General features: G+C 46.9%; 2 protein-coding genes and 1 pseudogene across 6 annotated transcripts; 2 read left to right on the top strand and 1 right to left on the bottom strand.

Moving 5' to 3' along the window:
• Window positions 1–11343: 11343 nt before the first annotated feature.
• Window positions 11344–11440, top strand: LOC111840247 (U6 spliceosomal RNA; annotated as a pseudogene).
• Window positions 11441–20461: 9021 nt separating this feature from the next.
• On the top strand, window positions 20462–39634 carry LOC111840201 (ATP-dependent 6-phosphofructokinase, platelet type). 5 transcript variants are annotated; one of them, XM_072710864.1, is made up of 23 exons: window positions 20463–20777; window positions 23668–23741; window positions 24383–24460; window positions 24744–24933; window positions 25375–25540; window positions 25626–25670; window positions 26161–26269; window positions 27157–27252; window positions 28131–28223; window positions 28714–28839; window positions 29603–29667; window positions 29990–30059; window positions 31660–31806; window positions 32935–33005; window positions 33207–33294; window positions 34157–34309; window positions 35486–35638; window positions 36261–36425; window positions 37650–37711; window positions 37835–37946; window positions 38029–38128; window positions 38779–38884; window positions 38976–39634. In XM_072710864.1, the coding sequence occupies exons 1-23, from the start codon at window positions 20690–20692 to the stop codon at window positions 39127–39129; spliced, it is 2511 nt and encodes an 836-aa protein (XP_072566965.1). In that variant the 5' UTR covers window positions 20463–20689; the 3' UTR covers window positions 39130–39634. The 5 variants fall into 5 exon arrangements, with proteins under 5 accessions (XP_023660546.1, XP_072566965.1, XP_023660545.1 ...); XM_023804778.2 differs by lacking the exons at window positions 27157–27252; window positions 34157–34309 and adding an exon at window positions 26902–26997 and having other exon boundaries at window positions 20462–20777; XM_023804777.2 differs by lacking the exons at window positions 27157–27252; window positions 35486–35638 and adding an exon at window positions 26902–26997.
• pitrm1 (pitrilysin metallopeptidase 1) lies at window positions 39626–48500 on the bottom strand. Its single transcript, XM_023804769.2, has 27 exons — window positions 48277–48500; window positions 47981–48077; window positions 47675–47781; window positions 47239–47390; window positions 47001–47115; window positions 46742–46838; window positions 46448–46608; window positions 46097–46223; window positions 45698–45786; window positions 45480–45608; window positions 45080–45193; window positions 44904–45000; window positions 44411–44545; window positions 44183–44321; window positions 43466–43582; window positions 43049–43178; window positions 42797–42917; window positions 42603–42679; window positions 42179–42344; window positions 41937–42037; window positions 41728–41848; window positions 41589–41645; window positions 41339–41451; window positions 41122–41247; window positions 40749–40894; window positions 40565–40667; window positions 39626–39946 (listed from the first exon to the last, which is right to left on the bottom strand). The coding sequence occupies exons 1-27, from the start codon at window positions 48321–48323 to the stop codon at window positions 39853–39855; spliced, it is 3078 nt and encodes a 1025-aa protein (XP_023660537.2). The 5' UTR covers window positions 48324–48500; the 3' UTR covers window positions 39626–39852.
• Window positions 48501–71158: the final 22658 nt, after the last annotated feature.

The following is a 71158-nucleotide window of genomic DNA, read 5'->3' on the forward strand; positions in this document are numbered from 1 at the left end:
GGAGTGTAGTCTCGGGGAGTGTAGTCTGGGGGAGTGTAGTCTGGGGGAGTGTAGTCTGGAGGAGCATAGTCTGGGGGAGTGTAGTCTGGAGGAGCGTAGTCTGGGGGAGTGTAGTCTGGGGAGTGTAGTCTGGAGGAGCATAGTCTGGGGGAGTGTAGTCTGGAGGAGCATAGTCTGGGGGAGTGTAGTCTGGAGGAGCATAGTCTGGGGGAGTGTAGTCTGGAGGAGTGTAGTCCTGTTTAATATTCTTATAAATCTTATAATCTCCTTTAGCATTTATACATTATCTGTCCATTGACCATCTTTGCTTATCCATTGCCGGGACACACATAGCGTGAGTCTGTATGTTAGTATAAACAACTTTAACTGAATATTCATAAGAATATATGGTAACGCTTTACATTAAGTTCATAATGCTTTTGCATTCATAAAATGTTCAGTACACCTTCATAATGTATTCATGTTTTTTATTAATATATATTAAAGCTGTTAAGGGATGTTAGGATGTTAAGGTTTACTTGCATGATGCTTATGAATGTGCTATGAATGCATTATGAATGCATTATGAAGGTGCACTAAATGTTCTATGAATGCATTATGAAGGTGCACTAAATGTTCTATGAATGCATTATGAAGGTGCACTTAATGTAAAACATCACCAAATATATATAGATGCAACAGTAACCCTCAACAGGAAATGTAGTTTGAAGAAGAAAGGGTGGAAGATTGGATGAAATCATTTATATCAAGGCAAAGAATCAAGGCACTTTAATATATACAATTAGCAAATAATAAGAAAACATACCAGTACTGAAAAAGGGTAGATATGTTTGAACCAGCTATCAAATCGAAACATCTGATTTAAACAAACCCTCCCAGACAAATTCTAGTCACAACATCAGGTTAGTTGACCAAATCCAGCTCTACCGTAGTAATATTTAGAACATTTCCACCATGCGGAGTGTTATTTGACTGTCAGGTAACAAACACCCAGGGCTGTCCTGCATTTCCAGAGCAGCGACGCTGCACCGCGCCAATCGCTCCCGCTCTGATTGGCGGAGACGCGGCAGGTGTGCGGCTCAGCTTGACGCGCCGCGGGAGGAAGCCATTCCAGTTATCGCGCCCGTCTTCGGCGGGGCTGGCGCGGGGGCTCCGTGGGTAACAGCCGTTAGACGGGCCAGATGAAAGCCCTTCTTACATCAAGCGTGACCGGCGCCTCCGTATGTCAGGTGCGTGTGCGATAACCGGCCAAATCCAGTCTCTGACTGTGACCTTCGCTGACGCACGGGGAACATCAAGGTGACTTGCATCCAGCGACCCAGCATCCTAACCCCCCCCGGCTTTTATTGGACCAAGAAAAGCACATTTCTTTCAGGGTTGGCTCTATTTATCCTGCCCCTGTGCTGCTGGGCGATATTGGTTATTTTGCGATATTCCTTGACCAAGCTCTACTGGTTACTTTAAGCTGATACTGGGAGGCGAATCAGAAACGGCTCTCCACATGCGTGACACACATTCCGTGCCAGTTATTTGCCCTGGTTTAGCAGTTAGCTCGATGGATGCTATACGGTAGGTGAGCCACAGATTCAAACGACATTTTGGAGTCTATATATGTTGAGTATATGAGTGCAGAAACCTCTACTGGATAAGCAGTTTTGGAAAGGGGTGGGGTGTCTTTAAATCTACACTGTGCACAATATATCAAGCGGTTAGCCCACCCCTCTATTTTCTGTCTGGTTAAGGATAGGATCATGGGGGGGGGCCTGGATCCCACAGCAGGCAGCACAGGGAACATGCTGCAATGGTTAGCAGTGGCACAGGACAGTTGCTTTAGACAATTTAGAGACACAAATTCACCTGACAGAGCTGGAAACCCTCATGGAACCTGAACATAACAGAACAACTGCATGTATAGAAGGAAGGACGTGAACCTCTGAGTCATCATGTATGGGTGTAAATTATGGGGGGGGGGGTTTGTAACCCCCCCAGTAATCAAAACCAGCCAATACAACCCCCTGCACCCCCTTAAATGGGTGGAGACCCCCCCCCCCCTCAAGGCTTAACCCAAAGTTATGTCCTTGAATCCATGCGAACGATAGCATTCTTTTTTGAATAATGTTTCTTTAATGCTAAATCTGGCTGAACTTTCACGCAAAGCTCAAATGACCAGGGTAAAATTGCCTTATGTTGGGATTGTAATACAAAAACCCAGTGCGCTGAAAAAAGAACGACGTTTGGAAAAACTGAAGGTAAAAGAGCACGAGAGCGGCCAGCACTAAGATGTATGAGCTCATTCGTCGTAATGATGAAACAAGCCTTTGGGACGCCGGGAGACCTGGACGGAAGACATGACACCGGCTCATAACGATAGTTTGAAATTGCTTATTTAATTTAATTTTATGTGCTAAGGCAATATAGTGTATTCACAACAATTACGTTCATTAATTATTCTGTAATGAATTCCAAACGAGTTTTGGGATTTGCACCCTATTGTGCAATTTCCATGTTTTATGACTGTTCTGTTAATAAACGCATTGTGCATATTGACACTAGACACCAGGAGCTGAGTTTTTTGAGACCGCATTGTAATCCCTCTGGGAAAATGGAAAAGGAGAAGACGATCGCAGTGTCACAGACTGCTGCCGACTCTTCAGATGGTGAACGTGACCCCGAGGACAGACTCGTTTTGTTGGGATTCCTGTGAGCAGGACGGCAGTCACCTGTTCAAAACATGGCAAACAGCTGGTCCAGCTTTGCTGGGAATGACTCCTGGATACAGTGTTTGTGTCCTGTGACTATCTGGAACCAAGGTGTGATTTGGGAGCGGCTCTTCATGTGTCACTAGAACATTTGTAGAACATTTGGGAACCTCTTTGTTCATGCTGGACTGGGATAATGCCTGTGTAGTTTTTGTGCAATATTTTTAAAAATTCAGTTATAGGGTCCATAGCCCCCCCCCCCCCCAGTGTAAGGGACCATCCCTTCTTGCTATTAAAATGTAAAGACTAAATGCAAACATGAAACTTGTCTACTGTTCTTTATTGGTAGAGAGACGGTACTGATACTGGTTTCTGTGCTTTTATGCATGTCTGCCATGTTTGTCTGTCTGATTATTTTTTTCACCCCCTTGCCCCCAAAATACTGACGTATATTTGAATTGAAAGGCTGAGAACCAGCCTTGACCCTCACAGTGCTGCCTCAGCTGGCACCCAGAACATTACCGGCATCTGTAGAAGCGGCCAGACCGGAGATCCACCACGTTTCTCCGGAGTTTTCCGCTCACATCACGCCTACGCCGACTTTTCTGACTTGCTTTGGGTTGCCGTGCCCACTCTGATGACCCTGGAACCCAGAAGTTTATAAATTTGCGATTCCTCTGTGACTTTCCTGGCATTTTCCATACCTGTGTGAAATCACCGGTTTGTGGTTCCTCGCCTTATTTTCCTGGCTGTTGCTCTTACTAGCCGCTGTTTAGACGCTGTGTACGAACCACGAGGGCAGTGTCCTGCATACTAAAATAACAGGTTTGAATTGATTTAATCCAAGCAATGCTTTATTATACAGGGAAGCATTTTACAGCCCATATGGTAGATAAATATATAGAAATATTTTTGAAAAAGCAGAACAATTCAGCATACATGGACACACATTCCACACTTCATTCTAATTTTATATTTACATTTCTGTTGTTTGGATGAATACATCCAACTATACCACTTATTACGAGATTGTGACTTCTGAAATACGAGTAAATGTTATATAACGTATATAACGATTTACACATACTAAAAATGTTTTCAGATATATTTACATTCTGCATAGAAGTTATTTATTTTGCAAATGACCGGCTCCCCCATATAGATTTAACTGGTTTTAAGAGGCAGATCCAGATCAGCATGGGCCCCGTGACATCGGCGGGGCCTATTGGGGACAGTGGCCCCCACGCCAGACCAGGGACTGGGTCAGCACGTGGTTCCCGTTTTGAAAGTGTTTCCTGTTCTGCGATGCTGTTTGTTCTGCGGCCCAACTCACAGCTTCACGCGGCGCATATTTAGCCATGAGGAACATCTGCCCTCCATACATTTTATAAAGTAATGATGCTGCTCCTTCAGTCATTAACGTAGCGAAAGCTTTAGCCTCTAATAATGCTTAATATGTTATCCTCTCTGAAATACACACATCCCTGTACATCTCTCTCTCTCTCAGTGATCTTTGATAGTGTTGGAATACTTTCCTAATTTCCCCATGTTTTTCCCCCCTGGGACAATAACATTTTGAAAAACGCAGAATTAAGTTAATTTGATTGGGAAAGAAGCCGTGTCTTAAATTGTGATTGTACCCCAAATTAAGTATTTGTGTAAGACGAATACATTGCGGTGATTTTCTTTCGATTGCGTTTCTCCATCCCTCTGACTCTCAACAGCCTTTCCATTATATTCCGTCTTAGTAACACGAAACACGTTCATCACATTTCTCACGTTTGAATGCTTTGCTGCTCTGTTCCATTTAAAATGCGGTCGCTCGTTTTTGCAGTTTCACAGCAACCTTGGGGGAAAAAAATGTGGATGCATGAAGAAAAGGAGCGTGTATAGAGACCAATGCACTGTTCTTATATCTGCGTCGGCATTTGACAAGAGATTTATTGCCATATATTAACACAGAAAAAACTATTAATGATCTTGTTATGGTCAGCGGATGAGTCCCATTAATTTTTCATCCGGGAAGTAAATTGGTAGTGAAATATTCAAAACCCGCATTACCTATGCCCGCAGGCCATAATTTAATGTCTTATTAAGGCTGCACACATTTCTCTTAATACTCGGTGATTAATTGACAAAATGCAGGATCTGTGCGTTTGCAAAGCGTACAATAGGCCGCGCTGTTAATCAGCTGAATCGTTCTTTTGTCGATTGTTTTACGCAGCGATCGGACAAACTTTTGCAACTTTTCACCCCACGGAGCCCAACAGCGATGTTATTCCTGCTCACAGAGAACAATTTGTGTTTTCGTGAATATTTGTGTGATGTGTGAATCATCACTGTTGTTGCATGAAACTACGGAAGCTTGACATTTCAAACAATATGCCCTTAATTACAACATTCAGAAATTAGTTTAACGCTTCAGTGTTCCTTACCCCCATGTCCCGTTACATGCAGGAAAAGGTCAGAGCAAAAACTCAAATGTCTGATAAACTGTTTTCTCTCTGTCTCAGTCGTGTAAGTTAATTACCTTCTTTTCCTTGCATTTTTATCTAGGATTTTCTGACCATACCTTATGCGCGATAATGACCTGAAGGTGACACAGGCTTCCATTAAGTCACTCTGTGTTAATCGCTTTAATTGTGTGAAATGTGATACTGGTAGACGTCCTCGACTGATTTATTTTTGCCTCGTCCCAAACCTCTCTAATTAGCTTGGGGGTGAACGTTCCGCTGTTTATAATTTCTCCGCCACCAATGGGACATCTTCCATAATTATTTTCATTACCACTAATTTTCGGTTGATAATCTGTCTCCGTTTCGAACTTAATTCCTCATTAAGGCAACAGCACCGCCTGCATTCACGTGCGCGTTAGCTGGCTATAATGTCTCAGGATACACTGGTGCATTCAACGCTGTGCAGAATGATCAGAAACTGGCACCTGCGTTTATCACGTTTGCTCGTTTTTTCTTAACAGTCCTGCGCAAGTATGTTCTTCCCTTGCTCACGTGGGTCTACTTCCGGTGCTTTGATCCTCCCAAAATCTAAAAACATGCTATTTAGGCAAACTGGTGTTCTCACATTGCCCAGAGTGTGAATACGTGCGTGTGCATTAAATTGTCATCCCAAACTTGTGTTTTGTGCTTCCTGGGATCGGCTCCAAACTCACCTCGATCCCACAGCCTACTGTACTGTATAAGAACACAAGAACATGTTTAGGAACAAACTATTACAGGTCAGAGGAATTAATCAATATACCCAGCTAGTTCCGAAAATATCAACACTCCGCGAAAATGCAGAAAACCATCTTAAGGTTTTCTTAAGGCCTCTGTTGCACATTCTTGGATCTGCGTGATCACGTCCGCTTCCAGGAGGGGAATTAAAGGCACCAGCCCAGGAATAGATGTTAACCGTGCAGCAAACACTCCCTCCGACACAACAGTCGGTTTAAACTTTCCACTTCTGACTCGGTGGGGGGGGGGATTAATGCGACAAAACGCTACCCCCGAGACTTCTGGGGTCTGGAATTTCTGGAGCTGTCCCAGTTTGTGTTGAGCTCAAGTGCTGTTAGCGCCTGGAGGGGGGGGGGGGGGGTGGTTTGTTGGGTATCAACAATACAATTGTTGGCGAGGAAGAAAGCTGTAAAAAATGACACTTTGGGGACTACTGCTGCTCCTCTTGGCATGATAGGAACGGTTTTTTATTCACTTCGTCTGATGCCAGCAACCTTTTGAAGGCAATTATCGCATAACTGGCAGAGCAGCATATCACCGTCATACCCCTTAGCAAAGCCCTTAACCCCCATTGCTCTGGGGATGCTGGCCGATCGTGCTCTCTGATCCACATGAGTATGTCGCTTTGGACAAAATAAACTGCTAAATTAATGGATGTAATGCATTTGTAAATAACACTGGACATGTGCCTTCATTGTGCTCCCCTGTATCTCCTGAATACATCTGACTCGCAGCTTTCATACTGATCTGAAATAACGTCGCATTTCTCTGCCGGTTGCCGAGGGTAGCAGTCAGAACCCTTGTCCCCTCAGGTATCTCAAAACATCACATCTTAGTGGATTCTGGGTCTTCTGAACTCCACTGCGCAATGCGATGAATTCATTTAACAGTAATTCTGATTATCGGGTAATCAAATGGATTTCATAAATTCTTTCTTCATGCCAAAAATAGCAGACCTTTTGTTTCCAGGTTATGATCCCATATGATCTCCGTTCTGCTCCTGAACCTTCAACCTCGTCATATGAATTTTCACTCTATACAGTTTTTGTTGGTGTGTGATGGTTTTTCATTAGTGCGGATCTGGGTCTGTTGTTTCCACCGCCCCCCCCCCCCCCCGGCTGTCTCTGTAAAGTGTGCTGCATCCACATACAGCGTTTCATGACTTGTTGTGAAGAAACTGGTTAGCTAAGTTTCTGTTCAAGACTTCCTATCTTTGATTTTCATTCCGTAGCGCTGTAGTGATAGGATCGCTTCATGGTTGCATAAAACGTTAAGTTAGCTCATCATACCTAGCAAGCTGGTTAGCAAAACACGCTCCTTCAGCATCTCTTAAACAAGGAATGTGTTTATTCAATATTTTATGTAGTAACTGTTTGTGGCCAACAGGGGGCACCAATCTTTAGGGGCCCTGCGCAAATGTGTGGTTTGAGTGGTGGTAAACCCCACCACTGTCTACCAGCAAGGAGAGGCAAGCCTAAATCAGCGAAGGTGACATTGTTTCACCTTCACATATTAGTTACGACGCCAGGCGATATTTTATGTCTTACAGCATAGCTACTGCCAAATTCCTATTTTCCGAGTGATCATGAAATATTTGTAAAGTGGCTCTTTCTTTGATTCAGTTCGCAATTACATTCTGCATGACATCCTGAGCAGTGGAAGAGTGGAGATCAGTTCATAAAATTTGCAAGATGGTTGTCAAGCAACTGTCTGTTTTAAATTGCTTTCAATAACATCAACTGTCTTGCCAAAAGAAGAATCCAGTAGAGTAGGCCTATTATATATAAAATTATCAAAATGCATACTGGCACTAAAGGACCGCGCTGACCTTTTACCCCAACATTTGATGAATTAATGCATTTTCAAATCCATAATAGTTGCTGTGCAGATTTAGGAGTTGCTGTCTAAGAATTCAGCTGCAAAAAAAAGTCAAACCTGAATGTGCAACTGGATGAACTGCTGGGCAGTAAATCCTGCGAGGAATAAAATCTGCAGGGTCAGTCGGACAAAAAACGGAATTAATCGTACAAACGATAACCACAGACCATTAAACGCGGAGCTCCAATAAGCTGGAAAGCCGGTTGGAAGAGTCGTGCGGAGTCTTCTCCCCATAGGACGCAGCAAGAGATTTTAAATTACCCTGTTCGCTCCACTAAACTGCTTACGTTCAGTTTTGCACCAGTCAGTCAGGGCTTCTGGACTCGAAGGTTTCGATCGTCACGTCACTTTGAACAGCGGAGGTGTTTGTGCAGTCAGTCCGAGAGCAAGGTCACTGGTCAGGGGGACGTCCGAGAAGCGCAAGCGCCAGTGAAACCACTATGGAAGGATCTACCTCTAACACAGGTATTTGTGTCTTTCGCCCTCAGCATTGTAGCTGTCAGCCCTAGGGACACTTATTAAACAACTTAAGACACAGCCTGCGCCATAAAATATAGCTACTACATTTGGGTCTGACATTATTAGGCAGACGTAGCTAGTCCCAGGTCATACTAGGTAACTGCACCTGAATGTACAATTAAATAAATAACTAAACGATAAAAATAGCAGCACAGTAGCAAGACTGTAATTAAAACGATAAAAAAACAATAAATAACAATAAAGGGGTCGGGGCTTGTACCCCCCCCCCCGCGGGCACTGGTCACTCTACTGTTATTTGCTATTTAATTGCACTCTTGTTACCCTGCTGCTATATTTATGGATTACGGTTACTTAATTGCACGGTGTTCGTTCATTCTTCTGCTCTGTATTTCCCCCGAGTTGTCGCTTGTATTTAACGTATCCGATGTGTGTATCAGGAGCTGCTGCAGGTAGGCTGTCTTTCACTTGCATTATGGGCTGTCTTTGTGGTGTTCAGCCCCTTGTGTCATGCACACGTAACCCCTTTTTTTTTGTCTGTGTTGCCCTATGGGTCCAGGGGAACGATATTTTGCACCAGTATAGATGGCATGACAATGCAGCCCCACTTGACTAGTAGGGACAGCGTTCTACCTCCAGCAGCACTCAAAGGCGTAGACGAGTCATACGTTCAGAGAAAGCCCACACCACATCACGCCACTGCCGTACTGAGCTGTCATTTTTGCACTTGAGGCCTTCCTGTCAGCTTTAACGAGTCTGGCCGTTCTCATCTCACCCCTCTCATTAACAAAGTCTTTTTCACCCACAAAACTGCCTCTGACAAAGTACTTTTTTTTGTTTTGTTTATCTCACCATTCTCCGCAGCGCGTGAAAATCCCAGGAGGGACAGCTGTTTCTGAGATGCAGGATCCACCCCCGTCTGGCACCAACAATCATAGTCCGCTCACAATCGCTTAGATCAGGCGTCTAGAACATCGTAATTGCTTATCTGCAGTAACTGAACCTCCTGACCCTGTCTGTGTCCTGTATATATTCAGTTGCAGCCACATGATTCTCAGGTCGCAGGAACAGGTGTGCGCACCTCATTAACGTGACCAGAGTGTTTATATTAACGACGACGAGACCAAACACCGTCAGTTCCTCTCCTCCATTTCTACTTTCGCCCAGCTGCCCCTTAAATGCCCCATTTGCACGATTAGCACTATTTTAATCCAGAGCAGTTATACAAAGCTGGACTCTTTTCCTCTGAAGCCTGTTTTTGTCAGGTTATGGTGCTGCTGAAATATTTGGGGGCGCTCGGGTGACGTTCGTTAACAAGACCAGGAATTACCGCGGTGCCAATAGTTTGTAGGGTGGCGTGTGGCTGGGGAACCGTATGTCTCAGTGTGTCAGGACCCTTCTGCTGGGATCGGAAGGTTGCCAGTTCAAATCCCAGCGTGGACGGAGGGGATTTTCACCAGCGAGCGATGCTCTTAACCTCGCAGTCACTCCGGGAGCTGTCTGATCATGCTTTTTCAGTTGCACTGCTTTGGATAAAAACCATCTGCCGTGTAAACGTACAGGTGACCACCGCAGATCCAGATCACCTGTGGGGGAGGTAGAGTGGACATTTGGGAATAGAGGTTAGGGTTAGGTTAGGAGGGCACAGGTGACGCACAGGCTGCTGAGAGTGAACAGGTTTTACACAACTGCCCCCTGAGGGAACAGCTCTCTGAGGATTCCCAGTCCTGGTACACAACTGCCCCCTGAGGCAACAGCTCTCTGAGGATTCCCAGTCCTGGTACACAACTGCCCCCTGAGGGAACAGCTCTCTGAGGATTCCCAGTCCTGGTACACAACTGCCCCCTGAGGGAACAGCTCTCTGAGGATTCCCAGTCCTGGTTGACTGAGGCACAGAGTGTGGGGTGAAACACACATTCTCTCCTGATAATTTGTATCAATGTTTTTAATGACACTAGAGCATAGACAGATGGTATTGAATTAATGCAGGATAACAACTGCCTTTCCATTTGTATCACTTGCTACTTTGTTCATATCTGTGACCTCAGCATCTCCATTCAGGAATAGTAAAGCCCATTAGGCTGTTGCAAGTTCTTGCCCAGGGTTTGAAGTACAGGCATGCAGGTGGACGGGAGGGTGATGCTGGTGTGTGCCTCAGCAGGGTAGGACAAAGTGGCTCTAAGCAGAAGGTTGTTGGTTCAAAACTCAGGTTCAGCAGAGCGAGTTCACTGTTGGACCCCTAAAGCAAGTTCCCTAACCCCTAATCGTACCAGGGATTTTCTGACCCAGCTTTCTAAAAAATAAATGCATATTGCTTTGGATAAAGGCATCAGGTAGAAAAAAATATATAAATGATGCACTGTGGTTTATCTCTCTTGGCCACCTGAGAGAAAATCTGTGTCACATGCAGGAGCCCGTGAGGGACAAAAAGAACCAGCATCAAAGGGATGTCTATTAGAGAGACTGTGACCCACGTGAGCCAGAAAAACGACAGAAAGGTCAATGGACAACAGACCAAGAAGTACTTTGATAATCTCCCTAATAGTTTCCTTGGAGGACAAACTATTTGATTATCGCAATTCATTGTGCCTGTTAATTACGAGTGTGTGGCAGTTCCAGGCTAATTTATATTTTCGTCTTGTCTGACATTTGGAAGCTTGCGGTAATTTTCAGCACTATTAAGTGTTTGAAATTCTGCAGGCAATCTCTTAAGGTCTCACTGCATCAATCAGAACTCATTTAACCGAGTGCAGAAATTAGAGACATTAGGCTGTTGATGAGTCACATCTGAAACAAGAAGGTACAATAAAATATGTAAATGTTTTAGCCAAAATATCCGCTTTATATTTTCTATTTTTTCCCCCACAAACATATTGCTCTCATAATGTGCTTAAATGACCCAGCGTATTGCTCCTAAGTCTGTTCAAGGCTACCAGGTCGTCAAAAAACAGTATAAACCAATCTGTGTGGCTATGAGACTTAAAGATTAACATCATGCAGATTTCATTGCTCATTCTGTCATTTAACAGTGTATCTTCTGCTAGCTTTCAGGCTTTAACTCTGCATGTGTCATATACTGAAATTTGAATGACATAGAATATTATCATGGCCCCTGTGCATGGATGACTCACGAACTGGTGAAGTGTTCCATTTAGGGGGGTGGTGTGTGTGGTTCAGAGGGTTAAGGAATTGTGGCTGTGATCGGAAGGTTGCTGGTTCAAATCCCAGGGGCGGGAGAGTGATTTCACCCTTGTGGCCTTGAGCAAGACCCTTAACCCCGACCACTCCTGCAACTGTCTGACTCCGCCCTCTCGAACGTCAAAAAGCATCTGCTAAATAAATAAGAAGTAAACAGAGCGGAATGTTCACCCTTAAACAGGCAGAAGGGCAGCCAGGGGCTTGCATGCCATGGCTGTAGGTGAGCAGGACTCCGAGGTCACATGTGGGCCGTTGGCTCTGAGGCACCGCAGGTCGTATAACGACGTCAATTTGTGAGGACTTCTCACTCTTACAAAACTGCAACACCGATAACAATCAGCGGCATAATCTTCAATTCTGTGTGGCCACTTCCCCGACAAGATGGAATTTGATGCCGGTACCATCTTGACCTCTGAATTACACGTGGAACACACCATAAAACCTGATTCGGCCCTTCAACTGCGAGCTGAGATACTTAACTCCTTCTGACTCAACAGAGGCCGGAGAAACAAGAAACTACACAGTAGCGATTGAAGGCTGCTCCACTGTGTACCCAAGACCAAACAGCACATTTACACAGTGACACAGTGACACGTCCGCAGTGGTACCTTGTCAGACAGGGAGACACATTGCCCTGGTTATTTCAACTCAAGGTTGATTGATGTTAGTGTGGTTGAAGTAATAAGGTTTTCCCATTTATTGCAAGTTCTATCCATGCTTTCCCAGAGCTGACCCCACAATATAAAGCCAACAATATTTCTTATCTGAAGATCTTGCCGACATGAGTGCGTTTGCTCGGTAACTTTTGTAGATGCTGATAAATCTGGAGCAGTGAAGAATGCTGTACTTTTTAGAGCTCAATGGTACATTCATATATGAAAAGGTCTCCCAATAAATGCCCCATTACTGGAACCTTCCACTATCCTGCCGCTGGAACCCTGAGCCCCAAAACCATAACAGCAGCATTCTGGAATTTCTGCAACCTTCTTCTGACACGCGGAACTACTGGCTTCCAGTGAAGACGTATGTGGGCTGTTGTGACATCTATCCATCTTCCGACTGCTTATCCTGGACAGGGTCATGGAGGGAAAATCTTGGTGCTAATTCCAGGCAACGTGGAAAAAGGCAGTGGATGCCAGTTCAGCGTGGCAGTGTGATGTTGCCTTGTTTAATTAGAGCGTGTATGCGCACAGGGAGCTAATGTACCGGACCACATGGTCTTAAGGAAGGATCGCAATGGCTAGTAGTGATGTACATACTGCCAGTGGAGCTTCATTGAGCTGACAGAAGCCCTGGATTGGGGTTGAAGCAGCGCTTTACTGCGATTCCTCTGTGTCTGGTAGCCACCTCACTGGAGATCTGCAGTATCCTTCATTGCAGTGTGTCCCACCTGGGAATGTTGTCAAGGGCAGCATGCAGCAGTATCCCTCTAACACGTCACTGCTATTCACCCCAACATGAAGTGGACTCATTAAGCCCATCGTGTCCAGTCGACGGCCGTTTGATCCAGGAGTGTGAACCTAGATGTGACGTCTGGCACGCTGCAAGCCGTCAGGCCACCCCCCCCCCAGCCCCTCAGCCCCTCAGCCCCTGACCTGGGTCCTCTCAGTGGGGGATCCGCAAGCCTCATGTTAATGTCGTCTGTACTGTCTGACCCGGAAACCTAATATTACTGTAGGACTCATTACTAACCGCTCTTACTTATTTGTACTATTACTACATAAAATAGGTGGAGTCCGGTCGGTGTGTGTGTGTGTGTGTGTCTGTGTGTGTGTGTGTGCGCGTGCGTGAGGGGGTTATGATGCAGTCCATTTATTGCAGCACCCCTGCCCAGACACAATACCTGCACTTGCCTAAACGTTTGTCTTTTCCTCCCCACATCGTTTTTTAAAAATCCACGAATCAAAGGAGTAGATTTAGGTATGACCAAGTATGTTTGGGTGCAGGGGGTTTGCAGCAGATTTTCTCCCTACCAGTGTTGAAACAAACATTCTCTCTTGCCACTAATATACCAGACAGAGCCGCAGTTCCTTCATCCTACCCTCAGGGCTCCTAGTTCCATTTCCTGTGCCCCCCAAAGCAAGTCTTCCGTATTATTTATTTACTTTAGCCTGCTTGATTCCAACACATTTACATCACTCCATGTTTTCCCTATAGTCAATCGATCACCTTCTGGTAATATCAAATCGGTCCCAGGGCCTGGTCCCATTGGGCTACTTAAGATCTGTCTTGCACTTAGATATAATTATTGTGTTTCTCCTACTCTTTTCCTCAAAATATCTCCCTCTTTTTTCCATAAAAGGCCTATATATGGCAGGCAACAAAAATTAAACGAGTTACACGAAAATTAAACGAGCTACATAAAAGAACAACGGCATGAAACATATCAATCACCATCATAATTATCATGGCATTTGTCTTTAGCTTAATTTAGCTTATCTTAATTTAGATTTTTTTATGTTCTTCTGGAACTAGCCTACAGTATTTTACTGAGAAAAGAGGTTCGGTTATGAAGGATAGGCTCGCGGACTTAAAACCTGAAAGCCGAGTTAAATCGCTCTCTGCTGATATACCCTTAAGGTACTTGAACTGAATTTGCTCTTGTAAATCATAAAACTATACAAAGAAGTGTGATTTTTGTCCCTGTGGATAACAATGTCGGCTAAGCAATGAAACAGCCATCATTCTTTGTCGTTTCTGGCAACGCTGTGTTTTCATTAATCGCCTTAATCAATAACGAGCGGAGTGCAAACAGCGAGAATAATCTAGCCGATCTATTAACTACAGCCATATAGCCAACGCCTTCCTGTTGAACTTTAGGAAGTCCTCTTCACTCAACAAGACAAGGAAATTATTTCCTGATAAAGGAAAGTATCGTCTCTTCTCCCCTACTGCGCCATATCTACGGGGAAACCGAGGTGTTTCATTAGAACTTCGTAAGGATTGATGGCGGCGCTCGTCCTTACCTGATTTTCAATTCAGCTTTCCTCCCCCCTAAGTGCCAGTGCCACTCCTTGTATTACTCTGCAGGATAAATGAGCACAATCGTTCAATCCATTAAGCAATTAAAGCCGGTAATCAATATACAAAGATCCCCCTTGTACAGATTCTGCCCGGACGGTTTTATTCGCACGTCACCGTCTGCTGTTTTCATACGGAGTACAGAGGAATAAACTAGACGGTAAAATGTAAGACTATATGGTACTATTTGTTTTTATATCTAATCATTACTGCTGAGGTTTCAATGAATGGAATGGCGCCATATTTAGCATTTAATAGGCCTACATTTAATAACACGACATTAGTGTCGGATAAAGGTGGGCACTCTCAATGCATTAAAAGTTTAAAATGAGGTTATTGCAAATTTCCGATTAAACTTACAAAATAACACGTAGGGCCTCCCTCTTCATTGACGAAATGGTTTTAGTGACTCCTGCTGGCCGAAATAAATCTGTCAACATGCAGGTATTAGCGTACATTTTATAGCAGTATTTTGTAGACTTTTTAAAGCAGCAGCATAAAAGCAATAAAAGCATAAAAAAGCAACAGACTATAGACTATAATTGAAAGAGAGCAGCTACAGAGATGAACCCCCACCATACACCCAGGTAAATGAATCGCTTTTTTTCTCTGTTTATACAATGTTTCTAAAACCCTTCCGCAACTACTTAATAAACCCCCCCCCCCCCCACCACACAAGAAAGCCACGGAACCCCAGGTTGAAAACACTTGTTTTATGAGAATGACCGCGGGGCTCACGGCTCAGCCGGTGCTCCCACCCGGGACGATGGTTCATTACCTGCCGACAAGCGTTTCCTCCAGGTCAACACATTAACATTGCGTCCGTTAACCTGACCCGCATCGTAAAGCCCGCCTTATTTGTAAGGTGCTAAATATACCGGTTTAAGCAAATCGCATTTTTCCAGAACAGCAATACATCACGGGTTTTCTGCAAACCCTCAGCTCCCTTAGCCATCATTACGCTATCTACACCAAATAAATTAAGCGTGAATTGCCGAGCACGCTAAATGGCTCGCGACACATAATCATCTAAATAATAACGAGGCAATCATTAAAGTGACCTTGATGGACGAGGTGAGGAATTTTTATTATAGAAAACGTAATGGTGCAAAATTGATGGAAGAAGCGAAATGTGCCTTTCTGTGTAATTTGTTCTCTGAAGTTTGTAATTTTTAACTCACCAAAATACGCAATAGTAAAGGTGATTAAAGTAATCTGAAGTAAGAAGAGGGTCGATATGTAGCTATACATTTTCAAATTGCGTTGCTTATCAATTCGAATTTGGCCGATTCTGCTGATGAGAGGCATTATGCGATTGTGTATTAAAATCTGAGCGTTTTTCTCTATTGCTGGCATATTATCTTTATTGAATAATCAGGGCAGCAGCGGGTTTGTAAGTTACGACGGCCAAATATTCTTCATCATATTCCATGCGGAGATTTCGATAGGGTTGGATTTTGAGCTAATGATGACATCTGCTGGGAGAAGATCGATACTGCATCATACAAACGAGCCGCTGGTCAGTTTGCATAACGACCTGGATCACCGCTGCAATGAAAGATCGACTATAAAATAAACTTCAGAAAAATGCTCGAGCGTGTTTTATTCGACCATGTACTCTGAACCACATCTTGTTTGCTAAACCGTATTTGTTCTTACCACGCAGTAACGGGCTGATCAACATATGGTGCTAATCCTTCATAAAAACAAGTATAACATAAAACTATTTACATTTGCAGAGTCAGATGACTGTTTTTAAATGGGTAATGTTTTCATCTCAGAATGAAGTTTGATTAGACTTCTACCATTCAGCATCTGTCATCTTGTATATTTCAATATCAAATCACCCAGTCTGAGAACAAATTCCTAGGTCTCCCCCTGAAAAAATGCACAGGTGCTCCTATACTAACCTCGTGGAGAAATCCCCAAAATACGTCTGTATCTCTGATAGTTTTGAAACCACAGCTTTTTGATATCTTAATTTTTCGCATTTTGCTGACTCAGCGTTATCTAGCATCCTGTCCGAAAGTTCAAAAGGCTGTAGTTTCAAAACTATTCGAGATACAGATCTAATATTTGAGATTTCACTGTAAGTTTGGTACTGGTGAACTTTTTCAGGGGAATCTGAGAGGGTGACCTGGGACCTTCTGGGTGATTTGATATGGAACGAGCCCAGTAAAGGACTATATCCACCTATTTTTCATAAGTGCTTATTGATTACAGGGTTGCAGTAAGTCTGGGACACAACCACTTATATACAAGGCATTTTGACCATTGTTTATTCAACAGGTTACAGATTTTACAGGCTGTAGGTGAACACTGGAATGTAAAGAATAAACCACAATTAATGTATAACACAGTATGTTCTTTCAGAACCGGTTTCACCACTTTCCTTTTAAGCTGTCTGTTGTGGAAACGAATCCAAGGTCATATTGCCAAGGCAGTAACATACGCTGTAATTTGTCTATAGTACCACTAGATGTCAGGCTACACTACAGAAAATCCAGCTGCGAAAAGCTCAACGTCTACGTTCACAGGAAGCACGCCGCTACCGTTAATTATTACGAAAGAAAACGGCATGCGATGTTTGAGGAAATGGCTTTTGAGCGCGGTGCGCAGCTTTTTTTTCCCAATCATTGCACTATTGTTGGTTCTATTGTCCTCCCAGCCACTGCAACTGTGGCACAAGAATTTCATCAAGTTCCTCCAAACACGTGACAATAAAACCTAAAACCCTGAAAGTGACTTTCTGAGTGGAGTTACAGGAACAACAAACCTGGGGGCTATTCCACTAAGCAGAAATTTCCGGTTAGCTGGATAACTTAAGTAAGTGACATTCATATTGGACAATCATTACATTAAATTATCTGGCTCATGGAAAAAATCCTACTTTGTGGAATACCCCTGCTACTGTGTGCACATGTACAAAGAAACAAACCTGTTTTAATCATTTAGCCCCAAATCTTCACCCTATGTTTTTCCATAAATTCTGAATACTGCTATGTTGACATGTTAGGATAAAAGTACCAATACCATTTTCTGGAAAGGAAACAAATTAAAATATCCTTAGAAAAATGTACAGACATATTATAATAGTTTCTTGGAAACAAACAGTAAATTTTAATGTCTGTCAAAGGATGTTTATATGTTGATACCGAACACCACTTTGTGACATATGGACATGTGATGTTTAGCTTGTGTTTACCCTAACTCTAACCCTAACCCTAACCCTGATTGACCATTTCCTGAGGATCCAGGCTACTTGGTTGGTTCTGACCTTCGTAATCTTCTCTTCCAGGGTTGTAGATGAACGTACCATCAAGTACTACTCAACCAGCGGCCTGTACTATGAAGCGGGGTTACTGGCTTATAGGGGTAACTTGTCGGATTTAAGGTAGTCTGGATAAAATGTAAGTGAACAAATATGAAGTCCATTTAAACTGTGGTACCTTAAATCTGACAAGTTACCCCCATAAGCCAGTAACCCCGCTTCGTAGTACAGAGCACAGGAAGATCTGAGATATCCCCTGACAATCTCCCTGTCCCTCTAGTGATGGATTTACTGTATTACTGTGTGGTGTAGGAGCTGGGTGCCAGTAAATGTGTAGATTTACACAGAATCGCTTCCACAGTGGAAAGAGAATTATGCAGGTCTGCTGGGTGCAGATTGGCACGTACTGCGTTTCACCTGTAGGGGGAGCCAAAGTGAGCTGAATATGCTGCTTCGCCGGTGGGCCCCGTGAAGAGAGTTTATAAACAGCTTGGATGTGTGAGTGAGGCTGACAGGCTGGGCCAGGCCATGGCGCTGCCTGGGTGCTGCCCTGCGGCCCTGGGCTCACATGGGACACCTCTCTATATTTAGTCACCATCAGAGCTTATCATGTGCACAAGCTCAAGAGGGTGGACTGATAGGCCTTCTGGGAAATTCTGATTGGCTACGGCCGAAAAGGGCAGACCTCTCGTGGTTAGGGTTAGGGGCCTGCTTTTGGGAAACTATGTGAGGCATTGGGGCCAAAAACCACAGACTGAGCCGCTGAAAGTGTTATGTTAAAGCCTGATCCAGAGTATGTGCCGTTTGTAGATGTCATTAGACAGGCTGGTTATCCGTGCATCACTGGGCTAACATGAGCTAACATGGGCTAACATGAGCTAACATGGGCTAACATGGGCTAACATGAGCTACCATGGGCTAACATGGGCTAACAGGCCGTCCAGAGGCTTTTTCAGGGGGGGGGGGAGGTGTACATTTTTTCCCCTCGGCAAATCAAAACAATATTCAACTAGGTGGGGTTTGCTAATTTCTCAAAACTGGGCACTTTCAATCATTTGGACAAAACAGACAGGTGCTCAGGCAGCCCCCACACCCCCCCCCCCCCCCCCAGCATGTCTCTGCACGCGCACACCCCCTCCCCTCACAAAGATTTAACCTCCACCACCCCCCTTGAAATATTTTTAAAACTTGAACATTAGTACTGAGTGTTGTGGAAGCGGAAACAGAAAGGTCCAGGTTCTGTTGCTTCTGCGGAGTAATTAAAAATCGAATATTGAGGCATAGGAAAAGTTTGGACCTTCTGGTTAATGCAACACAGCTAAAAGAATAACTGGTGCCTGCTGTGGGAACATTTTGGTATGCAGTCGGGCCTGATTCGGGCCAGCCCTGACCGATATAGCTCTGACTATCCAGCCATTTTGATGAGAGTAATCTTGTTAACACACAGATTCTAGAGGACCATCGCGCTATGAGCCAATACTGACAAACTGCCAAAGCATGGAAGTTCTTGATGTCACTCAGCCCAGAAAGCAGTACAAAGACTTTTTAAGGCTTTAGTTCTCCATTGAGTCACAGGCAGAGTCTTACTGCTAAAATTCAGAAGGTTTGGGACAGCAGTGACTCTTTGGAAGACTGGCCATATGGAAAAGATCTTACTGTAGATTGCATGGAGGAAAGGTGTCAGAATTACCCCGCAGGACTGTTCAGTGATGACAGCAGACATTCAGACGTCCCACCTCTTACAGAAATTCTGGGAGGGTCCCCCAAATGGACAGCATCTCCCAGACACCTGCAAATGATGTCCTAGAAATCTGTCCGCAGAGAATTAAAAATAAACTAATGCAGGTCATGGTGACAGATCATTTGCCCAAACAAGGTCGACATCTCTTACCATTGGGGCACCCCCAACAACCTTTAATGCCACCACCCTGCCCCCACCCTGGTCAACAAGTTTCATGTCCAGGACCCCCCCCCCCCCCCCCTTTGACTTCACAGAGCTGCACTTTCCAGGTGGGTCATGACCCCCCTCACCCCCCACCCCCGCCCAGCTCAGCAAAATTCGGTGGGACCAGAGGGACCCCAAAGTTCAAGGCTGAAGGTGGGAGGTCTTAACATTTCATTGCAGTCATCCCTGCTAAAGATGTCATAACCAGTTATCCAGTGTAAGAGTGATTAATCTTCCCTACGTGAAAGTAGTGGGCGTTTCGTAACTTTCTTCACTAAGTAAATTGCATAACTGTCAAACCTTATTGTTGATTTGAGTTTTCTTTTATCTAATCAAATATGGTTAAAGACTGGATAACATTCACTGTCAAATAAGGGCTCCAGGGATTGCGGCTGAGGGCGTGATTCCGATGCAGCTGTTGCGAAGCAGCGCTGATTTCCAAAGTATTGGAAGTCTGAATTAGGTGCGTCGTTTGATAACTGTTGACTGATTTTAAGTGCTACGAAGCTAGGTGCCTACAAAAGTGGCGCGATCGGTATATCACTTTACGCTAGCTCCCGAGCATCCTGCCCACAGCACTGGCCAGTTCATTTTCTTCCTTAAGAGGGAGAAATGAAACGGAGAGAACATCTATGTGGCTTCCTGTTGATCTCTCCCCGTTCTGCTCACCGCTTAGCCGGCCTCACACCTCATTCTTATTGGCCGTGAGTGGTCGCATGCCGGCTGCCGATTGGCCGGCGGTGCCATCGGTGAGTCACTGTCGGCGTGTTTCCCAGTGCTGGTGAGGCTTCTCGTGGTGAAAAGTGCAGCGGTGTCGTGCGGAGCACAGCAAGGGCAGATAAGAGAGGGGGCGGACATTCCTATAGGAATTGCTCTTCGGTCCCACGATAACCGGCACTTTTAAAATTTATATAGAGCGCATTTCAGCACTTGATATATTTCCACTTGGAGGGTGAAGACGGAAAACATGGCGCAGCCAGACAAGAAATTTTTCGAGAACCTCTCGGGCGCCGGCAAAGCCATCGCCGTGCTGACGAGCGGGGGGGATGCTCAAGGTAAAGGGTCCAGCGAGGCTACGCTGTCACTCCGCAGCATGCAATGCCGCTTCGTGGGAAGACGGCCGATTTCGCTTCATCGCCGTAACCGTGCTGGAGACTTAACGCGACACGGGCCAGGAAAGACGCAGTCATCAATTTATTATGTAGTGAAATGCACTATTTACAGGCGGCGTGATATTTATTTACACCAGTTATACGTAACAACCCAGTAGAGCGAAAACAGTTTAAAATACTGCGCAGCACTTAATGTTACAGCCGCAGGGTTGCATCATGACATGAAGTAAACGGCACGTCGTCGTGCTTTAAAATGTCATATGCACGTTTTACTCTTACACACGCCTGTCATGTTTAGTTAAAAAAAAACAAAAATCGAAAGCTGCATTGCGGAGCTTCCTCACGATTACGGTCACATCCAGTTGTCAGCGCCGCATCCTCCTTAAAGCCGCCTGTATTAACATGATAAACGTGATCTGCTAATGTTTTTTTTCCCCCATATATATATAAGGATCTTTGTAATGTATGGTCCATGTTTTGTATAGCGGGAGAAGTGATACGGTGTAGCGTTGCATTTATTTCTGAGCGAAACAGGAAGTCCGGCGTTTACGTGGTTTGACAAGCAGCCTGCATTAGTAGGATTGTCGCTATAAAATAATAAGAGGGATTAGGGATCGGTGCGCTTTTGCAGGGCGAAAACACTGGTTCTGTTTTGTTGTGTATAAATGGGGACGCCGGCGGTGTGGTGAAGGTTGGATGGAGGGGAGGACTGACCGAGAGATGGATGGATGTGCGTACGTGAGGAGCTGCAAGTCGCAGCGGCCGCTCTGGTGGAAACACGAGCATCCCGGCCGCCCACACCCTCCCAACCTGAGATCATACCGAAAACGCGCCAGTCATTTCGCCACGTTCGCCTTTCTGTCGGCGTGACTCAGCTGCGTGTCGCTTTGAGTCAGTGGGGCTGCGATGGCGTTTCATCAGCCTCGGGAATGTTCGCGAAGTCGGGCATCGCACCTGTTCGGTCCTCCCGAAATGCTGTTCTATTAATGCAGAGATGTCAGGTGGATCTGATAGATAAGGTCACCTTGTAGGTAGCCCCTCCCCCATGCTGCTGTGACAGGAATTGTTATTGACAGGAGCGTGGCGTGGAATCCCATATTCCCCCAGCAGTACGTGATGCTGTGTGTGTGTGTGTGTGTGTGTGTGTGTGTGTGTGTGTGTGTGTGTGTGTGTGTGTGTGTGTGAGGACAGGTGACCGGTACCTGGAAGATTAATGACTGAACAGACCTAGACTGTTTCATACAAAAGGATTATTCATTAGAGTAGGACAGTTTTGTAGACCAAATTGGAAGCATGCGTTTGGGCAATAAGGAACTTAATAGTGTCTCAAGGTCACTGGTTTGGAATTGATGATTCATGGGATTTTTTTCCTCACTTCCGGTGATGCATGTTCTGAGGCCTGGCTACTTGAGGATTTATGCGTTTACAATCCTCTCCTGCGCTGGGTCACAGGACTTGCTCAGGTGCCCTTGTCATCGCTGTTAATTAAGATGGCCGTGCCGTTAGAGCCTGTCGGATGAACAGAAGCAGGGGGATAAAACTGTCACGCTGAACGTGTCATGCTCCAAAGTCATCTATTTCTGTGCTCTGCCTGTCATTTTATGTTGGCTTGACCTTCACCAGAATGCCTGTCATATATGGGACGTAAAGGGCCCTTTTTGACATTTAAGGAGCATCTTAAGGTCATTGCAGTGAATCACGCTTGACCATCCCTGTTTGTCCTGCCGCCTGCTTGTGTACATGCTGTAGGGCCTGTTTGCTAATTACATTTGGTCTCCTAGTAACAGCGTTAGCATAGCAGCAAACTCAAAGTGGCATTTCAATAGAGCGGTTTGGGGGCCTGGCCTCTCGTCAGTCTCCACCTTCAGCAGCGAGCCGCTGGGGGCCTTAAGAAAGCGTCCAGCACAGGAAAAGGCGTCCATGGCTATTGCCTGATACCTCCCACGGCTTCTGAAAACCCAGAGAATTGTGGGGCTGTAGTTGGAGCCATTGTAGTCTTTTGATCTATTTATTCGCACACATAGAAGTATGTGTATATATGTGTATATATACCCACACACACAGTCAAAGGAAATGTTTACAGCTATTTATCTGGGTAGTAAGTGTATATTTGTTCAGACAGTTAAACATTAGAACATATGCAAATTAAGAATAACACGATAGTTGTATAGAACACATGAACACCGCTTCAGTTCCCTAACCTTTCTTCAGGGACACCTCAGGCGTTCCATAGATTTGTTAATGTATTCACCACCAGCTCAATCAATCAATCAATCAATCAATCAATCTTATTAGTTTAAAAAGTGGTATTGATTAGCCAAATAAGGAGTGTTTGTGGTTGCGTTTATGGGAGTATGGGATGATTACTGCAAATACTGGTGTGACTTTAGGAGACTATGAAACGGCTGGCATAATTTAATAAACATCATTTAACAGATATCATAGCTGGAGTTGGGCATTTCAGGTCCAGAGACTAAAAGTCCAGACCGGGATTTTGTTTCAACCAACCAGTTGAGCATAAAGAGTCACAGTCACAGAGTACTCAACTGGCTGATTGAAACAAAATCCCAGTCTGGACCTGAATTACTCAACTCTGATCATAGCTTTATTTCTTAGGCTGACTAAGATTTTTCCTCAGTACTGTATATACTCACAAATATATATGCAGTATATATTATACACGGTGACTTAGCATGTGGCTGAGGCAGGAAGGCTTACTGTGTGAGGCAGAGTTTACCGTGAATCTGTGATGTTAACTTCTCACAGCTGATTGGCATCCACAAAGGCACCTGGGGTGTGAACTCATCGCTCTCCTCTCCTGTATCCCGTGCAGGTATGAACGCAGCCGTCCGCGCTGTCGTCCGCATGGGAATCTACGTGGGAGCCAAAGTGTATTTCATCCACGAGGTAAGACCAGGAGCCTGACAGCCGGCGCACCAGGTTGGTGAGCGAGACGGACTGAGCTGCTCTCATGGAGGCTGTGAGCCTGCGGAGGTCTGCTGACCCCTGCTGGGACGTCGGGGTATAGCCCGTGTTATATATATACCCGGAGGAGGTGTCTTAGACCAAAGCAGCTCTATAATCAGTCACTTAATTAACACTGATGTTTCTTTAGACGTTATTCACAAGTCGAGAGGATCTTATTTTACTGTCCTGGGGCAGTAGGCTATTTATAGCGTGGTAGCTATGGTGACACAAAGAGCACGAGGTAATAATTATTATTTTCCACCCCGGACTGGACATTTATTGTCTGGCAGATGCAACTTTCAGCGAGACTCGCTCCTTCTAGAGGCCCAGACATGGCAGCAGCTGGTACTTCATGCTGTAAAGGTGGCATTGAGGAAGTGAGCTCAGCTCCTCGTAGGTGTGGCCTGGTTGTCGCTGTTTGCCGTCACGCCTTGATTTCCACTGAGCCTCCGAAGTCTCGTCTAACGCTTGGCCCAGGTGCACTCGGATAGGCATTGTTAGCGCGCATGAAAAGCGATAAGAGAGGAGGCGTGTTCGGTGTCACCGCGAGTGAGTATCGGGTGTCTGTGCTCCCCCTACAGGGCTATCAGGGCATGGTGGACGGGGGAGATAACATCAGGGAGGCCACATGGGAGAGCGTCTCCAGCATGCTGCAAGTGGTGAGTGGGCGTCGTGGGCTGGTGATTGGTGTAGGGAAGCTGGAGGGGGCGGGACAGGAAGTGACAAGGGAATGTGATTCGTGCAGTGTCCGTTACCAGGCAACTGCTCAGGGGGTGGGGCTGTTCTGGGCCCCTCTGGACGCCCGCTGGAGTCTCAAATATGTACCATCTGCAGTCAGTAAACATGCATGCCTGCACGTGTTAATGCTCGCCTGTATACTGAGACGAGTGAGCTCCTGTGTGTGCTTACCCCCCCCCCCCGACATGACTCCGCTTCCTGCAGGGCGGTACGGTAATCGGCAGCGCCCGCTGTAAGGAGTTCCGCACGCACGAGGGCCGCCTGAAGGCCGCCCACAACCTGGTGCAGCACGGCATCACCAACCTGTGCGTCATCGGCGGCGACGGGAGCCTCACGGGCGCAAACCTCTTCAGGGAGGAGTGGAGCGGCCTTCTGGAGGAGCTGCTGCAGCAGGGTATGGCCCTGGGGCATTGTGGGAAATTACTCCAAGTCACCGTCGGGCCGGCGGGTAGCCAGGCTACACAGATGGATAAAATGTCAGGTAGTAGTTGGATTAGAGCATCTGATAAGCCTCAAGTAGCACCCAACATAGTAATGATATCCCCATAAATTACAATATATCACTTATGTTTTTATCTCCCGGTATTGGATCTGTTCTCCCAGAATGATATTTTTACCCACTATCCCCTGGTTCTGATCCATTTTTGTAGACTCTCGATCGCCTGGGATTTGCATCTTGCCGGGACAGAAATTCGATATCAACAACAATTCACATTAGTGATCAATAAGGGGGTTCGGCTAGAGGTCCGGTTTGTGGTTGCGTAACCATAGTGATACCCCGCGTTCCGGAATGGGCGGGTCGCGCTCACACTGCGGCCTGGCCCCCCCCCCGCAGGCCTGATCGACGCGGACGCGGTGCAGAAGTACTCGGCCCTGCACATCGTCGGCATGGTGGGCTCCATCGACAACGACTTCTGCGGCACTGACATGACCATCGGAACGGACTCGGCCCTGCACAGGATCATTGAGGTGGTGGATGCCATCATGACCACAGCCCAGAGGTGACCTCCACGGCTGCCCGCGCCCGTTGCCCGAGCTGTGGTTCCGGTGCCTTGGTGACGCTCTGTTTCTCTCACGTCTCCGCAGCCACCAGAGGACGTTTGTGCTGGAGGTGATGGGACGGCATTGCGGGTATGGAGGCCTGTTTGGTCTGTGTGACATGTGTATAGCTTTGAAGGTCTGAGTCTCTGTGTTAGTCTGAATCTCTGTGCGAGTCTCTGTGTCAGTCTCTGTGGATCTCTGAATGTCTTTGAGTCTCTGAGTTTCTATACAAGACTCTGTGTTTCTCTGTTTCTGCTGTGAGTATCTCTGCTTCCCCTGTGACTTTCTGTGAGTCTCTGTTTCCGCTGTTTATCTCTCTATTTCGTCTGTGACTTTCTGTGAATCCCTGTTTCCTCTGTGAGTCTGTTCCCGCTGTGAATCTCTCTGTTTCCTCTGTGACTTTCTGTGAGTCCCTGTGTTACCTCTGTGAGTCTCTGTTTCCGCTGTGAATCTCTCTGTTTCCTCTGTGACTTTCTGTGAGTCCCTGTGTTTCCTCTGTGAGTCTCTGTTTCCGCTGTGAATCTCTCTTGTTTCCTCAGTGACTTTCTGTGAGTCTCTGTGCCTCCTGTGCCCCCTGCAGCTACCTGGCCCTGGTGAGCGCCCTGGCCTGCGGGGCTGACTGGGTCTTCATCCCCGAGATGCCCCCTGAGGACCACTGGGAGGAGCAGATGTGCCATAAACTTTCTGAGGTGCGGGGGGAATGACCTTTAATCTCCGAGCTCCACCCACACAGCATTCTAAATCAGGGAGGCGGAGCACCCAGATCTCAAGCTCCGCCCACACAACGTTCTAAATCGGGGAGGCGGAGCACCCAGATCTCAAGCTCCGCCCACACACATATTAGTCTGTGAAGCTTCTATTAAGATTGTGATAGTCTAAAAGGAATTACCAGTACTGCAGAAACCGAATTAAATATATGCTATTATAGCAGACATGATGCATGATGTTTCACACAAGATGCATTTATATTAGCACATGATTTGGAATAGATTACTTCTATTTAATGTACAGTATTTGAATGAATTTGGTTTGCTGACCTGTCTGTACTCCTTTTTTCAACAGAGTCTGTTCTGATGTGTCTATTTTTCCATTACAGTACAGCTAGTTATACAGGTATAACGTTACACAGATGGGTTATAAAGTGCAGGTTCTGTTTGTTAATGATCTGCAGTAGCACATGTAGATCAGAGGCAGACATAGCCTCTCCTTAGCGTCCTGGGCTGATCTGGGATCAGCGCTGCGCCGCCACATCGGGTCCCGCACTAGCCGGTCCTGCCGGGGGACGCCGGTGCTTATGCCCGCAGTGTCTCCCCCTGTGCAGTGCCGCTCGAGGGGATCCAGGCTGAACATTATTCTGGTGGCCGAGGGGGCGATTGACAGGCACGGCAAAGCCATAACCTCTAACGAAGTCAAGGACGTGAGTATCAGGGAGCGCAGGAAGGTGAAGCAGGAAGCGAGGGCATCCGGCCGCAGGGCGAGGCAGGCAGGCAGGCAGATGAGGGCCCCCGCGAACGGCCCCCGCTTTTGGAAGCCCATGCAAAGTGGTCACTTGTGTCTCATCTCCCGCCCTCTGTAGAACCGCGCGGGAAAGAAAAGGCTGAATATCATTATTGTAGCGGAGGGGGCCATTGATTCGTACAACAAGCCCATTACCACTGACCATATTAAGAATGTAAGTACGAGGTGGAAAAGCAGTGGCACTCCTGCAACGACCCCTGACCTCTAACCTCTGACCTCTGTCCACTTCTCTGTGTGCAGCCCCGCATCTCTCTGTCACTCCATAGACACGCCGGCCCTCCTGTCCGGTACCGTCGATACATTTCAGCAGTGTGCTCTAATATGTTCTCGTTCGCCCATTCCACTCCCGAGAAGGAAAATGGCCGAAACGAAACCCCCCTGTTAGCTTGCTGGCAGGTTTCCTGCTCTGATGAGTTTATCGGAGTCTAGTCTGAAAGCCCTGTAGCACCATTATGTCAGAAATGGTTTGCAGTGGACAGCAGCACTAACGTGGAGCTCCAGTGAAGGACCAGGAAAGGCTGCCTACTTCAGCACCTTGGATGATCTCATTGTGGTCCTGCAGGAGTTCGGCTATTGGCTGTTCCAGTACTGTGTCCCGCCCCCTCCCTGCCTTTCCTCATCCTGATTGGCCGACCTGCTCTCACGTGACTGCTTTGCATGCGCTTTCCTGTGTGCTTCACCTTCCTGGATGTTGTCCTCTAAATGCATGTCTCTTCTCTCTCTGGTTATACTTCCTGAAACCTCTTTTATTGGACATTGTGCAGTTAAGTTGATACAAATACATCATAATATGTTGATTGTGTAAAAGCAGAGTAACATTATTACATGCAATAACGCAGTTTTACATCGTGTTATTTGGCTATAAACAGACATTAACCTTTTAAAATGGATTTTACATACTTTGCATGACATACTGGGCTAGTTTGAAATTAAATTAGCTTTTCGTTAATGAAACGAGGGGAAATCTCTGAGGGATTTACGCGGGGAGACGTTTCAACAGCGTTACAGAGCTACGCCTCGCTTCTCCCTCAGCTCGTGGTGAAATGCCTGGGGTTCGACACACGAGTCACCATTCTGGGACACGTCCAGAGGGGCGGGACGCCCTCGGCGTTCGACCGCATCCTGGTAAGTCGCCAAACGTGGCCAGTTTCCACTGCCCGTCGATTCGTCTTCCGCGGAGCCGGTTCTTGTTGGTTCTTGTTGGTTCTTGTTGGTTCTTGTTGACCTGCCGCCTTTGACGTTAGAAGGTGATCGCTGCCTCCCTTCAGCACCACTTCAGATCAAGCCAAGGCAGCACAGGCACCGCGGATGCCTGAATCACAGGAACAAATTACTGCGGCCTTCTCACATACCACCAGGGGGCGCTCCAAGTCCCACTGGTGGTATGTGTACCACAGTCTCAGATCCGCTGCTTTATGTAGATATTGTAGATATATAGGGTGCTTCGAAATAGAACTGCCTTCATCCTCCTTCCCCTTCCTGGCAGAGTTTGCCAGGGAGTCATGGCAACAGCCACGATGGAGCGATTGCCGAAGCCTGGGTTTGAGGCAGGGTCAGTCGTGGTTGCTGGCGGCGTGACTCGAGCTGAAACCCGTCCCATCTGTCCCCCCCCCAGGCTAGCCGGATGGGCGTGGAGGCCGTCCATGCTCTGTTGGGGACGACGGCCAACACCCCGGCCTGCGTGGTGTCGCTCTGCGGGAACCAGGCCGTGCGCCTGCCACTGATGGAGTGCGTGCAGATGGTAGGTGTCCGGGGGGGGGGGTGTCCTCAACGGCCCGTTACACGCCGGGAGGGGCTGGCTGCTGACTCAGGGCCTAGGACTGCTATGGAAAGAGCAGCCCAGTGTCACGTGATTGCTGGTAGCCAACATAATTACTGTGGATCAGTGTCAGCAAGGGATTAAGAGCGGCTGCGTTGCTTAGCGACGTGCCGCTGTTTGGATGGGTGCATGAGTATGCCAGAGCAGCGTGCTGGAATGACACTTTGGAGCAGAGCTTACTGTGTCGAGAGGGTGTTTGCCATGCCGCGCAAACGAGTAAAATAATGGACCTTAAGCTATTTGTAGTGGATGCTTACAGGTACTGGGATCCCCCCCCCAGGGTGTTCCCTGCCATGTGCCAAGTGCTTCCCGCGATAGGCTGCAGGCTCTTTGTCGCCCTCTCCTGGATGAACCGTTACGGGCGATGCAGAACAGTGGTCGCCAGGATTCTCTGGCTTAAGATCAAGGAGTAAATCGACACCGAATTAAATTAAAACCAGTCAAAGAGTAGTTGCCAGTTTGCGGAGAGGCAGGACGTCTGCATTGTCTTTCAGCGTCGGATGCAGTCCCAGGAAAAAAATACCGATGCGTCCTCTATGTGCTAATGAAGTTAGCCTAGTGACCTTACCATGCAGCTCGAAGGTGACGGCCTCATTGGGAGGTGGACCCGTCGATTCGAGATCGAATGGATGCCGACTGCTGACGTCGAATCGAAGATGCTAAATGCGTCGCTTTCTTCCAACAGACACAAGAGGTGCAGAAAGCCATGGATGAGAAGAAGTTTGAAGAAGCCGTGAAGCTGCGTGGCAGGTATGGCTTTCCGGAAGGTTCCCCGGAAAACCGTAAAGCTGATCAAGTAGCTTTCTGGCTGCAAAAAATGTACCTTCTTGTTGCCGAGGTGAAGCTATTTGTAATAATTCATTTGGTTATAAATATATATACATACATAATCATTTCCATTAGCCCACATACTTACAATCATGCTAATGGCCTATAATGAAGTTTTAATGGATCTTTTGAGAATCTTTTATGATTCATCTTTAGATGAGAGGCTTTCATCCGTTGGACGCTATTGAAGTAATTGGATGATCCCTGATTTATGAATCCATTTGTGTCCTTCCTGTCATTACAGGAGCTTCGAAAATAACCTGAACACGTACAAACTCCTCGCGCATCGAAAGGCGGAGTCAGAGCTTCCGACGGTAGGCCCCTGCCGAAATGCGTCGGCGCGTCTCCCGGTCGATGGTGGGAGTTTGTGGTCCATCATGTCGTATCTCTCCAGCTGCTCTCTAACCTGCGGCCTGAGAACCGGGTATTTCCAGAGCTAAGCGAGTCGGTTGAAGCGCTGCCCCAGTCCCCAATATGACGCAGTGTGCCAGAGCCCACACTCCTCAGCTGGCTTAGCCTCTGAATGTCTACGGCCCGGGACACGCCGGATGCGTGGCATGTGTCGCCGCTGCAGAAAGTAGCGATTTTCATTTTGGAGCCCATGCTAACACTGTCTGCATGAGATGCGCGTCGTTGGGCGGAATTCACACGTGTGATAAGTGCTTCTCAGCAAAAATAGACAGTTATAATATCTTTTGATAGTCATAGTGACAAACGCGTGGCTGCGTGCCGCAGCAGCGATGCACTCACTTCAGCAGTACCTTGTCCTCGGTAGCTCTCCCTCAGTGTTGCTTAGCTCTTGCCAGACATTCTTAATCGGCATGATGTGATATTAGTTATCCTAGCATCCAAAGGGCTCAGCTGACGTTCTTGCGTTAGCAGTATATCATTTCACATAAGCTGTTTTGTATCATGGCTCGGACAGTGACCTGGCCAACATCCTTAGCATAATTCTTGCTGTTACAGTGTCCGCATGGCTCAGATGGTAAATCGGCGAGCTGGTGACCCCCCCCTCGCATTACAGAGTCTGGATTACCTTCCTCACCGTGTGGCTCAGGCAACGGGCTGCTTCTCACGTACTCCTGCTGTAGCCTGACCCACTTCCCCCCCCCGCGTAGCTCAGATATGTCCTAAATTGTGGCAGGTTCTCCATTTGGCAAATGCGATCGTATGAGTTCAGTGCTTTACTCCGTTTGACCGCAAAAGTGGTGGAATTCATTTGTAAATTAGGAAGTGTTTATTTAAAGAAGCATCAGGTTTGGCGCATGAAAAGCCAAACACCGTAGTCTCTTGATGAAAGGATACAGACGTTTCAGTCTTGCTATTGGAAATCAGATGTCGCAGCTTTGCTGGCTTTCCAGAATTTCACAGTAAATGCTCTTTATTGCAGAAAGTGCAACTGACAGTTCCTCGGTAGTACGGCCGGGTCAGCGCTTGCAGATCGCGGCTCTGTGCGCTGGGGGTTTATCATCCTGGACGATACTCGCCCTGCCTAACAAATGCTATTTCCTGAGGAATCAGCGGTTAACTTTTCCGACGTTGACGTAGCAGTAAATATTTCCTGAGACCATGCGCATGATTGGCTTACTTGCAAGTGTCAACGTTAATCAAGTCCAGGATGATTGCACCTCACACAGCACACGGATCGTCTGTACTGAAGCACTGACCTGGAGTTACGTAAACCATGATTGCACTGTTGCTAAAGTCAGTGTTGTATCCTACCCCTACGATGCCCCGCTCCCGTCGATGGCTCCAGCTTCTCAGCCCAGTGCTTATTACCGTTTCTGTATCATATCGTATTATTACCGGTACTGGCCACGTGATTAGGCTACATTCTCCTTTTGGGTCGCAAACCTATAACCTACCGATTGACCCTGAACGGCAGTTCATCTGTCTGGCGAATTCCTCTTGCAGAGCTCCTTTAACGTGGCCGTGCTGAACGTGGGCGCCCCCGCCGCGGGCATGAACGCTGCCGTGCGGTCCGCCGTCAGGGTGGGCATCTCCGAGGGGCACAAGATGTTCGCGGTCAACGACGGCTTCGAGGGCTTCGCCAAGGGACAGGTACGGTCACTGTATTCAAATCTATCCCTTCATATCTAATCACTGCTGACTGGGGCTGAGTGACACTGTACTGTCCGGGAGTACTTTAGTGCACGGGGTCACCCAGGCTGAAGCCCAGGGGCCTCTGCTAGAACAGGCTTCAACTAACCATGTTTAATAAAAATTTCAACCTAGACCTGTTCCATTTTTTATGCGACCATTCGTAATTGGAAAATAAAATCCTGTGTTTTGAACCAATATGGCGGGTAATTTAATCCGGAGCATGACCGTAATCTAGACCCCCTGCTTATCAAATTTCATCAGTGGGCCTCCCAGTTGAGAACTTTTCTCCTGGCCACGGCTGCCCACCCCCCATATTAACGTGCCTCTGGTACTGTGAGAGTGCGTAAAGCTGGGATGGACACTAATGACTGACGTCCGGGAAAGCTGCATTCAACTTACAGGAAGTTCATTCCATTGGTCCGACGGGCCCCTAGGGGGCGGGAGCATCGCACAGCCAGCGTATTGGTGAATGGGAGATAAAGGCCAGCCAGCAACCAATCGGGGCTTTCTGTCCAAGACACCAAACTGTACCAGTGTAGGCGGAGTTCTATGATGTGTGCTAGCATGTCCAGGGGAAATGCGGAGTGTTACATTATTCTAGTTGTGTAAAACTATCACATCTTTTATTAAACTGGTGTGCTCAGAAAAATCTAGAGTACATCACCATCTAGTAGCTGCTAGTGTTTTTATTAATGCTCCATATTTTTCTCTGTGAAATTAATGCTAGATCCCTAATCGCCAGACCTTATATTCGTGTGTCATTGTAGTTCCTGGCCCATGAAAGATGACCAGCCGCGAAACCAAAGTCTAGTGCAGTTTTAAACCACTGCTCTGTCTGTGAGGACATTACATGACACCTTCAACCAAACTGCGCAGAAGCTGAATCAGAGTGATTTGATCGTTCATTGTCCTGTACCATGTCATAACTTTTAGAAGCCAACTGCAGATTCATAGCTCTGTAGTAACAGACTAAACCAGTTCCTTTTACTTCCAATGTCAGTTCAATTAAAACAAAAATGTGGCTCCTTAATCACTACCCCACCTGTGGGCTGCAGCAGGTAACTGCATCTGTGTACATTTTTACAGATAAAGGAGATCAAATGGGGTGATGTTGGAGGGTGGACTGGCCAAGGGGGCTCCCTTTTAGGGACAAAACGGTAAGATTTCTTAGTCTTTATAAAGGAGGATTCTGACATTTTTGCCATGGTAATCCCAAACAGAGAGTGTGTTTACTCTCAGTGAGCTCTGAGAGCTGTATTCCGTTCAATGGTGACATTTCTTAGGAGATCTTTCCATCTTCAGTTTCCAGCATCGTTCGTTTCTGATCCTGTGTGAAAGCTAACTGGTCTCGTCTTCAGGACCCTTCCTGGCAAATACCTGGATAAAATCGCGGAGCAGATGACTCTGCACAACATCAACGCGCTGCTGGTCATCGGAGGCTTTGAGGTAGGTGGGCCAGACTGTAGCTTAACGTGTGTTCACGATGATCGTATCTAACGAAATGCCACAAAGATTAACTTCACATGTTTGATTGGTGAGATACTTTAGCAGTAACGTGATCAGTGCTGTTCCACTGCTTTCCCCCTTAGTACGCGTGCACCTGCATGTCAGTCCTCTAGAGTACATCACCCATACGCTGTTTTTTGTGCTGCATCGCATGACATCCATGGAAAATAGTCACTATTTATTGTACGTAATAAAAAGATTAAATCATGTAAAAGTGACACTGAAATTATCCTAGCGGCAGAGACATCGGTTTATGTTTTGAATTCTGATTTCCCAATCCGGTCCTCGGGAACCCGCAGACAGTCCATGTTTTTGCTCTTGCCGGAAGCTCGGAGGGCCCAAAAACGTGGACCGGATGTGGGTCCCTGAGGACCGGATTGGGAAACACTGGAATAAACACCATAAGACAGGAAATGTGATGCACATTGTTATAGGGGTAATTCTGGAAAATGGGGTATTTGTATCACTTCCTGTTTTTGAAACGTTTTTGAGACTCGGCCCTGGGAACGTCGAGCCCCTCTGGGTTACATTAGAACATCTCACGGTTCTGACCCACATCTGCTTCTCAGGTCATCCCATTGGTGCAAATGCCTTCCTTGTGTGTCGGTGCTCGTGGGCAGTCCCCCGTTCGGACTTCCCGCCTGTGTCATGTGACCCTCCCGTGAGTGTGTGCTGGTGCCTGTCCGTGCCCCGCTGCTTCCGATGTGGTAGAACCTGGCTCCCCCTGCTGTCCAAGTGCTGTATCGCAGTCACTGTAACTAAAGGCGTGGCTCCGCCCCCCTCTCCCTCCCACCTCCTGCAGGCCTACCTGGGACTGATGGACTTTCTAGCCGCCCGCAAGGACCACGAGGCTTTTTGTGTCCCCATGGTCATGGTGCCGGCCACCGTCTCCAACAATATACCGGGTTCTGACCTCAGCATTGGCGCAGACACTGCTCTGAATGCCATTACTGACGTAAGTGTGGCCGCTAGGGGAAGCGTGTATATCGCTGCCCTGCACTCCGGCTGTCAATCGCCAGCATCACAGCCAGCCAATCGGAAAGTAGCACCAGTACCAATTGCATTTAAAGAGACAGCGCTGCATATTTAACGCGTCAAAAAAAAAAACAGCCGATTGACCCAATATAGCGGATCGGTGAGTCTGTGCTCGACATGTTATGTCTGACAGCAAGTCCACATACGTAGGTCAGAAAGTTCAAAAATCAACACTGGTGCTTCTGGCTGTGAGATGGGGGGTGCCACATTCTCTCTGGCGCCCCCTGTCTGTTGCGGCTGGGAAGGGTGACGCCGAGCTCGCAGGCAGCGTGCAGGTAAGTGGCGATGGAAGCATGCCGAGTCCCCAGCCGTGCGTCCGGCTGCACGGCCATTTGCACGTCCCGCCACCTTGGCCCAGGTCTACGGTCAGAGGAAGTTTCTCTCTGCGCAGCGACATTCACTGACCTGACAGTCTTGTTAATGGTGGTGAATGTAGTGATGCATGTAAATGTGGTCATTTAAGCCATTAAGTTTTCCATCGCTTTATTAAAGCAAGATTCTCAGCAGGTGCCCTATATAATAAACTATATTATTAAAAAGGTTAAAAATGCACATGTAAAATGGGCCATTTTTAGGGTATTTATGGTACCCAGCAGCCCTTACTGAGAGCCCTCATCACAGGCTCGTGGCAGTTGTACTCACACAAATCTGAGGGCAGAATGAAAAATGATTGGTTCAGAGACATAACCAATCACATTGTAGAGGAGGTGGGTCCAAGCAACCACAGAAGGCGGAACTAAGACATCTGATTGGTTGTTCCCGCCTCCTCTAGTTGCTTGGGTCCACCTCCTCTACAATATGATTGGTTAGCTCTCTGAACCAAGCTTTTTTTCATCACAGCCTCATTGTTGCTGGGCAACAGAGACCTTGCCCTGATCCTAGCCTGGCCACCACGCGGCTTCCTCGCACCGTAGCATAGACACCGCCCTCCCACCCCCAAAAAGAAAAGCATCTAGCCATGCCCCACTCCCTTAGCGACACTCGGGGGAGCCCAAGGTCCATATCACGCGGAAGAGCGGCGCCCGCTGGCCTCGCCCACCTCCGGGCCGCGCCGGCCTGCTAGCGCGTTGCTAACGAGTGCGTACCATCGCCGCAGGCCTTTGAGAGCGTGCTCCAGCTGTACGAGGCTCGCGCCACCTTCGAGGAGCTGTGTGTGCCGCTCTGTATGCTGCCCGCCACCATTAGTAACAATGTGCCCGGCACCGATCTCAGCATCGGCGCCGACACGGCCCTCAATGCCATCGTGGAGGTAAGGGCGCCCCCTAGTGCTCGACACGTGCAACGACAATGCATACCTATGTTTTCATCTGCAGTTTTTAAATAGCCGGAATCTGCAAGTGATATGAGTTGGGGGGAAAAAAAAAATATTTTAAAAGCTGATCTGGATTTTACCTTTTCATCTACAGCCTTCTAACTGTAAGCTGAAGTTTGGAGGTTTGATTCCACTCCTGGTGACTTTCGAGTTGCTGTTTGAATGTAAAATTGCTTATGGCTGATGTTTTATCTGTGGAAGGTGCATAATCTCCTACTTGCATCTTAGCAGTATGTAGAAGTACATTTGTCTTGATGCTGAGGTAGACTGGCCTCTTGCTTCATGTCCTACGCTGCCTGGGATAGACTCCAACCCCCCCCCCCCCCCCCCCCGCATATAACCCTGAACTGCATAAGCAGTTAAAAGATGGATTAGCTTCATAAAACCCTCTGTCTTCTTCATAAGGTAACTTAGTTGTTGTCAGAGATCCCGCGGATCTCGGAGATGCCACAGAGCACGTTGCCGCACGGTCTGCCAGTGCATGCCGCACGCCCGCTTGCACGTGTCACTGCCCCCCTCCCCGCGGTCCCGGCCTTCATCCGTGTGCCCGTGTGCGCAGACATGCGACCGCATCAAGCAGTCGGCCAGCGGGACCAAGCGGCGCGTCTTCATCATCGAGACCATGGGGGGCTACTGCGGATACCTGGCCACTGTGGGGGGGCTGGCGGCCGGCGCCGACGCCGCCTACGTCTTCGAGGAGCCCTTCGACATCCGGGACCTGCAGGTCGGTCGGCCCAAATCCGAACGGTGCCGTCTCCGTACTGTATCGGGATTGCAGCCAAAACTAGCCTTTTAGCCAAAAAACCTCTAATCCGTCGTGATATGTGGCCTCAGAACTTGCAGTAAGTCGGATTGTCTGTCACCATACTGTGCTTCAGTCACCATATGATTTAATTTGCGGTTGGTTACATTTGGGCTAACCAGCCAGTAATTGGCTGGACCTTGCTAATCCCACCTACCTGAGGTTTTGATTAATCAGTTCACCTGTCAGTTAAGGCATATTATCAAGTAAAGGAGGAGCTGACTGAGGGGGTTTGAGTGTGTGGTTGGTGCCCTTTAGGACTTGGAGAGTCAGATCCTAGCAGGAGAATCCTAACAAGGCTGACTTGTTTTCCTCAACTGGAGTAAGTGCTTCTTGTTGGGGTAATTTTTTTGGTGGGCAGTGGTGGCTTAATGGTTAGGGAGGCGCTCTTGTAATTGAAAGATTGCAGGTTCGAATCCCCGTACCAGCAAGGTCCCGCCCCCAAGCACTGCTCCCTGGGCGCTGAATTAGCTGCCCCCTGCCATGTCATGACGTCACATATGGATTAAATGCAGAGGACACACTTTGCTGTTGTGCACTGTGGTGTGTCAACACTGATCACCAAATTCCAAGATGCCAAAATGAGAGTGACCTATTTGAAGCCGTGAGCATTAATTGTAAGGACAGACAGGGCACCAGAGGATAAGCTGTGATTAGCATGGACCCGTATCCAGGCAACCCGTTCGGTCAATGTGGAATTTCATGCCTTCTGCTTAGCCTGTTTCATTAGCTATGTTCATCACCAAGCAGACGAAGACAAGATCTAAGTAACAATCGACGCTGTGTGGACAACAGGCACTAAAACACACTGGCTACATTTCGGTCTTGTTCTGCATTTTTGGAAAGAGACCAAAGTATTATAGGTGTTTGAACTAATAACATAATAAGATCTTGCCTGTCCTACGAAGTCAGTGAACATGAGCACCCCCTGCTGGTGAAGTGTTGAATCAGGGATTTAAAAAAATTACTGATCTTTCAGACACCTGCATTCCCTGTCACATATTCCGTGTTTGATGAGAAAACGCAGTATAACCCCACAGAACCTTATTTAGTGCAGTAAAGTCTGTATTAAAATGACTTATTTTTATATGCTTAGTTTGCCAGATAATAATTTGTGACTAGTCTGTTTCCAAACACCTATTTCAGGCTAATGTGGAGCATCTGAGGGAGAAGATGAAGACCAGTATCCAGAGAGGGTTGGTGCTGAGGTAGGCATGCTTTCCCCACGCTGGTCCTGCTGTCTGGGTGTGGGGCAGCTGCCCTTCCCTGGCGGGGGGGGGTGGTGTGTGTGTGTGTGTGTGTCTGACCTCCAGCCTGTGTTCCCCATCCAGGAACGAGAACTCGAACGTCAACTACACGACGGACTTCATCTACCAGCTGTACACCGAAGAGGGCCGAGGCATCTTCGACTGCAGGAAGAACGTCCTGGGCCACATGCAGCAGGTGAAGCATGCTCGGGGTCAAAGGTCACGCTCGGGGTCAAAGGTCACGGCATGCAAACTGACGCCCGTCTTTAAATTTAAAGGGAGGCGCGCCATCTCCGTTCGACAGAAACTTCGGGACAAAAATATCAGCCAAGGCTATGCAGTGGATCTCTAAGAAACTCAAGGAGGGCTACAGGCAAGGTATGGAGAGTGGAGTCGCTACTCGGCTAGGCTAATGGTGGCTGAGAAACATGCTGGTGTGCTTCGCTTCCTAAAGATTCCCTTTCGAATGTTTACATTCCGGCATCTTCTGGCACTGCGACGCGAGCGTGAGCTTGTCTGCATTGTGCAGGCTTGTTGTTACGTCCCCGCTGTAGAGAGCGATATTTCCCTCTCTGAGACAGACGCCTGGGCACGGCGCTGTGGTTTAAATTTGTCTTCTTGTTTCTCTTCCTTATTCCGTCCCTATGGATGAGTTTAGATGAAGGTAAATCTGCTTCTCATTCGCCGCTGGCAATCTCGCACGCACTCAGGGGTATAGCTGGGGTGATAATGATGAATAGTTCGGCGTATGAAGTTACACTGTGATTCCTGCATGGGCTACAGTAACACTCCGCTCTAACAGCAATTACTCAGAACTTCCCAAATTTACCCCACACCCAAAGATTATACATTTCGGGGTCATCTGTTCCTCGCTGTCCGTGATTAACCATCCTGTTCCGCCTTGTGTTCCCTAAATCCATCTGTTGAGCCATGCCGCACACCACTGTGCCCGTTAACCCACAGGTCACTACCCAATCTGCACCCCGTGGTTACTGGCTAATGGTGCTGCTCTTTTCCGCCCCCTACAGGCCGGGTGTTCACCAACACAGAGGACTCCGCCTGCCTGCTGGGGATGCGGCGGAGAGCCCTGGTCTTCCAGCCCGTGGTGCAGCTGAAGGACCAGACGGACTTCGTGTATGCTTCCAGCGCACCGAACACGCTCATTCATTACACATCCGTAGAAATGTAAGGGATCCCCTAAAGTGAGTGAAATTCTGCCCCCCAGACACCGGATCCCGAAGGAGCAGTGGTGGCTGAAACTCCGCCCCCTAATGAAGATCCTGGCCAAATACAAGACCAGCTACGACGTGTCCGACTCGGGCCAGCTGGAGCACGTGGTGCGGAACCGGCCCAGGGAGACAGACGCTGCTACCCTCTGAGGCCCCCTGGTGGTCAGCTGGGGTACTGCCACTTCTCGTCGCCCAGCTCCTCCGTCTAGAAGGCTACCATAGGAACGCCACGGGCCACTAGGCGAGCGGTTTAAAGCGAGCTTCGCCATCGGTCTTGCCCCTAGGGGCTGAGCCTGCCGCATTTCGCCCCACTTCCTGTGTGTCCCCGTCCCCGTCCTCGTATTAGTTGTGTGGCATCAGTCAGTATTGTGCAGTTCTCCTGCTGTAAGTTGTATTTATGGCACTATTAAAGTGTGCTGTGTGAACGTCTCGTTGAGATATGCTGCAGTAAATATGGTGGCCCCGAAGTACGAAACAGCACAGTAAGAAAATGCAAAAATAATAATGTTTCTACGTTTTCTTAATGTGTTCTGCGCTTCATGGCTACTGTAGGTAAGTGCTTTCATTGTAAATCACGAAGCTTAAAATCCAGTAAATGCCCAATCCTGGTATCACTCTATTTTACGTAAATAAACACGTGACAACACACAGAAAACGGTGGGTTTATTGTTGAAATGGCATGGATTCTTTGTGCGTATTAATTTGTGTATGTACCATCCAGGAATGCAGTTTGGTCGAGGGATCCGTGTCACCATTAGTGGGGTTACTCTTGCATTGTTAGTGGCATTACAGGCAGGCCTAGGATCCCGATTCTCTGACGACACGGAATCGCCGCGGAAACGTCACGCTCCGCGGGGGCCCTGCTGCCGGCACTCACTTAGCCACCCAAGAAGGGTCCTTCTTGAGGGTCTCGTTCTCTGGGCCCAGGATGGCTATGCTGCGTGTTCCCTGGCCTTGGCTGAGGTACCTAAAGACATGGAGATAAGCACCAGCATGGGCAGTGTGGCTGGGCTGGGGGTGAAGTCATGTGACTAGGACACATGCTCAAATGACCTATTCCCTATAAATCTAAGGAGTTCTTTCTCTCCTGCTCCCCCTCCCATCCTCAAACCCGGTACTATCCTGTTTACAAGGGCTAACCATCCTGTTCTTGCTTCCTCCCCTCCATCCCTGTCACATAGTTCTGTTCGCCATCCTGATTGGTCAGTTTCATTTAGCCATTCCAGTTAATGTCTGTTCAAGGCCACAGTGCATCAGTTCAGTATAACTCTTGGCCCTAGACGTTATCTAATGACCCCCCCAGAGCTCTACAGCTTTAACAAGGACGATGTTTGTGCATCTACAGCAGGGGTGGGCCATCGTATCCACAAAGGGCCGGTGTGTACGCAGGTTTTTGGGATAACCTGTAGGTCAGCTGTTCAAACCCAGGTGTGAGGACTCTTCAGCCAATCAGTCCTCTAATTAGTGACCTAATTAGGGAGTTGCAGCGAAAACCTGCATACACACCGTCCCTCTGCGGATTAGATTGCCCACCCCTGATCTACCGTGTAATCACACACACTTCCGGTGGGGGGGGGGGTATTACCTGCTAGTCACGTCGGTCAGGTCCTTGCGGGAGACGGCAAACAGCCGCTCTCTGTGTGCCTGCTTCAGCTCATCAGAGACACCACTCAGGAAGCGGGTCATGCCTGTGGGGGGGCAGCAGTTTAAGACGGGGGAGGGCAAACGGCATGAAGAGACGCACGCGGGAGGCACGGCCAACAGCGGACCTTTATCTGAGGGTGCAACCGGGGCGTCCACGCTGGAGAAGACAGAGAGCTTGGCCTCGTCGATGTCCTGCTGGGTGAAATGACCCGCTTTGGCCCAATCCACGCCTCCCCGGAACACGGACAGGGTCTGAACCGACCTCGGGTCCCTGCGAGACAGATGGTGTTCATCCGTGAAGAGACAGGCCATACTAATCAATCACAGCAGACCATACTAATCACCGCCAATCAGACCATACTAATCACCGCCAATCAGACCATACTAATCACCGCCGATCAGACCATACTAATCACCGCCGATCAGACCATACTAATCACCGCCGATCAGACCATACTAATCACCGCCGATCAGACATCTCCCTGATCCCCAGTACACCTGTATGAGTAGAAGGCGAACAGTCCTCCGTGATCCATCCGCGCGCCACCGCCGTAAGCCCCGCCCTTCTCCCGGATCTCGCCGTGCAGGTACTTGGCGGTCATCAGGCGGGCTAGAACGCAGAGGCTGGGGAGAACGGGGGGAGAGGAGAGGGTCAGAGGGGCGGAGCTGGACGAGGAGAGGCAGGCGAGCCGGGGTGGGGGGGGGGGGCACTCACCTGGCGTAGTCCCGGTGCGTGAAAGGCACGGTGCGGATGCATTCGGTCACATAGTTCACCGGGAAGGGAAGCCGGAAGAAAGTCTTCATCTGGAAGGGTTTGAAGTTTAGCTCCTGGGAGGGGGGGGGATGCAGAAATTCAGCTTTAAGCAGAGGTAGATGCGGGTACACGCAAGCACGGGTACACGCAAGCACGGGTACACATGCTGGCTGATTCGCCAGCAGGAGGTGCTTTTTGCCACGGCACTCACAGAAACAAGCTTACGGCTGACGTCCGATCCGGCATCTGTACAGGGGTCCAGCGTCCTCTGTTAAGATCGGGGTCAAAGGTCACCGGCTGGGTCGGCTACTGCAATTACCGCGCCAATTCAAACGCCGACGGGCTGCTACCTCGATGACGTTGGGCCGCACGGGCTTGCGGTCCTTCCTCCGGGTCCCGACGCCACCCAGAAACTTCTCCAGCTGCTCCGACGCCGCGGGCATGGCCTGGGGGGTAGCATTCAGGGAGCACCTGGGGGGGGGGGGGGGGGTATGGACACACAGTCAGCCTGGTAGCTGCTGGCCGGTAACGGCACCTCGGCGTTGGTCCGGTCGCCTGCCTCATGCTCTCTGTGCCGATGAGGTGCCTCTTGAGTCGCGGAAGCTTCCGGAGGACGTCGGTGAGGTCCGGCTGCTCGGCGATCCGCTTCATAAATGCGACCTGAACACACAAGTGGCCCTTAGCCTGGATACATACATGACACGGCTCATGTGGTGTAACGCTGACGCTCGATTGGTGCGTATGCGCGCCAATCAAACTGCAGACTATGTATTTATTTGCTGGAGTGGGGCGGAGTCACACCTGGTCCATCCCACCGAAGGTCTCCTGCAGGTCTCCCACGGGGCTCAGGGTGCGGGCCGCCCGCACCATGGCGTACATGTGACCCGAGTAAGCGATCCCATTGGACAACTCCTGGGCGGCTGACATCACCAGCACGCGGAGACGCTCCACGTCGTCGAAGTGGGGGCTGCGAGGGGATTAAGGGACAGAATGTAAAGGCGTGGCAATGGTTAAGCACAGGAAGGGATTCTGGTGGCTGGATAAGACACCCCCCCAAAAAAATGTAATACAAATAATAGTGTTTATTATTATTAATAGTAGAAATATTAAGTGTAAAAAAAAAAATGGCAATAATGAAAAATAAAATTAAATACAAGTGACATCATTATCAATATTTAAATGAATCTATTTATGTAATCAGATGGATGCAGAGGTTTAAGGTGACCTGTCAAATATTCGCATCCACAGCTGAAACATGTCTGGCAGGTTCCTGTCCAGGCATGAAGATGACAGCAGAATTCCCTGCGGGCACCAAGCATTGCGTCACGAGCATAATAAACACGGTCACATCACACCAGCATAGCCTGTGAGGGACTGAACGACGCCCCCTTGTGGATGCAGGGGGCAAGTGCGGCTCACCTGCTCATAGGCATCCAGGTCTTCGATGTCTGAGACGACGTGCGGGTACACGGACATGCCCCCGGTCTTTAGCTCCATGAACTGGGCCTGCTGCCGGTAATCTAGATCTCCACAGCCCAGCCTAGGAGCAAAAACCTGTGCTGTTCCGTATCGTCACGAACCAGGCACCTCACAAACCAAGCGGATCGTTTTTAACGTAAATGCACCACCCCGGGAATTTCCCCCCACCCCCCGACAGGTCAGCGCACTCACTTGGTGATGACGTTACAGAACAGCGGCACGTATATTTTGAGGTCCTCGGGGAGGGTGTTGAGGCTGCACAGGGCCCTGAAGTACACCACGCCATTGGTCGGCTGCTCGCAATACTGCACCGGCAGCCCGCCTGAAATGGGAGCGCGACCAATGACTGACGCTCAGATTAACCAATCACCACGCAATTCTACCAGTTTCAGCCAATAGCAAAGTTTTTTTCTGGGACCCTCCAATCTTACAGTTACAGTCCCGAGCACATTCCCAGGCAGACTGACTTCACTAAACTAAGATGTGGAAATTGGAGGTGTCATTCTTAAATTACTCTTTCATGTAAATCAGGCAAGAGTAAATCATGCACATTTTCACCCTACTGTTTACTTCTAGGGCTCCTGTCTTGGGTGTTTATTTTGCTCCTACCTGCACGGCCCATCTGTACAGGTGTGGCCGGGATGATGGGCTCGATGTCCGAGATCTTTAGGGCAGGGAGACAAGAGACGTCCTGCGACTGGCTCTGAGTGGACAGCAGCTGCAAACCTGGGTCACGCACACACACACACACACACACACACACACACACAGTAAATATTCAGTATGTCTCTATAGACTCATATGTGGCTGGTTGGGCTGGTGTTGCCTGTCTGGACAGCTGTGGTCTGCAGATCAAATCACATCACTCTTGGGCCCTTAACCGTAAACAGTGCTCCAGGGTGCTAGATAAAAATCGAAGTAATTTACAACTGCCAGCACGGCCAGATGCTGACAGAAGTGTCCCAAAAAAATCCTAAAACGTCATCACGGGACATACAGGAAGCTCCTGTCACAGCTGACGTCAAGGTACGTGCATCTGCCATCAGAAAGAGACGCACAAGTTTGATTTACATGGGAGGTATTGAGGTTATTTCAGTAAAGGGGGGCATATTAGCGATTAGAGCATAGGGTGCCCTAACTTCATCCTCAGTAGGAATTAGCTTAGTTAATCCCTAAACTAATTCTAGTTTGCAATGCCACACCCATTGAGAAATTAGCGTGAATTTTGCTATGGTTGCTTAATATTTTCCAGAGTTGTATTTCCTACATAACCAAACCAAATATGGCAAAATAACTCCGTCATTCGGACCAGGAAATGGACGGTACCTTTCTGGTAGGTCTCCTCCTTATCGCTCTCCGACAGGCCCTCCGTCGCCTGCTTCAGCTTCAGCTCCTCAGCTTCAGCCCGCTTCACGAAGTAGGACTCGTCTGGGCTCATGGACAGCGTCAGCCTGTGAGAGTTTTCCTGCAAGCAAGGATCAAAGGTCACGTAAGGTCAGGTCACGCCATCCCCCGAGAGATCAACCGCAGACGGACCCCGTGGGTCAGGCTCACCTTGAAGTAGACCCGGACCTTGTCCTGGAGGTACCGCGGGTTGTCCTTCAGGCACCGCCGCAACCTTGCCACGTTATCGCCGATCTGCAGGAGCTGCACCGGGTCTCCCTCGTGGTTCCAGCAGGGGGCGATGTACTGTCACCACACACACACAACAGGGCTGACCCATGTAATAACACAGCCAGTGTCGGTTCGCAACCCACAGGGGCACTGAATGCCACAGGGGGTGAAAACGCGAGATCCAAACACACACTGGTTTTTCATATGAAGAAAAAAAATTAAAAAGTAATCCCAGAAGCGGATTTGCTGCTGTATGACACCTAAACAGCTTAGCTAAGCATTCATTTTTAGAATTAATAAACATCATTAATCACTATAATACTCAAAAAAACCCACAGCAAACAAAATGGACTGCTGACAGATGGCCTACGATTCTGCAAATCCACAAAGAGGCGGTCGCTATGGAGACGCATCGCGGAAACGGCAGACTCACAGAGGCCAAGGCGAGCCCGAAATTCGCCGACTGGTGCTTCATCTGTACTTCGATCTTGTGAAGTTGTGCTTCGATCCTCTCCTCCTCAAAGCCGTGGCTTTAAGGACATCGACGAGTAAGATCGGGGGTGGGGGGGGCACAGGGGCAGCGAATGGACGGAGGGAAGTCGCACTTACGCAATAATGTCATCGACGGTGTGACAGATGATGCTCTTCACCTTCTCGATGTCCGATTCGGCCATCCCCTGCAGGCCGATGGTGAAGGACGCCTGCCTGGTGCTGCCGTCGTACCTGGGGGGGGGGGCAGTTAGGGGGTTTAATGAGCAGGTTCACACTGGAAAATCAATCGGACACATGGCCCACCACATGGGGGCGCCACCTTCTAATCCACTCTGCCTAAAAAAAAAAAACACTAAAAGCTTCAAATAATGTTACAAAGTAACAAAATACTCTGACTTGTCAAAGTACAGCAGGATGCTCAGGGCGTTACAGGGAATAAATGGAAATGTCCAGGATATTTTGCAGAAACACTGCCCCCTACTGGAAAGCCTTTAGAAGCAACAGGCACGGCACGTACCCCACAACGGAGGAGAAGTCCGTCCCCATCTTGGGCTCGATCAGCGCCTTGTAGAACGGAGAGTTTGGTCCCGACACCATCAGTGAGGACAGCAGACTGAGCGTGAAGGCCTCGAACGTATCTGTGATGCTGAGCAGATTTCGAAACGTGATTGTGTGCCCGCCTCGGGGGGCTGAGCGTGTGCGGCTGTGCGTTGGGGTTTGCGTGTGCAGACTCACTCTCCCAGAAGGTAGCTCATACACAGAGTGTTCTGCCGGGTCGGGTCCGGGGCCAGAGGATCGGGGCCACAGGTCACATGATGCTCTCTCTTCACAGACATGAGAGAAGCTTCCTTCAGATTTCTTGCCCATAAGAAAACATCCATCCATCCATCCATCCATCCATCCATCCATCCATCACAAGGACATGGGCTGTCACGAAGCAGTCAGTCCAAAGCCTTTATTTAATTATGACCCCCTCCTCCAGTAAATCAGACGATTTGACCGCCTGCTTTCCAGGACCCAAGGAAAGTGCCGCAGACTGAACATCTCCTTGGGTGACATGTGGATATGTGGTGGAAATGTGGTAGAAGGCCTCCTCTCTGATATAGCCGAGTTATATAAGCACCGGAAACTCACAGGCTGCTCCCAACGGGGCTGGGGGGGCACGGCCGTGTTGGGCTTGATGCGCTGAAACTGAGACAGCGCCTCCTCATGGATCTGCTGCAGGTGCTGCTCCAGGGGCAGGTCTCCATATGTGAAAAACCTGGGGATTTTAAAAGAAAAAAAGAAAACATACTGAATATTCCAGTTATAAACACAGAAAAAAAAAACAGCACTATGAAATGAAATGTGAAAATGCCGAACATGCCAAAGGAAAAAAAATAAGATAAATTCACATAAAGCTATTTGATCAGATGCCAGCAGGGGGAAGCATGGCTAAGGAGCAGCTGAAGCACCGTGAGAGAAACATGCTAAATGAAAGCACACCGGGCATTGCTGGGGTGGTAGTGTGTGGCGTGGAAGCTCCTGAGCTGATCCCAGGTCAGATCTGGGATGGCCAGCGGCTCCCCGCCTGACACCACCGCGTATGTGTGGTCCGGGTAGAGCCGGTTCTGCAGCTGCTGGGCATAGATGCTCTCGTTGTCCGACTGTGGGCGACAAACAAGGGGCCGGGCTCAGAGCGCCATCCTTACAGCGCATGTGAAGACCACCCGAGCGCCATCCTTACAGACCGCCCGAGCGCCATCCGCCCGAGCGGGGGCGTCTCTGAGACAAACTCACAAAGGCTCCCTTCATCTCGTTGAAGACGACGCCTTTGAAGACCAGAGGGGACGTCGGGTCAGTGGGATCCTCGTTCTCCAACCTCCAACCTTCCTGCCTTTATGCAAGAAAGAAAAACAGAATGAAAACATCAGCACCACAGACAGACATGACTCAACACCGTGTGTCATGGTGAGTCATAATACAGGCATGTGATCCTGGGGGGGGGGGCAAACAGACCCCCCACAACTCAGGCCCTGCTCTCGGTCGGTGTACGCACCGGAAGTCCAGCTCTCGGAGGCAGGGAAAAAAGACGGCGTCCAAATAGACAGAGAGTAAGTTCTGAAAGTCCTTGCCGTTCTGCGTGGAGAACGGGTACATCGTGTAATCACTCGCTGCGAGAGAGAGAGTTTTAAAGAAGAATAATGTTGATGCATTTTCGGCTACGTACAATCAGACAAGCAGGACAGACGTGGGCCGGAAGGAAGCGGGGAAGGCGGACCGGGGGGGGGGGGTACCTGTGAAGGCGTTCATGAATGTGGACAGGGAGCGGTTGAGCATCTTGAAGAAGGGGTCACGGCAGGGGTACTTCACTGACCCGCAGAGCACCGTGTGCTCCAGGATGTGAGGGACCCCGGTACTGTCCATTGGCGTGGTGCGGAACTGAACACTGTCACGGGACGGAAGATACTTTCAACCAAGGAAGGGAAGGTCCTTCCAGACAGTGGACAAGCTGCTCCGCAGGCTGCAGCCTTCCTTAAGTGTACGGTCACTCCCAGTTTTTGAGACTTTATTCATCACGCAACGAGTGCGTAGCCCACTGATACAATCTGAGTGGATCCTCTGTCACACGAATCAGCTCAATTAAGACAATAATAAATCTCTGGGTTGCAAACTCAGAACTTAGTATAACCATTTAATGCCCTGCCCATTTCCAGATAATGGGAGCAGTACCTGAAGAGATTGTTGGAGTCATCCCGGGCTACATGAAGATACTGGGCTGCGGTGTTATCGTGGGTTAGCTTCACGGCCGTCAGGCACAAGTCTGGAACGGCCGTCACCTGCGGTGGCGACAGGCAACATCAGCGTCAGTCTACCATTCCAGCCCGGAGGACACTCTGACCACGGTGAAATATGAAGCATGCACATGGTTATGGGAGAGGGGCCCAGATGCCGTAGCAGGCATGCTAAGCTTCCATTTGTAATAAGGCAGACATGCTCGTCAATTTACGTGTTTCCTGCCCCTTTTTGCAGCCTTACCTGTGTAACAGTGAAGCCGTGGATTTGCTGCCCTGGTTTATACAGCATTGCTCTCTGAGTGGCAGTTGTGCTCCCGTACCTCCAAGCATGATGTCGACTGAAATTTTTAAATTGGAAACATTCACCATTTATTCGTTTTCCAAATGACTAACACAGAATGAAGACAGTGAGCTGCTCTAGAAAAAAACAAGCAATACATGGCAATATTTCCAAACGTTTTGGTAGACTAATATAACAAAAGTAGTTTTTTTCACGCGAGAAGAAACGTCCAGAAACAAATACAGTTAAGTACTTACCTTAAAATTCTAAGTCTTTTAATAATGGCGCTAGTTTGTCTGAACATGATTACGAAATATTTAATATACTGTAACAGAAACCATAAGAATAACGGAGTATTTAAAAACTACAAGCATTTTATGAGGGATAATAAAATATGCATCTGTTACTGATAGGTGAAAGCCAAAGTCATTGCATGTTGGCTGTAGTTTTTCTCGTTGTCAAGAAAGGACCCCTTAGTATGCTTAACGCCTATTGGCCAGGGAAGTGAAGAACAGTGTCGGTGGTTGGTTAGAGTCCAGAGTTGGCGTGACCAAACGGAATTCAGATAAGTTAGGGCAGAATGATAACGCTATATCAGTCGCCCTGGAAGAATTTTCTTACTCTAGGAACAGCTATAGACAGGAAGCATAATAATAAAAAACAAGAACCAGAGCGTAACCATGGTGAAAAAAAAAGTTTTAAGCATTATATAAGCCAATACAATTTTACAACCGCGAAATATACAGTAAATTATTAAGTAAATGGTATGAAAAACAATGCGTCTGAAATGTCGTTAATGTTATATTCTGCTGTAGTCACTGACAAAATGCCAGAAGTAATGTAGACAGCATTGAAATATACTGGGTGGGTACAGACAGAACTTGTGGGTTAGACAGTGTTAATTACTCAGGTAAGTTAACTTTATTATCCTTGAATTTAGTTTTTCATTATTATTATTATTCGTAGTAGTAGTATTGGACTTGTGTTCCAATCTTTCAATCCATTCGGACAACACCCAAGCAAATTTACAAATTTCCTAAACCGAAGTCCGATAGAAAACGCTTAGTAATGATTTTACTAACCAGTAGGGGGCGGCAAAGTTAAACAAGATAAAGGTGGCAAACTCGATTCACGCATAGTGCATGTAGACAAATTTCCACAATTACACGGATATTTTCTGCATTTGTATTTGCATATCACATATTCAATGTGAATATTAACGCTATCCGTGCCGTATACTAACGTTTATTTAAAAACTACTAAGATAGAAATTAACACGCGCGCTATGAATATGTATGTATATGTATGTGTGTAACTTATGTATGCATGTAGGCCTATGTATTTATGCATACATATGTACATATATGTATGTATGTAGACTTATGTATGCATATAGCCTGTGTATTTATGATCGGACCCATAAAGGCAAAGTAGAGGATTGCAATAAAATCCAGCATATATACATACTCACAAGAATGATTCCGAGATATCTGGTCTATACTGATAGGTTGAGAAAGGCTAGTTAATGTAAAGGGATGGTACACAACGTCGTAAATTGCGAACATTTTTGTTAACTGGTTATTGCGTTCACATACACACGTGCCACTCTTCATGCAGTTGATTACATTAAAAAATAACGTAATACAAACGTTTTTCATAAGCGTTATATTCGGCGCTAATTAAATTCCAAAACACGACATACTGAGAGGATATGTAAACTGTTTCATTTGTTAAAAACCATCCATATTTGCAGTGAACAAATGTTACGGGCAAATCTCGCTGAAATGGAATTAATGCGATTCATCTGCGAGGCTCATTAATTGTTATCTGTCAGTGTTTGAGTCACTTCTGTTCATCGACCCAACGAGACCATAGGCTGCCGGCAAAGGGGGAAGACTTTGGTCATTGAGACGCTGTGAGTCTCATCTCTGAACAGCTCTTCCAAGGTTCCGTGCAAACGCTGTGGAGGAGAAAATATCTGGGATGACACGTGACCCCCCCCTCCCCATATTAATTTTATTTTTAAAGGTTGAGCATTTAGATTAAAAATGTGTTCCCAATAAAATCGTGATTTCTTTTTCAATGTTAGTTAATGTAGCTGTAACAGTTAATGAAATGTTTTTAACTGTTTCTGAAACGGTACGAGGACGCATCCGTAGCCCCAAGTCTGCAGACCCTGGTGTAGATGCGGCCTGCTCTCTCCCACCGCCCGCCTACGGAATCCGCGTAGTCCTCTGCTTTCCAAAGCATTTCACGTCCTTTGTTTTAAGGTCGCTGTCATTATCATCATTATTCTTCATCTGCGGATACGTCCCGAATTATACTGGAAGCTGAAACTGAGCAAACGATGCAATTAGTATTGATCTCATTAAAATACGTGCGTGTTCACCACCAGGACCGCTGATGCCATAAGTATTGGCCGAATAAGCCAATTTATGTCGTCAGTATTCAATAAATCAAACTATTGATGTCACATATGTTGACTAAATCAAGTCGTCGGTATGTACAGGATCAATTGGCCAGAATCAGTCGTCATCGACGCGATACAAGCCGTATCGGCACTGGGACCGCTAACAGGCAGATCTCCTGGCATGACGGGTGCCATGGATGGTATTTGAGCACAGATACCGAACCTGGCTTCGTGTAGGTCTAAATGCTCCGACAGCCCTCGCCGAATTCCAGTTTTTCTACCCCCGTCTGCCTGTCATCTCTGATTTTCATTACGTGATTTTGTTCACGAGTATGTTCTCATTTTATTGGTCTCCTGTGCCTGGCAGAAAAGCAAATGAGCAAATCCAATATTTTTTGGTTGTGTTAAGGTTCCAGGACCAGCCTTTGGGGTCATATTCACAGCAGCTAATCAATAGCAATTACCATTTCATTTATTCCGCCTTTGGTTTAAAATTAAACACCAGACTGATGTAATTTGACTTATTCATGACTGCAGTTTATCCTTATAGTCCTATATTGACGTACATTTTTGTTTAATCTTAATTTGAAAGCACACTCACGCTAAACCTTTAACCACATTACCGTTGATTCCTACGCGTCAAGAAGAACACATTGTATATAAAAGTATATGTAATTTCCAGAGTGATTCTCCAAGAACTGTATATCAAGCCTCATATTTAAGTCCTACTTAAAATTCTGTGGTAACCAATGGAGTATCATTAGATAGAGCAGACACGGGCTCACTCTGATACGGAGGATTTCATTGATCAAAAGCACCCAGGAGTAAACTGGGAGTATTAATAAATCTTTCCTTCAAATGAAATGTAATTAAATCATTATAATTTTCCTGGAGACAACAAATGAATATTTATTAACAAATGCATTCACGCAGAAAAGCAGAAGAAGTTTTTTTGCGATCTTTACTTAAATTAATGAGCAATAAAGTTCAAACGCATTTGAATAATGAGACCAGGCATCTTTGCTGATAGTTGAATTACGTTTATGCGATCCTAAATGAAAACGCCAAGACGCTTCATCTGAATGAGGGACGCATATAGACCCTAATGTATTTGCGCTATCCTACAATCACTTACTGATTATTCATGGTCCCTTATAGCACTGTGGAAAAAAAAAGTAAATGTGTTCATTTTTCTCTCTCGACAACAGTTAGACAGTAGGACTGCTAATGATGCATGGACGCAGGTATTTCTGAGCCCGAGAGCCGGCTGGATTGACCGAGAACTGGGACAGCATCTCGCCAGCCGGCAAAGGCTTGGTTTGATGCATGGGAGCCAGGATCACCTTGACATTTATCAGGGTGGATCTTCTTCCCCGTTACCTCCCGGCCGTAACTTCGAGGGCCATTTATGACAAATAGCCAAGGGGAGGGGACGTTAATTTCTTTAGAACTATTGAAACAAACGCGAAGGGAAAACAGAAATCTGGCTGGAACTGAATCAGGGGATGGACCGCATTCATAATGGAACATGTACTCGATAACACGACAAGCAATTACGTAGCCTGAAAGAGGAACAAAGTTAAAAAATACGACTGCAAATTTCAGACCGGTTACGGGAACTCCCGGAGAATTTTTTTCGTGCACCATAAAGATAAATACCCCCCTGATTTACACAGGACCATTCATTATTTAAAAAGGATTTTTGAACACAGCCTACGGACTCCCTCTGAATCTCATCTAGGCGTTGTCTTTAATCGTTACCTCCCTTGAACATGCACTTTTAAACTTTAGCAAACAGATCGTAGAACAACAGAACAAAGATTTCTGGAGTTTACTGTCACATGGCAAGGGGGATTCGCTATTAATTAATGGACCAGTGATGTAGCATTCACCAGATAAAAGTAAATGTAATTTGTCAAATTCACCTTAACCAAATTAACCTTGAAACTGTTCTGCTCAAAGGCGACAGAGACAACAGCTGAAAAAAACTGGAGGGGATCATCAAAGAAATCTGAAAATTCGATATCTGTTTCCAGCAGATTGTACTACGCTCGCAACAGTGCTTGTAAATGCGTTCCACGGATTACAAATGGTCAATGAAATCAATGGGTCTGGTGCCATACCCCATCAAGTATTCTTATTGGTGTGAATTATTCATTCAGGATTTTCATATTTGGCCATTTAGTGAAAACACTCTAAAATTAATTTTCCTCACATAACAGTCATCCATTTTTAATGTCGTCCGCCTGAATCTCTGCAAATATATTGTAATCAGGGTGCTCCCTATGTCAGGACCGCGCCGCTATCTTCATTATAAATAAGTGGGGAGGTGAATTGAAATTGCGCTTCTGGGCATCGTTACTCTGCTCCGCTCAGCTTTCGCCGCCCTGTCACCTGTCGGTTCGCTACGTGTTCACGCCACGACATATAACGATTACCATTTATCTGTGCGTGAGGCCGGCGACTGGCGTGAAAAATACAAACAACTATTAATTATTTTCCAAGGAAAAAACAAATAACTGCAGCCTTCCTCCGACTTGATGAGATACTCTAATTGGTCAGGAATAAAAACAAAAAAAAAAACGTTTTGGAGCGGAAGGTCACATGGTGACAGAGTGCCACCAGGAGGATCATAAAAATGCGGGATGGAGCCACCAGTAATGTCTCCAAAAATGTCAAGCGGCATCACAGCACACCTGTGCCTCTTGAATAAGAAGATCGGGAAGCTGCCCCCATCCTCATTTGAATCCCAAATAGGAAGCCTTATTGAGGCTGTATCAATCAATTACCCACAATGCACCCGTGACAAGGGACGTGACAAGCATCGGCTTGACCTGGTGGACTCCGGATTTCCAATGGCGCTACCAGAAGCTCACCAAACACAGCATGGTGATACATTTTTGTTATATATGCCACAGTGGTATCTTATCAGAAAGCCGCCCCCAATGCTTATAGCTAGCTTGTCTTTGACAGCACTTGGTTTATTATGTTATTGCTCACCACAATCAAGGAGGCTCGTAAAAGAAAAAAAAAAAAACACCAGTGCATGACACTTTATCAAAGCTTCAGTCCCCGGTGGCTCAAGCTTAGTCACAAAGGGTCCAAGTCGGTTATATGGTCTTGACGTCATTTACACATGCTGACCTTGGCCCCGTGGCCTTAAAGCAAGATGCCACGATGACTCCTGGGGGAAATATCCCGTTAAAATAAGCAGCGCTGGAGTGTGAATCTCTACATGTACTCTTGATAAAACATAACAAGTGCCTGGTTTTGCGTGTGTTCCGGAGCCGTCCCGAATTTCACCCACCTGCTCTCCGTGACATTATCCTAGAATCTAGCAGACCACTGAAATGCCACTCCGCAAAAGCATTCTGTGTGACATCATCAATAAGTGACAGTAACGTACTAGCATACATTTACGTCATCCAGGTGAGTTATCATTCTCTACATCTGACAATTGGCAATAATCTCGTTATGTATTTTAGGTTTATGGTCAGGGATTCCCTTGAAGTCGCTAAAATAACTTAAAGGGCTTAAGTCACTATGTTAAGAGACAGTGTCTTATCTGCAAAGTGTGACAAGCCTCATCCCAGTGGTGTGTGAAAGAAAGGAAAGTCATATACAGAATTCAAAAGAATTAAATGCAGTTAAGCAGTTAACAACAACAACAACAACAACAATAATAATAATAATAATTATTATTATTATTATAAATAATGATTCACTGTTTAATTAAAGGCTGCAGTTAGTCTATAGTTCTGTTATGTGGCAAGTTTAAAAATTGGATGAATGTTGAGCTTTATTAGAATTTATTTTCTGGTGCTTCCATGGTAACAAAGTTGGTTCTGAAAATAAAACAGAGTGGGTATAGGGCATTTGGACGAGGAGGGAAACTTTGTCTGAGTGTCTTGGAAAAGAGACAGATGATTTGCTTACCTGCCAGAAGGAAATACATTTATGGATTTCGCTCTCTCTCTCTCTCTCTCTCTCTCTCTCTCTCTCTCTCTCTCTCTCTCTCTCTCTCTCTCTCTCTCTCTCTCTATCTATCTATCTCTCATCCTTGTCCTTGAAAGCCTTCTCACAGAAATACGTTCCATCAAATCATTTATGAAACGGTTATATATATGAAATAATATTCAGGTGGTACTAGAATATTTTATTGTGTTATACTATTATAGTGTAAATTAAAATCTTAAAACACGTAGTAAGTACAATATAAATGGTAAATGGATTTATATAGCGCTTTTCTACTCCTACAATGCATAGGTCTATTTGACATTTAACATGTGTTTTTGACAGTTTTTATTTGCTTTGCCTTTGTCATTAGTTTTGCGGACTAAGACTAGTAGGCTATGTGTTGAAATACTCCCACCTACTGGGAGTTTCTGTATTGCAACTTTGTATTTCCTTCTAAAATCCGGAAGTTTTATTTCAGTCTATGTACCTTTCAGGAGTAGCATGGATGCTCTCACTTAAGACGCATCTTTAGAAGCTGTCAATTTACATTCTTATTTGTGTAATCTTCGGAAGGCCACATCCCTTCACACTTTCTTCTGAAATGCTCGGTGCAACGAAATTACGGCATTGGCGATTTATTGAAGATTGTTCAGCTGCTGGATATCTGTCCATAAAACAGGGAGGCTAAAATAACAAAAATATTTTATTCATGAATTACGCTGCTGGAATTTAAAGTACAGCCGCGATCTTCTATGATGCTTATTATACAGAATGGTTGTTTTGTTGTATATTGCTTTTTTATTTGCATTTTTAGTGCAACGTTTCACGAATCAGCCTTTTTACTTTGTTAATATAGAATTACCCAGAGTGCAAATATGAATTAGGCAGAATGTTTGCGGTTATGGCGATTGTAATAAGTGTGGTGTTTATGGGCCCCTGCGCCAAATACTGTGCACACAACTCATTACAGTGGAGTGGAAAAATTCCCATGAGCTGCGTTCCCACGTAGTTAAAATAATTTACGTCAGGACTCATGGCAGCATAAAGACGGCATGGTCTATTGGTTATAGGCGAGTAAACTCATTCTGAGAGATTGAACCCCCCCCCCCCCTCTGTTCTTTTAACGAATTAAGTAAATAGTCTTAATCATCAAAAACGTATATGGAGTAAAGCAAATGAAGCGTCTGGATAGACCACCTGGTCTCTGTGGTGCCAGGCAGGCTGCAGAATACGGAAGACGGAGCCGTTCGCGGTTAATGAGGCACTGAGTAAACGACAAATAACCGAATAACCGATTATTCACCAGAACGAAAAAGTCGACTCATTTGTAGTCTGGCAGACACAGTGCCCCACATCCGTCCTCCTGGCGTGCCCCTTGATAGCACCGCCCCGCCCCCCTCCCCCAGGCTGCAAAGGGCGGAGGGGGCGGCGATGTAGCGGCGGTGCCGTCCTCCTCCCACGTAATAAAAAAAAGTGTGCAGCTGGAGAACAGTTGTTGGAAGCATTCTGAAACTCAGAGTGACATAAACAGCCGTCTCTGTAATAACCCCTGTTTCATAAAATTTTAGCATAATGGCTCTGGTTACAAGTTTTAAATTATCCGATGTGTTTATGCGTGCTTTTCTGTTTATGCTTGTGTGGGCAATTTTAAGTAATAGCTCGCTATACAACTTTCCTTTCATTTTCATTCAGTTGTCATCGAAACTCTCATATAATGGTTGCCATGGATACAGTGTTAGTTCAAAAGTGTATACAAAGATGTCCTTGGCATCACCGGAACACAAACTACAGCAATTTCTCCTACCAAGGAGACTGTGTGCTCACAGATAACCTTTATATTATATAATTCTCTATGATCCCTGCTATCTTTTTGTGTCATGTTAACAATTCGCTGCGCCTTGAGAAAGAAGGAGACGAATCCTTTGCCGTTTTGTACCCTCAAACATGCCATATTGTCCCAGGAAAAAAACGAAATGCCAACCCACACGTCGATTAAAAAAAGCAGTGAGCAGCTTAGTGTCAATCGAGCCGCTGCGGAATGATTGACACCTCCCAAATCAAAACGATTGCTACTGAAATAACAAATGTAAAAAAACGAAAAAAACAACAACAACAAAAAAACACTATACAGTGCATGGCAGAGTCTTTCACTGTTATTTTTATATTTATAAATAAATAAATGTAGTGAGGTACTATGAGGCTGCCAGCTACGCGATCCGGTGAAGTGCTCCAGTGACAATATGCAAAACAACGACATCAAAGGCTGTCGCCTGCTTCAGAAATTACCCCGCAGGATAGCAGAAGCGCCTCACCCTGCAGAGAAACACAAGCGGAGCTGCTTCACTGCATCCCTTTGCGAGAGCCCCGGAATATAAAAGCATGCACATGTAACGCCGTGTATATGTGAGTGCAGGAAATAGCTCGCTGTGTCTGATGAGTCTCTGACGCAGCCTCTGTAGCCGGCACGCGGAGGCCAGGCTGACTGTTAGCGGGATATTAGCTTGAGTGAGAAGCTGTGCGGAAGAACCGGTAATCACTGTGGTCAGTAAACAAGAGCAGAGTAATGGTCTTGCTGTAGAACGCCACCTCAGTTCAGAACGGATGCAGAGAGGGCCATTAAAGCCTGAATAGCTAATGGTCCTTATGATATCGATCCTGGACATTGGCCAGGATGTTCATTATGAGCACAAAATCCTTCCGAAAGTGGGAGCCTTCCTTATGTGACCTTTGGCTCGGAAGCCCAATCCTGCAGAATGGAGGTGAGGTGCGAGTGTGCGTACTCTGGGTGTTTAGCTTGTGTGCGTGTTTTAAGTGAGTGGAGGCATATGACAATGGCTTACACCTCAGCCTTTCTCGGAACCACTTGGAATGTTAGGCGTGAGAGATTCCTGTCCACTTCTTCCTCAGATTTAATTTGATTCCAATGGAAAAAGGTCTGTCTACCCAAAGCTGGTCTCAGCCGGGAAAAGCCGTGTTCTTGGACGTCACATCAAGGCACAATTTGTAGTTTTATAATTGTTCTGACATAATTCAGACCCATCTCTCAAGGGCAGCTGGATTCAGGTTAATTAGGGCAAAGCCAATTAACATATCATAACCTAGTATAATTTAATTTGCATTAGAGAGGGTGGAGTGGACTCATTATGGGAAAATCACATCGCTTTCTGACACAATGTCAATGAAGAGCAGTAGACTGTTTCGTAGGAGAGATGACTACGTCAGCAGACAATGCAAATGAGCCACACATGAGAAAGTTAGTAAAGTAAAACATCCAAAAACCCCATTATGATGCTTGGGGTCTGTGTGTGTGTGTGTGTGAAGATTGCATGTTCTCGCTCTTACTTTGGTTTTATCCATCATCGGTGTCTCCAAATTGTGTGAGTGTATGCCCTGTGATGGACTGACATCCCATCCAGGGTGTCCCCTGCACTCTCTCCAGTGATGGACTGACATCCCGCCCAGGGTGTCCCCTGCACTCTCTCCAGTGATGGACTGGCATCCTGCACAGGGTGTCCCCTGCACTCTGTCCAGTGATGGACTGACATCCCATCCAGGGTGTCCCCTGCACTCTCTCCAGTGATGGACTGACATCCCATCCAGGGTGTCCCCCTGCACTCTCTCCAGTGATGGACTGGCATCCCGCCCAGGGTGTCCCCTGCACTCTCTCCAGTGATGGACTGGCATCCCGCCCAGGGTGTCCCCTGCACTCTGTCCAGTGATGGACTGACATCCCATCCAGGGTGTCCCCTGCACTCTCTCCAGTGATGGACTGACATCCCATCCAGGGTGTCCCCCTGCACTCTCTCCAGTGATGGACTGACATCCCATCCAAATTTATTCCCACAGTCTGCTAGCTGTCCGTTCTGTGTTTTTGTGCGGAAAACAAATAAACAATAAAACGGTCTTTCTACGCAACCCGGCTCTGTAAATGGGAAAAAAACACGAATTCTCAAACGGAGCCGCGCAACGCAATCCCGACCGCCTCGTTTCAGGCATGCTTTCGAAGCTACTCCTCCTTCTCTTATCCGCTTCTCCAGTCTACCCTCCTCCGTCTCCCCTCCCCCTGTCCTGTGCATGAGCATGTGCGCCCCCTGTTGCTTTTTGGCTGGAACATCCTTGCGTGGCTCAGTCTGAGCCACTTTGCTTTTTATCCCTGTTTACAGAGCCGGCGCTGCGTAGAATCCCTGTGTTGTATGCCGCGTTCCATTTACCTCAGAGGTCAGAAGTCAGTGCTGGGAATGATGTCACACCTGAGAGAACCGGGTTCCAGGACAGCAAGGGTAAAAATCAATACCAAGAACGCAAAGATCGTACTTGTGGTCTTGGCAAGACCGGTCTTGCTAATTTACCTCCCAAGAATGAACTTGAGGCGAAATGAATCATGGGATTGGTTTTGTTCGGCAAAGATGCAATCAATGTGTCCTTTTGGGTGCTTCTCAGTGCCAAGAACAGGAAGATCATACCTGTGGTCTTGGCAAGACTGGTCTTGCCAACTTGCCATCCAAGAATGAACTTGGGGTGCAATGGATCATGGGATTGCTCTAGTTTGGTGAGGATACGACCGATGGATGTATCCTTGACATTTGGGGCGAAGCAAGACCAACATCCGGGGATTTTTGCCATCCTCTGTACTTGTGTTCTTAGTATTGGAACTGGCCTTCGGCAATGGAAGATGATGTAAGATGGGTACACGAGAACACAAGTACGGTCAAGTACGCATATTGAGATTCACCTGAGGTTGGAAAGCCATTTAGCAATACCGGGGAGCTGTTGCTTAGCCAGATAACTTGTCGGATAGAATTTACCCCAGTTTAAATGGCCTTTATCTTCATTCACTTACAGTATATTTAGCCCAGACTACCTTAAATTCGACAGGTTATCCAGCTAAGCAAGAAATCCTGCTTTCTGAATCAGGCCCCAGTTCTAGCCCAGTTAGCCACTGTTAGCAATATCAGTGGATAACAACACATCACGCAGGTATTTTGCCCATAAAAACTAGAGATGCGCCAATCCAGACCTATTTCACGGGTCGGTATTGGCCACACGTGACCGATCCACATCAGATACTCGTTTCGCTTTTGGCAGTCTCTAAAAAGATAGCGCCTATTTGCGCACTCGCTGCAGCTTACGATATAGGAGGGGCTGCCATCTCAACAGAGTGCAAGCAAATCGCCACTCACATATCCCCGCATGGACGATATTCAAATTGAACTGCAAATGCCTCAAAAATACATAAAACAAGATGTACGAACAGTGGATCAGTACGTTATGTACGTTCCTAGTAGCCTAATTAAAGATTTTTGGCATACATTTTTGATCTGTATTTACTAGTTAAAAAACATCAATATATAATGTATAAATATATATTTATTATATTAAAATATTAAAGTAAAAAGAGCTCTTGTATCGGAATCTGAATCGGTATTGGCAGTTGTGTATCGCAATTGAATTGGAATTGAAAAAATGTGGATCAGCCCGTCTCTAATAAAAACAATGTTGCAACACGTCCACAGATAGCGGTAGGACAGTACTGTGTGTACGACTAATTTAATGAGCTACAAATAAGTCGTAAACGCTAACAAACAGTACATAGCTACAGCTTTAACTTCTGTTGATAACGGGCGCAGCCATTTTGAATTCTGAGCTCGGGGTCGTGTAAATTCCTCCTACTTTCCCAGTAGGAATTCCATCTCCAGGGGACGTTCCAGTTGAAATATCCATTTCCTGCCTTTAAGGTCGCAGGGGCCAGTAGCTAGGAGAGCTGGCATTGTGAATAACTGGGCCCGTTACTAACTATGTACGTGAAAGTCAACGAATGTGTCTTTATCGGAATGATCTGAGATCCAGCTGTGGATGGTTGTTAAGCTCCTTTGGAAATAACAATCAATTAAACTGAAAAATTATGAATCGAGGAATGAAAATAGATGGAAGGAGTTAATTGTGGGACCAATTGCAGTATTCCCTCTCTCATCAGTGGAGATAAATGTTTTCTTTTGTCTTTGCATTAATGCGTCAGAGGTCGAACGATCAAGCGTTATGCAGCACAGACTCGGGATCCATTAAGTTATAATTATTTACAATTATGGCTCCTATGACCATAATTGCATTGAGGTCAAATTCTAATCGAAATCCGGCTAATATTGACAGAGAGCTTTGGACGTTTGACAAACAGCACTTTTTGCTGAGTTGATTAAACATGCTGTGATGGCCTCTGACAAAATGTTTTTACATAATTTATACTCACGATTTGACTTAACAGGAGCGGTCTTAACAGAACTGTTTGACCATTGGATATTTAAATTGCAGAAATCAAACCACTGAGAGGGATTTATTGCATAATTTGTCCAGTCACTTATACATATACGGTGTCCAGCATTAGTAAATATGGAGAGATCATTTAGCTTCATTTACTTGAAGGAATTTCTGGAATTCCTTAACCATTGACATCTGTTCCACTGGAGTGATTGTTTGTTATGATCACCAACATAAAGCATTTCTCCACCCCCTGGAATTCCCCCACCAGAATAACCCCCACCATGATTTCGTCCTAAAAGCATATGATTATGTAGCATGAGAAACATCTTTAAAGGCTGTTCTTGGAACAAAACATGCTTTGTCTCTGCTGTAAATACATCTTTCATAACCACTTATTCACTACCAAGTTGTGGGAATTTTCGTTTCAGATCCACAGTACATAAAAAAGAACAAAACCTGTAGGCACTCTATCAAAACGAACGATAAAGTGTCCGTAAAACTGAAAATACAACAACAAGGCAAAAGAAATGCAGATTAAATACCAAAAATACATTTTCCCTGCCTCCTATACCAACTGGTGAAATCCCAGCTTACGTAAAACACGTAAAGTCAACATTCCTGAGGAATTACGCTTCAGGATCATTACATGAAATGCAGTGTTCGAAGTGGCGGTTTGTTAGGGTCTGGACACTCAGTGTATCTCAAATTTTAGTATATCTCAAATTTTATTACCAGGCAGAAGCTTGTTTATATATTTATGAGGGCGTCTACATGTATATCATGCAGTTGGTGGAAGAATGCAAGCATTTTTTGTATTTACACAAAATTTTGTTTTGTTTTTTTTCTTAATGGGTGGCATGGTGGTAAATTTGTGATTGAAAAAAGCGCTGTTATACTAAAGATCATATTGAATTGCACTGCATATATGTCAATAACTGTGACCTTGTGTAAGTGTTTAAGTCAAACAGAATTGTACATGCAACCTATAAAACTTGTATAAAGATGTAAACTTCAAATTCCTGAGAGCCAATCAGAATTCCCAATATCGAAACAAAGCAAGCAATAAAAGTGGACAGTTGATGAATGTTCCTGTAGGAGTCGCTGTCTCAGCATACAGGTGTGCTTTTTCCCCGTACAGATAAAGTGTGTTGTCATGCAGATATTGTCTATATTAATGTTCGCACAGTTTTTAAAAATGCTGATTATAGCTAGTGTTCAAAAATCGGAGATGGTATCTGGGACAAGAAAAATGAACTTGGCTGGCTATAGATCAATTTAGTTCACTAATAACAGTTCGATTTTTTTTTTTGAATATCCAGACAAATAACAAGGACACAAAAAGACTAATTTACATACACATTCAATTAAGTTGGAGTGCATAGTGGCTTGGTGGGTGACGCTTCTGGTTCGTGTTTTTTATTACTCAGGCTTTGAAACCTGCCTCTGGCTCTGTGTGTGAACAGATCGCATGGTTTAAATTAATTTGCCTGGGTTTCCTCCAACGATCCACAAACACAAACACATTTGGATGAGTTGCTACCTTCGAACCGTCCATGGTGAGTGTTTGCGCTGTGATGGACAGGTGTTATGCCGAAAAAGGCATCCATGCCGTAGAATGCATGCCTGTGTCTAAATGACCGATTGGTCGCTGATCTGAAACGAGTTGAGCTACTTTGTCGAGTAAGGCTAGCGTAGTGCTAATCAATAGCCCCAAACACACTGTTTATACAAAATGTATACTTATGGCTAAGAATGTCACACGACGACGGATTACACAATATCAGTCAATCAAGGTTTTGGAAGCAAAATGAATGAAAGCTGTTTCTGATTAGAAAAAAAAAAACATTCTGAAGTCAAGCGGTAAAGCGGCATAAATCAAGACGATTTCAGCTGATTTTAGAAAAAAAAACACGTTCATAAATACTGTTTTTTAGCATTTAACGTCCAAGCTGGAATGGCGATGTAGCTATGGTTCAGTAAATGGCAACAATTTTGGAACTGATGATAGATTTAGTGCTGCACAGATTTATGTCTAATGACAGATTTGCGGTTGTAAGCTGTGGCTGGCGGCACTCGGTATGTTTCAGCCGAATCGCAGCTGTGGCGACGGTGCGCGTTTTGTCCACGAGCGTTCACACTTGACGGAGAAACAATCGAGCTTCTGACAGTCGCAGAGGAGGACAGAGACTGGGAAAAAAGAGGGAGAAGAGACGAACGACAGTAGACACAAAGGCCTTGATGGAGAGAGTTGCCCGGCGCTCGATGGCAGTGCGATGGGAGCGAGCGGGAATGCTTGTTTGTTACTTATGAAGCCAAGATCTGTTGCTTGCGAAAGTCTTTAAGGCCTCTTGCCGAAAACATTGTAAGGCATCCTCACAGATTTCACAGCAGGGGTGTCACAAGCAAGGAGCCTCCCAGAAAAGCGTTCTTAACGGGACGACCCCGAAGCGACGGATCCTCTGCCCCCGTCAAGGAAAATCTTTCATGCTCATTAAAAGACGCCGGAGGCCTTCAGGCTAAGAGGGGCTTTTCACTTCTTATCCTTAATGAAAATATTCAAATGATGTAAATAATCAAATATTTATGGATTTTGTTCTTTACTGTCAGCGGTGTTTACCAAACCAAGACAAAAACAACAAGGCAGTGTGCATCTGTTTATTGTAAATGCGGCTGCGTGCCTACCTGGGGTAGGCGACTTACCACATGGAAAAAGGGAAGCTTTTTTCTTTCATTTAATAACTCAGTTGTGCTTCGTCTCAGCCGCAGTTCTGATCTCATCAAAGTGAAGGTCAGTGGGCTCGAGGAACGATACAAATGTTCAGAGGTCACTACAAATGTGCTGACCTTGAGTTCAAGCCAAATTCCCAAATGGGAACGCTTTATTTGGGTAGGCCCCATGTTACTGGGGGACGGTTGCTATGGAAACTGTTTTGGCTGCCCCTAGAGCCACTGTTAATAACCAGTTGTGGTATTGGAAGTAATACAACATCCGAAGAAACACCGACAGACCAGGGTTGTACTCTGCAGTTATTTAGCGATTTGTTTGTTTTATACCTTGTACGCGCTAGCGTGTACTTCTGACCTGGCCTTGTCCTCATATCATAAACGGGTAATGTTTTGGGTCTGTACTGATGACAATTTTTTTTTTCGATTCACTACTATTCACCGGGTCATTCTCAGATATGCTGTGAGCTCTTTGGTGAAGTTTTACTCCTGGAGCCCATGACTCCTGGCACTCCTTCACTACAACCTCCAGCCACCAAGGGGGGCGGGGGGGGGATAAACAGTTTAATGGCATTTTGATGGGTCATAGTTCCTCACTGTCCTTTGTTAGTATTCAGATTCTAAAGATGGTGGTGAAGCTGCCCTTTTATTGTCCTGTGTGATTTGAAGGACAGGAAGATTGGGCGAGAGACAAAGACAATATCCTGTGGACGTGTGCGTGTTGTTATCAGAGAGACGGGCGGCCAAAGGCGCGTTCCACCCGCCTGTAAATATTGACTCAGCGGCGAACAACTGTTTTTTTTTTTATTGCAAACCCATCAAAGGCGCAGTATGTCTGTGGAGCCAAGTGTATGGTTCTCTGCAGAGGAAACTGACTCCCCATCACTAGGAGGCTAATTTTGAACCAGATAGGTTTGGGGTTTTCTTTCGAACTGAAGGACACATAATCTTTACGAAGCTGGATCCTCTGCTTCGGAAGTGGCCCGACACAGTCCCGTGGCATGTTCTCTCCTCTTGTTCGCATTTGTCCAAAGAGGGGCCAAGGGAATTTGGTTCGGAAAACGAAAACCTTCCTCTGGAAGAAATTGTCACTGGGGGTCGATTTGCGTCCTGGTTCCCGTATCAGTTAGCATTCAGCTTGCGGGAGAAAAAAAGCAACACAGGAAGACAGCTGGCTTCGACACAGAAGGAGAATGACTTGTGTATGTGAATGGAATAGCCGTAAAACCCAACCAGGAAGTTGGCCCTTTTGTTGTGTATGTTCCAACCCGCTTCCTCCGATGACATCATGTTGACTGAGTGCTGATGAGGTCACTCTTTAACTCTGACCTCAGGCGTTCTTAGACTGATTAAGACATTACAGATCATACTGTACCTACCGCAGACAAACATGACAGCTGTTTTGTCTACTCTCGGGACTGGTCACCTTAACTAAATATTACCCACAGGATGGGATATATCAAAGTTTAAATGGGTTGCTATGACAGTCCCTACCAAGGTGACTGCCTTCGTTACACACTGCAGGCCGCATGACCCGGCCAGGCCTCTCGTAGCACCGTCGATGCCCTGTAGGAGGCGCTGACTCTTAACCCGGCTGACTGAAACAAATGGCCCATTTTCCCACAGCAAAATAATGTCACTAAGGTCACTGTGGTGGAATAATATTTGAAACAGAAGCACTTTCTGAGATACAAAAAACACAGCCGGCACGTTGCTGACTCAGCTACCCCGGAGGCCTCAAAGCTTTTATTTTGAAAGGTCTGTTTACCTCGCACAACAGGTGAGGTGACTCTCTGTCCAAATAATGTCTTTAATATGGGAGTTGCCCATTCCTGGATTAAAAGTCCACTTTGCCACAGGGCTCTGTTGCTTTGTAATGACGGGGCTGCGGTCATCAGCAAACACGCAGCCTGCCCTGTTTCGTGCCAGCAGTCCTCGGGAGCCGCATTTATTAATTGCGCTGCTGTGCTGCACCGTCACCCCTGACAATAACAGATTTATTAATGCGACGGCTGAGTTTCGTCGGTGTTGCTCACATTGTTCTCCAACGGCGGCTGGAGTCGCACCAGATCAAATATTTAACTCCCGGACAGGCAGGGGGGCGGGGGGGGGGGGGAGGGGGGTATAGCTGTAATGAAAATAGTGTAACAGACAAACAGTGGCGGGCGGCCTGGTGGGGAAGGGAAGATGGGGAGTCTGTCCTATCAAGATCCGGCTTCCTCAGCTTCCAGCGAGCTGGAGAAGAGAGCGCGATGGAGCCCAGAGTGTTTCACGTTTAATTCTTTCATTTATCCAAAGTGTTGTACATTTTTGTGAAAGCAGGGTTAGAAAATCCCTGGATTAAGGACCTTACTCAGGGACCCAAGAATGAAATCACCTAGAGATCTGATCCGGCGACCTTCCGATTAGAGGTATGGAGTCCTATCCTACTGGGCCGTGTGTTTCCCTTATCATTAGCCTTCTGATGGTGTGATGCATCGCGTTGTGCCTCCATGCACAAACTCACGCCGCCGTAGGGGAGAACGGAGCAATCGGAGACGATGCATCTCGCGGCATCGTGGATGGAATTACCCCGGCCGTTCCTGGGGAAATAAGATCACCAGTGGTGGAGAAATCCCCAGGAATCACGCGGAGCCGGCTGATTAAGGATGGGGGGGGGGGGTAGGCGCCCCCCCACATCGCCACCCCCACCCCCACCCCCAGCAGCGGAACCGAACACTCCTGCGTCATCGCGCTGCCTGAACCTCGCATCTCAGCCCGTCGCTTATCTGCAGGATAGCATTTCTGAGCATTTTCTCATTACGAACATAAACCTGCTTCCCATTTTGCATATTAAAGGCATAATGAGACCGGAATCTCTGTCAGTTCCACCTGCATTTATACAGAAAATCACATTTTGCATAAACAGTCCTGTAGCGTGACGTCACCGATGTCCAGGAGACAGATGCCTTTGCCATACTGTTATATAATAATTCTTGCAAGGAGAGAGATTGGCCTGGAATAGTGCTGCATCCACAGCAGAGACCGGACCTGGCATCACATGCTGAATCACGCTGTCACTCAAAACCTGCAGATCTTCATCTGCCAGGAAGACTGATTCAGTTATATATACCACCCCCACCCCCCTAAGAAAAGCTAAGTGCAGATGCCAGAGGTCGGGGTGTTTCTGTTATTTAAGGGCGTGAAGGTCTGTCAGTTATTTGTTACGGTTTGTATCACGAAAAGTTTCCGAGGAAGAAACACTTTATAGGGACATATATGCACATAAACGAATCGATGACCCCGTATCCGGACTGACGTCACTCCCTGGATTACATGTGAGCCGCAATCGGCTGCGACAGCTGCAGGGGCGAGCCCACGCGACGGCCCGGCCCCGTCGTTCAGATACGGAGGGCTTTAGTCACTCGGCAAAAGCCAGCAGCCTGTCGCGACGCCGCCTTCGGAAACATGAACGCAAGGGGCGCCGAACCACCTGTCCGATTCCGGTCTCCAGTGCTTCCAGACAAACGTGCCGCCGCCGCGTGGATTTCTGCCCGCTTGTCTGCAGGAATATCAGCGGAATTACGAGTAAGATTAAAATGGATGATCCTATGCGGCGGCGAGAATATAGAGCACAGTCAAACGTACGTCCGACGGCCCAACAGACAAAGTGCAAAGACGGCGAAGGTGCAAGCAAATTGAAATGCTACGCAGAGCTCAAATAGTGTCCTGAAAAACAGAATATTGAATAATAAGTTAGCAGGGATGGTACATGAGCAACTACAGAACAGCCCAGGCTTCTTCTGTTGATTCGGTCCCAGAAATGGTCCAATGGAAGACAGGTAAACGACATCCAGCATTCTGCAGCTATTAGCCCCAAGTCATTTAATTCCTTCATTCTGCAATGTCCCCAGATAAAGGGCTCATTTTTAATTTGACGGCTGTTTATATATTCACATACAAAAACCTTAACAGAAAAATCATGTTTCCCCTCAGGGATATATCGTAATTGAGAATGTATCGTCAATCTCAAGCTAAAAACCGTGTCTCTCCACCTGCCGCGTGGGACATGTCATTGTGGAAGGCTAGTTGCCGTGATGGATATTATTATGTTTTTGTTTTTTGCTGGAACTTTCTGTCGCTTCAGCGTGCAGTAGGCCCACGAATCACAAGTAGGCTGTAACGAGTGTTTATGGCCGGTTTCAGTGGAAACGGTCGATAGGTGAGTCATTGTCTTCCTATGACTTCGGTGAAAAATATTTTGCGAAGCAAAGGTCAGCCACGTTTGGCAGGGGAGGGGTCCCATCACGGCCTGGGAAAATCAATCTTCTTGATGGGGGGGGGGGGTTGGCAGTCTTCACAGCTATACATATAAAATGTACCCATGTTAAACTACATTACCATGGCTTTATAGCACTATTCATGTTAACTACGCATGCAAAAATGTATAAGACTCCGTTATAGGAAAACCATGCAAAAATGTGGACATTGCATTGATATTCCACTTTAAAGTACTTTGAGCCTCGTTTTGCTGTCACATCACCTCATGATCCTGTGAGTCATCTGCTCCCGGCATTTGCAGGTTTTGTTAACTGCCTCTATATCTATGGGGACCCCTGCAAACGAGGGCAACTGGGGTCAAGGCTCAACTCGCCAAAGACACGACTGATGACCCCTAGAGGCCAATTCTGGTCTGGCAGGTGGTGTGAATCCCCCCCCCCCCCCCAGTCGGGGCACAGTGAGTGCAGGAGGCTTGATGCTGAACCCCCCCGCCCCCACCGAAACGAATTCCAGTTCGACGATCAAGTTTCGAGCTGCCTGTTCTCATGGGTAGATGTGTGAGGTTATGTGGGTGGGGCTACCCTTAGGGCCCCGAGGACAGCAGTTACCCTGCCCCCACCCAACTCAGGAATCCTAGAATCAAGATGCAAGATGTTTTATCGGCCATGTGCAACAAGTGTATTGGAATGTTTAGTCACTAAACCCCACCCAGCACTCAGTACAACTAACAGTGCAAAAACAATATACCATAGATATACAATGCACATGCAATAGTGCACAGAAATCAGGTAATGCATTGCAACCCATATAGAAGTTCAGCTGCAAGTAATATTGCGTTAGTCCACATTTAGCAATTTGTGATGTGGAATGCTTGGACCAAGCAACCCTTCTTGAGTCTGGTAGTTGGCATTATGATACAGAAAAATCTTATAATCAAGGTGAGAACAGCTTGTGGTTTAAGTCATTTTCCTGTATCGTGCTTCATTGTAGCCACACTAGATGCATTTCTGGTTGACGGAGAGCAGATTAGTCCGCGTGATCTTTTAGGCTGACCTCTCGGCCTCTGGTGTGGTCTGGCTCCACCGTATTATACCAAGATACCATCGGCGAGGACGACTTCCTTTGGATTGCAGCAGTCGTCGGTCAGCGGTCATCCCTGCGTTCCTTAGTCACCTCAGTGGAGGTGTTCGCTGGCTTTCCTGAAGATTGCTGCGGTGTTCTCCGTCCATCTCAGCCTCTTCTGAGGCGTGGAGGTTGGGGAGGCTGAAACTGCTGACATTTTCCACAGGAGAGCCATCGATGCTGATTGCTGTGCGGCCTCCCACAGTGCCTCCAGAATTCCACAACAACCCCCCCAGTTTTATTGATATAACCATATGCGGCGTTTAATGGGCTCCATAATAAACATACAATTGCCCCCCATTCTCCCCGGAATAAAACCATCTTTTAATGGCAATAAATTTATTTGCTTTTAATGGTGAAATAAATGTGTCGGATTTCGACACGCACCCACCCATCATCCATAACTGCTTTTTCAGGGCGGGGCCGTGGGCGGATTCCAACATGGCCGCCCTGAATGTTACGTGCAAGTGTGCCATGTGGCATCCCCTTAATGAGCGATGCTTAACGCAACGCCCTTCCCAGCCGTTCCAGGTATATTAATTTGCGCTAATTACGGCCCACGATAACTGGAAAAGCCGCCGTGCAATGGGACGACGTCCACTTCCGTTGAGCTTCTACCTCTAAGCGACTTCAGAAGTGATTAACGTGCAGGTGAGTGTGCTTGCGCCGGATCGACTGGCGTCCAAACGCCTGTTGGGTCCCTGTCACGCCACCGACGGAAGCTTCTGCGGTTCCAAGAGCCACGGAGAACGTTCCTGGAGACGCCGTCAGAGCCACGGGACGCCCGTGACGTTCACAGCCGCATGACCACCAGCGGGGCTGCTCTCGCTCTGCCTGTCCGCGCGTCTCCCATCCCACCGTCCAAAAACACCTCAGCTCGTAATGAATGGGAACGCTATGTTACGAAGATAGAGTAAAAAAAATAATAACAAGGGTGTGTTTGAAATTCCATCTGAATGAATTGCTTTGGCGGGCCGCCAACACATGCTTTAGCCAGTTAAAACAGAGATAAAACAGTCATTGTTTGGTTAGGATTAGCCCGAGAACTGTGAATCGAGGGCGTTGCGGTTGAAATAGGGCCGTGAGCCAAACGCATTATGATACTTAACAAATAAATAAAAAAGTCAGAGTGCTGTTTTTGAGGTGGAATCCGCTGCATATGCGGGCCTGTTTTCTGCTTTAAGATAATAAGCAGTGTGTGGAGACTCACTTGTGCTGGTTGTGCGGCTTTCAGAGCAGAGCCGGACGCTTACCCTGCAACTGCGGAGTAACTGTCAGAAGCAAACAGTCATCACGTGGGAAATGTTTTGGCGAAAATAGCAACGGGGCGAGTCGGCGATGGCGGCCGTGTGGCTGAGGAGGCGGAGGGGAAGGGGGCGGTGGCATCATTGGAGGAATGGAGTCTCCAAGATAGGAACTTGGCTACTTACCCTCATGGATATCTGCAATAATTGCTGCAGCAACTGCACCCACTCCGTCACACAGGACCCCTAACCCTAACCCTAACCCGGCAAGCGGCCTGCTCATCCTCCTCCCATCTGGGAAAAGGTTCCGGATCATTCTGTCCACCACCGTCAAGCTGTGCAGCAGTTTCTTCCCCCAGGCTATCAGACTTCTCAACTCCCACCTACCTCATACACGCTGATAAAATGCACTACAGTGTTTATGTTGCAACAGTCTACTGTCTACATGTGCAGCCTTGCAATGCTCTTTACTTGTATCACTTGCAGTCTGTCGTTGTAGCTGTTGTGTATTTTTATGCACTGTTTTTTTTTTGTGTTTGCTCAGCTGTCCTTGTCGTGCCTCTCTAGAATCACAGTTCGGTTCCATGCGTGTGAGATGACAATGAACTGACTTGACGTGACCTGAGACGGTCATAGACGTCAGCCATGACCGGAAGCGAGCAAGTCACGCATCGACCCACCTCACTGCTGTCGGCTGAAGATCCCGCATGGGACCATGAAATAGCAGCAGAACTGACCCCCTCAGATGGGTGGTCAATGGATCTGTCTGACCAGACATCTCAAGGCCCATCCCTCCAGGGAAACTACTCTACCTAATCCTCCCATCAACCTGCGCTCTGTCTTCGATGACTATTCCTGGGTTAGGGTCTCTTGGCAATAATGAATGCTCCTCTCTTGTATTATGCACTTGTCAAGTAGGAACCGATTCCTCGTGGGGTTTTGATTTGACTGGCTTTTCTGATGTGGGGTTCTAACAGTGTTTTTATAGCTCTCGCTCCGATGGTAACTTGCACGTGATCCTGATCACTCATTGGCTGCTCAGCCTAGCAACACTTGCTCCTGCTTTGACTCCTTGACAACTGTATGCTTGTGATGTATGATCTGCCTCGCTTGTATGTCGCTTTGGACAAAAGTGCCTGTTAAATAAATATACGTAAATAAGAGTAA

Source organism: Paramormyrops kingsleyae, chromosome 4 (genome assembly GCF_048594095.1).
Source record: "Paramormyrops kingsleyae isolate MSU_618 chromosome 4, PKINGS_0.4, whole genome shotgun sequence".
Classification (NCBI taxonomy): Eukaryota; Metazoa; Chordata; class Actinopteri; order Osteoglossiformes; family Mormyridae; genus Paramormyrops; species Paramormyrops kingsleyae.

What these genes read in the sequence shown, in the direction of transcription:
- LOC111840201 (XM_072710864.1), top strand. Translation starts at nt 20,690, where the DNA reads ATGGCGCAGCCAGACAAGAAATTTTTCGAGAACCTCTCGGGCGCCGGC. An exon ending in TCTCCAGCATGCTGCAAGTG is followed by an intron (nt 24,461 to 24,743) that starts GTGAGTGGGCGT and finishes CGCTTCCTGCAG; the next exon opens with GGCGGTACGGTAATCGGCAG. An exon ending in GCCGTGAAGCTGCGTGGCAG is followed by an intron (nt 29,668 to 29,989) that starts GTATGGCTTTCC and finishes CTGTCATTACAG; the next exon opens with GAGCTTCGAAAATAACCTGA.
- pitrm1 (XM_023804769.2), bottom strand. Translation starts at nt 48,323, where the DNA reads ATGTTCAGACAAACTAGCGCCATTATTAAAAGACTTAGAATTTTAAG. An exon ending in ATTCATGAACGCCTTCACAG is followed by an intron (nt 47,116 to 47,238) that starts GTACCCCCCCCC and finishes TCTCTCTCGCAG; the next exon opens with CGAGTGATTACACGATGTAC. An exon ending in TGGATGCGAATATTTGACAG is followed by an intron (nt 42,345 to 42,602) that starts GTCACCTTAAAC and finishes ATCCCCTCGCAG; the next exon opens with CCCCCACTTCGACGACGTGG.